Source organism: Impatiens glandulifera, chromosome 3, assembly GCF_907164915.1.
Source record: "Impatiens glandulifera chromosome 3, dImpGla2.1, whole genome shotgun sequence".
NCBI classification, from domain to species: Eukaryota; Viridiplantae; Streptophyta; class Magnoliopsida; order Ericales; family Balsaminaceae; genus Impatiens; species Impatiens glandulifera.
Window position 1 is genome coordinate 44,764,747 of NC_061864.1, and position 72,089 is coordinate 44,836,835.

At 31.6% G+C, this 72,089-nt stretch overlaps 2 protein-coding genes across 2 annotated transcripts; one reads left to right on the plus strand and one right to left on the minus strand.

The window, feature by feature from the left end:
- Positions 1-16,787: 16,787 nt before the first annotated feature.
- LOC124930261 (MATH and LRR domain-containing protein PFE0570w-like) lies at positions 16,788-20,816 on the minus strand. Its single transcript, XM_047470614.1, has 7 exons — positions 20,754-20,816; positions 20,239-20,634; positions 19,974-20,057; positions 19,742-19,822; positions 19,565-19,647; positions 17,345-17,436; positions 16,788-17,140 (listed from the first exon to the last, which is right to left on the minus strand). The coding sequence occupies exons 1-7, from the start codon at positions 20,814-20,816 to the stop codon at positions 16,788-16,790; spliced, it is 1,152 nt and encodes a 383-aa protein (XP_047326570.1).
- A 26,208-nt stretch (positions 20,817-47,024) lies between these two features.
- LOC124930262 (keratin, type I cytoskeletal 10-like) lies at positions 47,025-48,311 on the plus strand. The gene is made up of 3 exons (XM_047470615.1): positions 47,025-47,119; positions 47,291-47,438; positions 47,583-48,311. The coding sequence occupies exons 1-3, from the start codon at positions 47,025-47,027 to the stop codon at positions 48,309-48,311; spliced, it is 972 nt and encodes a 323-aa protein (XP_047326571.1).
- Positions 48,312-72,089: the final 23,778 nt, after the last annotated feature.

The following is a 72,089-nucleotide window of genomic DNA, read 5'->3' on the forward strand; positions in this document are numbered from 1 at the left end:
ATATTTTCTTACTTGCAATTTTCTCTCAAGTGTGAATAATGATAAAAGTGATGCCCTATTAAAGGTAGGGTCCTATAATCTTATAGAATAAAATAAACATACATTTAAGCAAAAGTCCTAATTTATGTTTGAGAAACAAATTGATTTAAGATCTAAATGAAAGCAAAATGGCTAGTGTGAAAACTCAAATTAATAACTAAAAAACATGAATTCTTACCTTCTACCAATGAATTATAAGTTTTTATATCTAGGTGTTTTAAATGACAATTTTTTTTTTTATGTTTTTTTCAATTTATTGTTTTGATCTTTGAAAATAGTTTTAAATTGATATATTTTTCTTAATTATAGAATGATGTATTTTTTTTTATATATAAATGATTTTTTAATAAATTACTAAGTCATAATATTTGTTTAATAGTGAAACACACTATTATATATTATTTATATGTTTTCAATATAAACACAACTAAAATAAATAATAAGAATAATTTTATCATTTTTCAACAAATCAGATTTTACCATGTTCCCTCTCAAAAATCTCTCTACCAAATTATCTTCCTTAATTTCTCATTATATATAGAGAAATGATACAATAGTGGTAATACGGTGTAAACGTAGCAAATGATTTTAGAAGCTCAGAGTATTAAAACTCATCTAAAAACTTCCGTCGTTCGCTCCCTCAAAATTCTTTCCAATTTCCATCCTCCGTTGTTTGTCCATTCACAATTTAACACTCAACTTCTCTTCGTCAACAATTTTGTCGTTCGCCCCCTCACAATTTCCCGTCTCAATCCTTCGTCGTTTTTGCACCCATTGTTTCTATCCCTTACCTTAGACATTCGCGTTCGGCCGGACAAAACCCGTCATCTACTTGAGTCGATCTCGCCGTTCTCATTGCCCGATCTGAAAGGTAATATTTTATTTTTATTTCTTTAGTCCACACTTTGGGAAATCTTTTTGTGCTAATATATATTTTTTTCCATTTAATGTAGTAGTTCGAGTGATTTTATTTTGAATAAAGTATAATGTTAAAATGATATTGTCGCTAATTATGAGTAGATTGTCTATATTATTAATCTTTATTTGGGGAGTACATAACAATTTGTTCCTATTGTACCTAAAATTACTTTGTTTTTTATGTTGTAGCTTGCTTTGTGAGTTTGTTGGGATTTAATATAATTTTCTTCAATATTTTGAACTCAATGTACTTTGAAAGAAATATGTATGTTGTGAGCTAAATCTTATTTTTGTTTGATTTTGTGTATTATTTAAAGAAGCTTAATTTGTGTTAATGTACTAATTCCATCAATACTCTGGATAATTATATTTGTTCGGACTCAGGACATGATATCTTTGGGTCGGTTTTGTTGTTAATTCACTTTGAACACATCACAACTATATATGGCCAGAGTCAATTATTAACACATAATCCAATGTTAAAATTTCTCGAATCTTGAGCTTTTCTATGACAAGGGTTTCTTGGGGTTACAATTTTCTAGCGACTCTTCTAGGGATTAAATTGTTTAATTCAAAAGCATAAAACTTGGCTATTAAAAAATGTTTTTATTACGTTTTCAAAATAATAGGCACATTTAAAGGGTACATCACCTAGAAAATGCATAGGATTTTATCCTAATAAATGTCTGGACCTATATAGGGTATGTAACCCTAATTACTTTTAGAAACACACAATAGGACTCAGTACTTCTATAAATCTATGTACAAAGATTGTAGTTGACGAACGATAACTTGTTACAAACCGAGCGATGTTGCGAGAGTTTTCCTTAGAATGCATGTGATCGACCCTTCTCTTTGACAATGAACCGTCCAATATGACGTAGGCATTGTGGAGATGAGGGAAAATTTCCGATTGAGTTGATACGGTTTATGTTGGTGTTAACCCCCCTCCACTATCGTTGAGTGATACACTCTAATGATTCATCATAGCACAAAAATCATGGATACTTTGTCCAAGCTAGTTGTTTGACGTCCCAAACAACTAAACCTCGTCACTAAGCCATTATGTGACTACTATACATGTATTATTTGTATGCATCTATAGAAAAATGAACATATGTGAGTATGTCTCCTTCTTCAAAACAAAAGTGTTTTTGTAAATTGTTTTATATGTTGAATCGCAGACAATTTTTATGTTGGACGATGTTGCTTTAATCTATTGGGATCGACAATTTCCATGGAAACGAATGGAATAATAGGATTTACGGACTAAACTTTATCATGAGGTTCATCAATTTCAAAATAAATAAGAACTTCATGACATAAATGCAAAGGAGGTGGAGCCTTGACTCCAACCTTCTTCATGAGAAATAGGTAGATGTGTCCTACAATAGAAAAAATTCACAGCTATCATAATGATTGACAACACAAATATTATGCATCTCAAGTCTTTTGTAGAATCAATGTCTTTAAGAAAGCTGCTGCAACAAGAATTTGGATATACTAAAACAATATCCAAAAACATCTTGAGGTAGGCTACCATTGACTTTCACAAATGGACCAAAATGGAGGTCAAGAATAGAGAAATTCCTCTAACCTTAGGCTCATCAATGATGACATACTACTGGTTCATTTCTGTCTGTCCCCATCGAGTAATAAATCATCCTCTAAAATCTTAGAGGTAACCTAACATCTACGTAGAGGAAACAAAGACCCATTGGGTCTCATCCTAACAAAAACATTAATGAGACTAAATGAATCATTTCTAACCTTCACCATGAAAAAAAGAGGCTCACCTTTAGTGCTATACATCTGAATTCTCAATAAACTTGAGTGCCTCCCACCAACAGTCCTTAGTGACTCCATGGATCCCACTATCCAATATCGAAGTATGAAAAGAGCCATACCTGACCCTCTCATATGGAACACTAATTCTATTAAGGAACTTATCCCATTGTATCCCATCAAGAAAATGGCATGTATGATGGACGACGAACCAATGATTATACTCATGGGTTTAGAATGAGTCACTTCTTACTACACTCACTACCTCTTTAAACAGTTTGGTCGTGACATCATGCCCCTTATACATGAAGCGTTATTGTCATAGATAAGCCAATTGACCATACGTCCTACATCGTCTATCTCAAGATATGGCACAATGTCTAAAAAATGAGAATTCTGAAGGAACAAAGAATTTACCTAACTGATATCATTGAGGAATACGAGTGATCTAGGAAGAATGAAGAAAATGAAAACTCAATCATAGGAACATGCTATAGTATGAATCAAGAACTACAACATTTGTTGTTACTTTCTCCTGTCTAAATCTCTCTAAGAATATAAACAAAAGAGATTCGTGTATAACAAACTACCTACTATTTTCTATAATAAATCATTTGTTTTTATACACAAGATAAAAAGAGATGTTTATTCTCTAGAAATCATTTACATGCATATGCATTGCACTGTATTCAAAATTCAAATGCAAACCCTCATCTTTTACATTCAATTGCAGTTTACGACTGTGAACGGTTGTTATGGCCCCAAAAGGGATATAGTAACTGGATATTTCATACGCAGCAAAATGGTTGAAGAATTCCGATACCTGAAACGATATCAACGACTGAGTTCAAGAAAATGAAGGCAACTCTCTAGTATGTGACGTAACAACTCACGTTGATCACGAGTTCTTTGTATAATCATCATATGCCATTCAAATTCCAAAACATGCCTTCTTTTTCTTATATTCCTACCCACCCTATACCAGTCATATTTAACCCTATTAACCATAATCTTCATGGTCCTTGAACTCAAGAAGAAGTCTCATATTATGAAGACATAAGAAGAATTCGACAGAACCATTGAGACTCAACATGGGACTCACGGAGACGAAGTCAATCTCATGGGTCCATAGGGAAAACCAATCCCGGTGGCTAATCAACCACCCTCTACTAAAAACGAGCGCCAAATGGCCCAAGTTCGAGCTATGTAAGGTGACATGCAAGAACAACTTGATAAAATGACCAAGGGAAAATGTATTGACAAAAATTATGACTGGAAGGACGTCATGAAAATGGCTAAATAATTAGTCATTCCGATAGGTATTAAATTACCTTCCATATTTAAATATGTTGGCAAGAGCGACCCAACCTTCTTTTTCAAGATTTATATGTCTGCAATGACTCCTTTACGATTGGGAGAACCAACGATACTCAATTTCTTTCCCCAATATCTCGACGATGTTGCTCTATGCTGGTATCTCCAACAGAAGGTAGAATATTTGCATACCATTGAGGAACTAACTGTAACATTAATAGAACGTTTCAGCATGCATTTTAATTTGGAACAACCAAAAAAGAGATTTAAAAATATTAAGCAATGAGAAAATGAAAAATTCTTGATTTTCATAGACATGTGGAAAGCCGCAACCGAAGAAATTGACTCTCTCCCAAGTGAAAATGATAAATCGACATATTTCTAGAAAGTATCAATGACCGGTATCCTAAAGGATTCGTGGTTAAGACCTTCCAAAATATGAAGAAACTGTTGAAACATGCAGTAATCTTGATGATGCGATTGAGAAAGAAAGAAATGAGAGAAAACGGTCAAGACATACCAACAGGTAAGTCGATTTTCAAAAAAAGAAAAGACTGAAGTACATCAGGTAGCAAACGTTTGGCAAGAACGCCCCCTTCAAAGTCATGCCCTAGTAAATTTTCACAGGCTAAGGCAAATATGTCAACAATTCTCAAACCAAAGACTCCAAAAGCACCCAGACCACCTAGAGTCTTTAATGATCTGGGTATGCCCTTGAGTCAAGTCATGGAGCTTCTTCAAAAGATAGTCTTGATCAAACCTCCAACCTCGAGAACAAAAAAAACCATTCTTGGGAAAATATGAGGGTGTTTGATGTGACTATCACCAAATGAAGAGACATGCTACTAATAATTATAGTGCCCTCAAACATCTCCTTCAAGACTTGATCGACCAAAATATCATCGCCAAGTTGGAGATAGAAAAAATCATTTGCTAGACCATCAAGTCAACATGATCATAATTGATAAGGTGATGCCACTAGTAAAAAATGTTTAATTGCTTAGAGCTATCTCCGAGAGAATTCTAACGCTCTTGGTGAAATTATTTTCTCTAAGGACTTTGTTCCGCATGCGATGATAATCCGATTATAACCGAGAGCAATTATCTTCACTCAGAACTAGTTCTAATTACCGAAAGCAATTAAAGGTGCCCTTGGCTAAAATTATATATTTACGCCCTAATTTCTTCCTCTTTTCTTTCTCTCTTCTTCCCGACGATTTCCAAGTCTGCTTAAGCTATTCCTCTTTGTTCCATATAAAATTATATAAATTACTTAGTGATTGAATCTAAGCCCCTCATGGAGATGAAAGTGTATGCGAACGTGGGGATGGTTTGTCTAGAGTTGGATTTGATTTCTTGAAGCGGCTATCATTGACCTACAGAGAAAGAGGGAGATAGAGAGAGCTATTGATTTAATCTGAAGGTTAAAGAAAACTAAGAGAGGGAGAAAGAGATTGATTGTTGTCTTATTGCGGTTGCTCCCTAGACCTGAGAGTCTACAGATTGAGGTTAGTCTACTACTTTTGATTGCTAGAATAGGATGAATAAATGATGTAATGTCTTAGATAGTTCTTATTTTTATTCTAATTGTGATTTAACATAATGTTAATATCAACGAAAATAGATTCATCGCCTTCAAACTTCCTCTCAAAAGAAGCACCCAGATCATCTTCTCTATCAGTTTCAACTGTAGCCGATCAGAATAATAGTTCTTCTTCAACGAATGAATCCAGCACTTCAAATGATCTCTTGCATGACTCGGAAATTCAGGTGAAATTACAAAATCAAAATCATACCCACAATTCATGTGAGAAATTTGTCTTGCATTTGTTTGAGTACCGAACTTCTTAACTTGTTGTGTGTTACTGTTATGAAAAAATTGCATTATGTATTTGTTCAAACTTTACTTGCATCTGGAAAATTGAGAACACTATATATTTATGTGCTCTTCGGTTGTTTTTGCATCTATTTGAAATACAGAAGTAATCCTTTGAAAATCACTACATATTTGTTTTACTGAATCTTTCCATTTATAATTTCCAGTATATATCGTATTGCACATTGTATTGGGAGAATTAAACAAGATTTTTTTTTGATTTTCAACTACTTTTTTTGGTTTTATTACTTGAAAGTTCTTATTCATGATTTTAATTGTGCATTGCAAAATAATTTTTTTCTTCAGGTAATGTCTTACTTGGTTATATTTGTTTTAACTAGTATATAGAACTCTTACTTGCATTTGATAAGGTATGAAGGAATGAGATTGACAAATTGCGTGTCCGTGTTGTACAAAACCTAGTCGAATTGATCTTTGATTTGATGAAAATATAAATTGTGATAGTTCAGAATTTTAGATTCTTAAACTTACTAGTATCTATTTAAGAGGTGGACAAATCCTAACCATCTTCTTGACAGAACCTATTAAGGATTTAGATAAATGAAAAGAGATAACCCACATACTTGTTCAAGACTTTGGTATAGGAGAATCTTAATAACTTATTCAATTTTGAGGGCATCTATCTAAGTCGATATGAGTATATAAAAGAGAAAATGTTATGATCACCTTATGACTAAGAGATAACCCACATATTTGTTGTTTACCAATGCTGTTTGTTAGGTGAATTCATTCATTCATGTATTTCTTCTCTCTGATTAGAACCGTCATAATCACAACTTACTTGATTTATTACAATTGAAATATGGCTAGAAGGTCTTCTCCAAACTTCCAAAATGGGCTCTCAATTATTAAAGCTATTTACTTGATATGAGTGCATTTTCTCTCTTTCTCTCTTATTATTTTAGAATTTATTTGATATTATTGCATTTTCTCTGTCTTATTATTTCAGAATGATATGTTATTTCAAACTGACAGATTATTATATCAGACTGGAAGTCAGGTTATTATATAGACTAAAAGGTTATTTCTGTCTTATTATTTCAGATTGGAAGGATATTATATTATAATTGAATAATTAGTCAAAAAGATGTTCCAGTTTCAATTTAATTAGTTTTTCAGATGCAAATTATGCAGGATGCAAAATTAATAGAAAAAGCACAAGTGGAACTTGCCAGTTCCTTGGAGATCGTCTAATCACATGGTTCAGCAAGAAACAGACGACAGTCGCCACGTCTACATCTGAAGCAGTGTATCTTGCAGCTGGAATCAACAACAGCTCAGAGACTATGGGATTGAGGCTGATTAATCTCCAATTTTCTGCGACAACACAAGTGCTATCGCAATCACCTACAATCCAGTTCTGCATTCTCGGACAAAGCATATTGAAATCATGCATCACTTCATCCGAGAACACGTCAATCAGAAGCAGATTCGTCTTGAACATGTTCCTACAGATCAACAAACTGCAGACATCTTCACGAAACCCCTACCGGAAGCAAAGTTTTCTCACTTTAGGAACATGTTAGGTCTTGTTGATCTTGATTGATGTGATTACGTGCATAAATTAAAGGGGAACATATTGTTCAAAACGCAACTGAACAAACGTGAAAGACAGAGGTCTTAATTTGTCCTAAGGATTCAGAGTTTGAGAAACACAACTACTTAGACGAACGTCTACCTTAGCAGTTTCATCTTCATATGAAATTATTGTTTTGGTTATTCTAACTTGCATGGTTAGACGGATACGTCTACTAGACGGATACGTCTAATAGACGTTATACGTTTTTACGTCATGAGCAAGAGGATGCTCACGTCTAACCAGACACGCGTGTCTCACGTGATGTTCTTGCATAATTAGACGGATACGTCTAATAGACTAATTTTCAAAAAGGAGGTGAGAATGTGAAAAGGAGAATAAACGTCTAACTACAGGTGTAATTAGACTCTTCATCTTCTGGCTATTTGGACAGCTGTCCTTTAATTATTTCTGCTCATGTTCATTTTCCCGCCAAAGATCAAATTAGTCATTCCTCAAAAAAATTGAAGACATGTGTCTCTCAATATGCAAGGAATGACTAATATTTCTGACAAATTTTGCTTGTACACTTAGTATTAAACGTTCGGTTTCATGTTTACATTAAATGCTGCGTTTATTGGGAACTGACCTTTGAAATTCTTGACGGTAGGAGTAATCATTAGTTATTTTCTGCATGAGTAAACCTTGATATTTATAGGGTTACTCACTCTAAACGATAGAAGATCTTAGAAATCAATCTCTCTCTTTAGAACTCGAATCGTTCAAACCCTTGTTCATCAAATCAAAATGTCGTCCTTCTGTCCAAAATTGATTCAAGTGGATTTTCAATCCGTATCCACTTTCCAATCTCCGGGAATGCATAGGATGTTTGAGTCTCTTAAAGCATCCGGGCTTAGGAAGTTTCTTTCTCCTCATGAACTCTATCACGAACAGTTAGTCAACGAATTTTTCGAAACCGCTGGCTTCTATTAGGATAAAGTTATTGCTGGGGCCGTGATGGGCCAAATGATGTGCATCACCGAAGAGTCCTTCGGTACGTTTTTCCAACTTCCAAAAGTAGGTATCGATGAGTTCTCAACCACTCCTCCTGATCTAATGTTCAAAAAGTATGTTTACATTCATGGATAAAGTTATTGCTGGGGCCGTGATGGGCCAGATGAAAGTCTTTTCCGATTCCCCTCAAGTAGACATTCATGGAAAGAAAAACCTCCTGAAGGTTGAATATGATCTTTTAAGCGATATCGTATCGAAATCCCTTCTTTCTAAGGAGTCCTCTTACAAGTATTGTACAAAGGTCTTTCGGATAATGGTGGCTATCACCAGGGGTGTTCCTATCAACTAGACAAGCTTCCTCTTCGGAAACCTTGTCAGAATGGTTGTTGCTCGGAAGAAGATTTTTGGCTTTGATGGTCCTCTAAGCTCTCTTCTTTGTTTACTTCTGAATGAACCCGGTAAGAGTTTTTTCCTTCCTTCTAAAATTTTGAATTTCCAGAAGGCTGTTGATTATGTTCAAAGGGTGGAGACGCTCAAGTCCAAGAAAAGGAAAAGAGAAGACTCCAACTCCCCTCTAACCGTAGTCTTAGAGATCTCTTAGGTTGAAGTCTATCATTTCCAAAGTAAAGTCTAGGAAGAAGAAAAAGAAGAATAGAATTTAATTTTCTTTATGGAAGTTCTTTTGAATATTTTGATGATGGTTTTGGGGTAAACTTATTTTGGTTAGATTGAACAATGTTTTGTGTGTTTCTTTTGAAAACACTCATATGTGATTGATTTGGATATTTTTGAATGTTTTACTTGCATGCAAACAATTCTGTTTATTTATATGATGAATGCATATTTTGGTATGTGTATGCAGGTTTCCAATTTCTTCATCAAAAAAGGGGAAATTTTTGGGTCAAATTATTTTGACTAAGTGTTGAAATAATTTAACCACTGAGATTTTGATGATGAAATGACTTATGAGTTTTAATGCAGGTGTATTGAAGTCATATTTCATAAGACTTGGCTCTAATGAGGGTCATTAGACCGATTTTGGCATTAGATGCATAGAATTAGACGTACAATCTAACTCATCGGAGTTAGACGTGTAGTCTAATGAATGCATAGAATTAGACGTACAGTCTAACTCATCGGAGTTAGACGTGTAGTCTAATGAATGCATAAAATTAGACGTACAGTCTAACTCATCGGAGTTAGATGTGTAGTCTAATGAATGCATATAATTAGACGTACAGTCTAACTCATCGGAGTTAGACGTGTAGTCTAATGAATGCATAGAATTAGACGTACAGTCTAACTCACCGGAGTTAGACGTGTAGTCTAATAGACTTGTAATTAGACGGATGGTCTAATAGATATTCGGAATTAGACGTACAGTCTAACTCATCGGAGTTAGACGTGTAGTCTAATATATTTGCATTTAGACGGATAGTCTAATATGTGCGGAATTAGACTTGCAGTCTAACTTAGTGGAGTTAGACGTGCAGTCTAATAGATTGTGAAAGTTAGACGTAAATCTAACTCCTTCAGACAAGTCTGAGGTAGAACCAGAATTATACGTGCAATCTAACTCAGTGGAGTTAGACGTGCAGTCTAATGTTTATTGGATAATTAGACGTATAGTCTAATTAGTGAAAGTTAGATGTGCGTCTAACTCCTTCAGACAAGTCTGAGGTAGAACTGGAATTAGACGTGCAGTCTAACTCAGTGGAGTTAGACGTGCAGTCTAATAGTTATTGGATAATTAGACGTATAGTCTAATTAGTGAAAGTTAGACGTGTGTCTAACTCCTTCAGACAAGTTTGAGGTAGAACCAAAATTAGACGTGTAGTCTAACTCAATGGAGTTAGACGTACAGTTTAATGGTTATTGTAATTAGACGCGAGTCTAATTCTATTATACCAGGCGGTCTAATAGACGTTACTATTAGAAGAAGATGTTTGCTTTCATTAGACTGATTTTATAATCCGACTGACTGAAATACGTCTAATGCTCAGCTTAAGCAGTATGCTTAAAGCTAGCATTTCACCTACCCACGTGCTATAGCTGTACCCTACTCCTGCTCCACTCTCTAGTGAAGATTAGTACAACAGCTATAGGCAACCAACCAAGGAATTCCACGTAAGAGAATTTTCCTCATATTACTTGTTTTGCAGGTACATACCTGATGGAATATTCGGCGCACTACTAGTGATGTACGACCACGATCCTTGTGCTCAGAACCTGCTGTGTACAATGGAGGCTTTCCAATGGAAGAGTGTCACGCATCATTCTAAAAGATTCGACCGTTAGTTCCTACTCAGTATTTAACAAATCTAAAGGACAACGGACAATCTGCCTCACACAACAAACAAGCAATCGGATTTTACAGAGAGAAAAACTGTTCTATCTTCTTGCTTATTGAATTCAAGCCTTTGAACATTCATACTTTAAAGCTGCTTTCTGATTGTACTGTGTGTGAATCAAGAGAGAGCTAGAATCAAAACACCTTTAGCTGAGTGATATTCTTCATCTTGTAATTGAACAGAGAGTGTTCTGTTCAATAGTGAGCTAAGTGTGTGTAAACTGTATTTGATTCGAATCATATTATAGTGAATCCTTCCGGTGGTTGGAAGAAGGGGCGACGTAGGAGAGTTTCTCTGAACATCCATAAACAAACTGCTGCGTTCTTTCATTTCTGTCATCTTTTCATATTTCATCTTGTGCTTCAAACCCAAGTAAACAATTCCGCCTTGAATCCGTTTCAAGTGTTTACAAGTGTTTGCAAAGAATAGAAAGCGAATTAAATCCCTAACAGGATTTCTTTCAAACCGTTTTTCATAAGCCTTCATCCTTAGCCAGACCCCCGTCTCTATCGATAAAGCCGATCATATCAGTTCAGTTCGAGGAATTCAACAATGATATTATGAAGAGGGTTTCGACGTTTTCTTATTGGGCTGTATTTGTAAAAGAATGAGCTTGGATGAAAGGAATGGAAGATAAGGAACATGAAGAAGAGATAATGGAATTAAGGGAGAAGTTGAAGGAAATAGAGAAGGTTTTGAATGAGAAGGAAGAAGAGATTGCTTTGATTGGGGAGGAGAAGAAAGAGTCTATTAGAAAATTATGTGTTTGGATTGATTATCATCGAAACAATAGAAGGATTTGCTTGAACGAAATTGTCTCAAGAAATCGTCGAAACCTTAGGATTTTGCGAATTAGGAAGACCTCAAGTATGCTGTCGAATTATTGCAGGGGATGAACGAGAGGCGCTTCTATTTCAAAACAGATAATTCGTAAAACATTATAAAATTCTTGGATTTTGAATTAAGAAAATTAATAATGTTCAAGATTTGGTTAATCTAAACTATATTAGCAACATCCAATAAACTTATAAAATATGAATAAAATGTATTATTTATAATTATATTAATAAAATTAGAATGGCGTAGCAGAAGCATGGTGGGCCCATAACCCACATGTCACAGATCAAAAACTGACTCTTATATATATATATATATATATATTTCATTTTATTGTTTTGTTTAGTTAATCAATTATATTTAGTTTCGAATGTTTTTAATCAAGGTAAGTAAGATACAATCATACAAATGTTATGAAAAATATTTATTGTTTATATTTGTTGATTATAGTACGTTTCTATAAAGTATTTGTCATACAAATATTATGAAACATATTTCTTGTTTATAGTATGTTCCTACAAAGTATGTTATTAGACAAATTGGTATTGAAAACTAAGTTGAGAAGGTGTAGATTTGTAAGTATTATAAAAATTTTGAATTTTGAAGATAGAAATTTAATATTCTTAATGATTTATTAAATATTTTTCATTTAATCAATTTTATACACCTCTAATGAGTGATGAGAAAGATCTTGAAAAACGATTGACTTACAAAATGTATTCTATTTGAAAGGTTATATGATATATCTGGCATTCTTTGCCCATAAGAAATTATTAATATAAAGAGTGAAATATTTCATAATTTAAAATGTTATATATTTTAAGTATAAATAAAAGTATTTTGTTATTTTAGTTTATATTTTTGAATGATATGATTATATAAATAATTGACAAAGATAACCGATAATTTGAATTAAATTTAAGACTTGGCCTGAAATCTGTTTATTTTCAAAAAAAAAATGTTTTGAAGTATTGAATGAGTTATTTGGGTAAAAAGTTATCAAATTATTGTTTGATTTAAAAAAATACAAATCTCATTCACATTAATTATATATATATATATATATATATATATATATATATATATATATATATATATATATATATATATATATTATTGAATGAGTTATTTGGGTAAAAACCTAGTTGGATAGTTATTTAATAAAAAAACAAATCTCATTCACATTATATATATATATATATTTATTCTCAATTCATATATAATCAAGGGCGGACAAATTTCTCGGTGCTAAATTAGTTATACTTATAGTATATTTTTTTCCAATTAAATGAATGTATTTATTAATTAAATTTTATAATGATAATATAAATTAAGAAAAATACATTAATAAACACAATTACAAAGTTATTCTTGTTGACGAGTCCGTACAAAAGAAGAAAATTTTATTCTATGAGACTCCATTTGTTAAAACTATTGCAATATTTGTTCATTTCAAATTGTTGAAAAAATATAATTTTCAATATAAACTGTTAGGATCGGATACAACAATAGTAAGGAGTTGAATATTGTTGTGCTGATTATCACTTTCAATTTAATTTTAATCTTGTTAGAGATGAAAATATGTTTCTATTCTTCACAAATCTTCGTAAGCTCTTGAACGGATTAAATTGCGGAAATGCTTGCTCGATTTGAAGCGACAGATAAACGATTGGAAGATGCAAAAATAAAATAACACAAGGAGTTTTATGGATGTTTGATATAAAACTCCTACGTCACCCATTCTTTTGTTTCCAAAAGGTTTTTCACTATAAGACTTTGATTCGTATAACAACTACACAAATCCAGTTAGAAGCAAAGGACTTAACAACTGCCTGTTTCTGAACTCCAAGCTATCACTTTGTTGAACAGATAAAATCCTCAACTTATAATACTGATAATACACTCAGGTAGAACAGTAAACAATAGCCTAACTTAAATTAGTAAATTATAGAATGATTTTAGAGAGAGATTAATCAAAGAGCTTAGCAATGTGTAAATGCGTAAGTGTTCATAAAAGAGCTTAAAGATCAAGAAATTCACCGTTGTACTTTGATCACCTTTTATATTGAAGTGTACCCATGGTCGAACCTTTCTCTTGGATACGTGTCAGCTTTTCGTTAGATGTACGCTAGGTGTACAGAAAAGTACATAAGAATATATCTTTTAGATCGTGGCATACTGGATTATACTGTGGAATATTTAGTAGAACGTGGAAGTTAAGCCTATAAAGAAGACTTGGCAGAAGATTGATAATGAACGCTGATGTTGCCTATGCTGATGAGCCATACAGATAAACGGACGCTTATTCAGACGACTACTGAAGCAAGGCGTCTTCTCGCGCTTCTTTAGAGCAAAGCATCAGTTGAAGTGAGATGATTGCTCGTGCACTTCTTCAGACTAGAGAGTCTATTAAAATGAGACGTTTGATCGCGGCTTCTTCAGACCAGAGTGTCTATTGAAGTGATATGTCTGCTTGTGCACTTTAGACTAACACGTCAGTTGAAGAAAGACGTCTTCTTGCTCTTCTTCAAACTAAGTCGTCTGTTGAAGCAATACGTCTTCTCACGCTTCTTCAGACTAGAGCGTCTGTTGAAGTGAGACATCTGCTCGCGCACTTCTTCAGACCATAGCGTCTATTGAAGTGAGATATCTTCTCGCGCTTCTTCAGGCTAACACGTCTAATGAAGCAAGACGTCTTCTTGCTCTTCTTCAGACTAACGCGTCTGTTTAAGCAAGACTTCTTCTCGTGCTTCTTCAGACTAACACGTCTGTTGAAGAAAGACGTCTTCCCGTGCTTCTTCAGACGTACCTGCGCATAGACAATTTACACAACTTAGTTTTGTTCACGAACACATCATTAAAACTATGTCGTATTGATTAAACTTATTCACCTAAGTTCATTTTAATTAATTAAATCGTTTTTTCATTTTCGACTTAATTAATTATTTCTCTCTTAATTAATTTTACCTTTTTTAAATTAACCTAATCTAACAATTTCCCTATTTTTGATGATGTTAAACCTAAGTTAAAATTAGGCAATTAAATGTAAATAAGACATTTGTATAAATATGAAATTCCTAAGATATACAAGGTTTGAGATTCCCCCTTTTAATTCTTGAAGCTTCAGCCTTTATTCTGATTGACTTCGCCTTCGTAGAAGAGAATATTTTGCCATCGACTTTTTCTTCCTCGACCTCCACCACATTCTGCACCTCGGCCACCTCCTCGGCTTGACTTCCTCCTGGAACGAGTTTCTAGACCACAAGTTTCCCCTCGATTTCTCCTTTCCCCCTTTATAACATTATCAACAACGAGGTCCGCAACTTTAACAGCTTCAACAATAATATCTTCTTCAACTTGGAAGCGTTTAACGACTATGTCAGCATCTTCGACTTTCTTAGTTTCTGCTATCTTGAGAGATTTAGATATTTAGAGCAGCAGATGGTCGAACATACCCATTGTTGACCTTATCTCATTATGGAGGACAAAGTTGTTCTTGAGAAGAGTGGTCTTCATTCTAGTCAACTGATTTATGATCATCGATACTTCACATGAAGTTTTCAATAACTCTTTGTTTTTATTTCCTTGAGCCATGGCTACATCAACAATATCATTTGCGTTGAAAAGGTCATCTCTTCCAGAATCTTCAACTTATTGAATATTAAATTGATGATCTGCTGCATAGGCGTAAGAGCTTCCATAATGAAGATCCAGAGATCGATGGTTCTTCGAGAGGACACCTTAGAGGATTTATGGGCCAAAGAGACAATGTGGGAGCCAGCTGGGACAGAGCGAAGAGGGGAGGGATGAAAGATTACTTGAATGGAAGACAACTTTGATTTTTATCTGGAGATGAGGCTCGAGGCACATTAATCATAGCTCGAGACTCAATGTTTGCTCCTCAATCTTGTTGCACAGATCCCTGATAATTCCCGACACCTCTTCAGAACTAAGTGTTTTGTTAGAGAGGGATTTCTTGGATGAAGGAGAAGAATGTTTAGATTTAAAGGATGATCGCCTCTCTCCAGACATCTCCTTGTCTGATGACATTGGTTGAATATAAGTGGCCTTCTTAGAGACAGGAGCTGAGAGCTGCTTAGCAGTCGTGGAAGGCTCCTTCTCAACAGATGACTTCTACTCAAACGGGGTGACATGCTCCGGAGATAAAGAGGGCTCCTTTTATTAAACAGAGGGATTGAGATTCTCCGTATCTTTTAAGACCAGCTCCTCAGCAACGGAGGTGAGTTACTGCTGGTCAGCAGTTTGAGACAACTGTTTCTCAGTAGAAAAAAGTTTCTACTGCTCTTCAGATGTAGGGAGCTGTTGCTGCTCAGCAGTGATAGGAAGCTACTGCTCAGTAGTGTGAAGAGCCGCATGCTTTTCAACTAAAATGGTCTGCTACTACTCAGTAGTGAAAGATCTAGAAAATGAATTTCCTCAACCGATTGAGTAGGAGGAGGCTGCAATTTCTCAAAGAATGTTAGCTCCTCTTCAGCATACGAGCAATTTTGCTCGGCATTGGATGCTTCCTTACGAAATTCTTAAATCTTGGATGACTCCATGTCATGAATAAAACACAGAGCTATTGAGATGTTTGAGTCCATGATTAATTGAAGACGTCTGTTAACTTTGCCGTCCACCTCAGTCGTTCCCTCCAATGGGTTGAAATTGGCCTCCCATTCGTGAAGAATCGAGAACAAGGCATGCCCTTGGGCGACTGCAAGAACGAGCTCTCTTCTGTTTAAAGCTTCATGAAGAGCCTTGGTGTGGGTCCAAATGAGGACCGATTTCTAACTTGAGCAATGCCTTCCACTACTTACTCAGATTAACACCTTGAATAACTTCATTGAACTTCGTATGGAGTCTTATACTGCTCCATCTGTCAAAAGCTTTTATTCTCTTAAAGGTAGTGGACTCAACCTCCTCCATGATGAGATAAAGAGATTGCTCCACCTCCGAGATAGATTCGGGAATATCAATCAAGGGTCCTTTACCTTTACCTACAACTTCAATAGGCTTGGCAGCAGGACAGGTTCCTTAAAGATGATACACTATGCAGCTTGAACTTCTTTTAAAATTTTTTCTAGAGAAAAGCCGGAGAAGGGAACTGCTACCTTCAAAGCAATAGCTTTAGGTTGAGGGCAATTGTCGGTTCTGTAGTAGGAGTCTGAACAGCTGATATCTCGGCTACTGGACCGGCTGGCTCCTTAGAAAGCTCTCTAGTAGGATCCTCTACAGTTTTATCAACAATAATAAGACCAACTGACTCAACAACTGGTGATTTAGTTTGTTCCTCGATAGTAGGAACAACAGGCACTACGGTCAGAGAAGGAATATGTGGTACATTAGAAGATGCTTCTGCTGCAGGAATATTAGCAGTCTGGCCAGCAGGCTCGGCAGACACTGGTTTCTTAGTTTGATTCACAACAGACACCTCAGTAGGCACTACGGCCAGAGGCAAAACATGGGCTACCAAGGGAGACAACTCTTTAGTAGAGTAATCCTCCAGTCTAGCCTTCTTCGCTACGGAGGTAACCTTAGCGTTTTCTCCGACAAAAGCCTACTTTTGGCTTGTGGTACTTGCAGTCGACTCCTGCACCCGCACCTTTCTCCTATTTGTAGGGGTTTTACGACTAAAGGTCGTAGGACGCTTATATTGAGTGATCGACTAACCACTCGACTGTGGGACTGATGAGGTGGACTTGGCTTCTTTAACCACCTTCATCTGTATGATGTAATTCCCAATAGTACTATAGTTCCTTATCCTGCTCACATTGATTTTGGCACATTTTCATAAGGGAACTTACAGGTTCTCAAGAACTCTACTGAGTTGGACTGAGAAGCCCACACTCTACTTCTTCGGCATAGACACCATCAAGCATAGAGTGGAGAACAAGACATATGACCAGTTGATAGCTATCCCCTTTGATATGGTCACCATAATCTCAATTCTCTCCTGGGTGTGGGCGACGAACGACCCTACTCTCCCCTAAAGAGACTTGACGAAAATATCATTAAGAAGACAATACTTAGACTTAAAATACTTCTTCTTCCCGTGAAATGCGACGGGACAAGAAATGTCTGAAAAGAAGATCTCACGTGTATTGTAAGAATTCACGCGTATTAAAATAACTCACGCGTATTGCTTCTCTATAATATTTTCACACATTTGAACCAGCTATAACAAACTATGATATCAAACATTGATTTTGTATCGAATGGTCCGTTGGGAGCTGATTCAAATGTGTAAAATTTTTATAGATCATAAAAATAAGAATATATTGATTCAATAATTTTAAAACTTTGCCTCTCTATAAGACTTTTACACATCTTTACCAGCTACAACAAACCTTGATATCAAGATTTCGTCTCGAATAGTTTGTTAGGAGCTGGTCCAGATGTGTAGAAATCTTATAGATATTTCATTGTGAACCTCTATGATCAAAGTTTGCCTTCATATATAGAAGTGTAAAGGACATAGAAAGAAGTGTTTCAACAATATGAATATACTGTTTCAATAATTACAACAACTCACGCATATTAAAACAACACACATGGATTACAACAACTCACGCGTATGACAACAACTTAAAAGACTATCACATACAAGAATAATAATTCATAGGTCTATAATTTGGTTGAACAATCTGACTTCTCACTTTTGTCTAAAAAATTCATGTTATCTGACACCACGTCTTCTAGACCATGTTTAGTAGTTAGGTACTCTATATACATTAATACAAATACACCACAGTCCCCAATTGATTTTATTTTTGGTACTTCTGGATGTGGGAATATATGAAATGTGAAACTGTCCTTGTCATCTTAAGATAGTTGGCAATTTCCACTTCAGACATTGCTTGTTTAAGAAAGTACGAAAAAATTTCACATAGGGGTTGCATGAATTGTGCAAATTTTACGCACATGAAAATTGATTGATCACAATCGTACACGTCAATTCACCATTCTCTAAGTCGCACCACACAATACCCAGTACATAAAATCGAGGTTAATTTGGACATAAATATCATCAACCGTACTCCACATCATCATATGTCTTTCCTCTGCACCCAATAGTACTCCAAAAAGTTTGTATTAAAAGAAAAGTCTTTTGGATCATCAGAAAACTTTTGATAGTGTGCTGAAAATATAGTAGTTAGATGAACATCCGTGATTGTGATATTCTTAGTGTGAGTCTTAAGGTAAGTGTGTGCTCTTTTTTTTAGTATAAAACATGCAACATTGAAATTCTGCACAATACGCGTGAATTATATAATAAGCATGATTCCACAATACGTGTGAATTATAAAAAAAAACATGAATGCTCTATAATGAAGAATAACTCATCAGTGAGCCACTTAGTTTTCCTTAGCATTGTATTAAAGAATCTATAGCCTATAGAGCTAGTATTGACATCCACCATTTTAAATTCATTTTTTTCCTCATCAAATTCGTCAACTTTTTCAGCTGTTTTGTATGAATTTTTACCTAAGGATCAACCTTGATGGAATCTTTGACCCACATTTTTTTAGAAGGGTTGGTGTAGGGAGGAATTAGTCTCGACCACAACTTCTTTCACTTATATTACACTGTAGTATCCTTAACTTCCACCACATCCTCATCCACCTTCTTCTTGTCCTTCTTCTCTAAATCCTTCTTCTTGTCATCCCTATCCTCCACCTAGTATGGCTTCTTCTTGTCCACCTTCTCTACAAACACATTCTCCTCCTCTTTGTCTACCTTCTTTTCCACCTTCTCTACAAACATATCCTACTTATATTCTTTGGCTTCCTTCTTCCCCACCTTCTTATGCACCTTCTTCTTCTTCTCCATCTTCTTCAAAAACACATCCTCCTACTCCTTGTCTTCCTTCTTCTTCATCTTATTTTGCACCTTCTTCTTCTCCACCTCTTCTTGTCCAAAAACACATCACCATCCTTTACCACCACATCCTCCACCTTCTTCACATCATCCACCTTTTCCACCAACATAACCTCAATCTTGTCATGCACATTGGAAAAAAATAGATAAAATGCGTAAACCAATATAAAAAGCGTGAATTGTACATACCTCATCCATCTTTAGATCCTCATGCTTCAGCACCACATCCTTCTCATTCACCACATCTTCCACCACCTTCTCATTCACCTTCTACACATCCTCCACCTTCTCTACCAACAAATCCTCAATCTTGTCCTACACATTGGGAAAATTTATACAAAATGCATAAACTAATACAAAATAAGTGAATTGTACATATCTCATCCTTCTCAAGATCCTCATCCTCCACCTTCTCATTCACCTTCTTCACATCCTTCACCTTCTCCACCAATAGATCCTCAATCTTGTCATGCACATTGGAAAAAATTAGACAAAATTTGTAAACCTATACAAAAATTGTGAATGTAAATTGTACATATATCATCCTTCTCCACAAACAGATCCACATCCTTGTCTTCATTAATATTCTCATTCAACACATCTTCCTCAACCTTCTCCGCATCATCAATCTTTTTCACTAGATCGTCAATCAACACATTCACCTTCTCCTAATCTTCTTCATTCACCAGATCCTCATCCTTCTCCTCCAACACATTCATCTTCTCCAAATCTTCCTCATTCACCAAATCCTCATCCTTCTCCTCCAACAAATTCATTTTCTCCACATCTTCCTCATTCACCAGATCCTCATCCTTCTCCTCCAACACATTCAATTTCTCCACACCTTCCTCATTCACCAGATCCTCATCCTTCTCCTCCAACACATTCACCTTCTCTGAATCATCCTCATTCACCATTTCTTCATCCTTCTCCTCTAACACATTCACTTTCTCCACATCTTCTTTCTTCACTAGATCCACATCCTTCTCCTCAAACACATTCACCTTCTCCACATCTTCCTTATTCACCAGATCCTCATCTTTCTGCTCCAATAGATCTTCATCCTTGTCTTCCTCATTCACCTTCTCCACATCCACATCCTTGTCTTCCTCAATCTTCTCTTTTCTTCCTCATCCTTCTACACCACCACATCCAAGATCTCCACTACCTTTTTCTTATCATTCTTCTTCTTCTTTTACACCTTAACATTCTTCTTCTTCTCCACCAACACATCCAAATCTTCCTCCTTAATGTTATCCCGCATATTGGAAAAAATTAGACAAAAAGCTTGAACCTATATATAAAGTATGAATGTGAATTGTACAGACCTCATCCTTGTCTTCCTCCTCCACCTCAACACTCTCCTCCTTCTTCTCCTTCAAACTTCCCTGCTCTATTCATCCTCTAGTGTGTCTGACATTATGCCAAATTGTTCTTATAGTTGTTTCAACATATCTTTTCAAGATTTGAGATTTATTTCAGTTTTTAGTTCATTTACCTCCTTCGTCATTTAATCCAATCTACATCCATCATGGGAAACTGTTGATGTTGGATTCATTTGAGGGCCATCATATTAGAGAGTTGTCGATGTTGGAGTCATTTGAGATCCATCATTATCTTCTTTAATCCTGGTGGTGCTCTCGACATAATGAGAGGTGCTAGGGTTGGCGGTAGGGATGTGGGTTCTTCTCCTCGTGGAAGGTTTGGAAAGAACAAAATGAGAGGTGTTGGGGTGAGTAATTTGTCTTCTCTTCCTCATGGCAGGTTTAGGAGGAACTACATCTTTAATCTTTTCATGTTTCCTCTTTTTGGAATCAATTTCAAATAATAAATCATACAAATTACCTCCCATTTCTTCAAACTCCTCTCCACCATACAAGATCTTATCATCTTCATACACTTCCATCTTTTTGATAACATTGCCTTGTTGGGTAGTGTGAAGATAAGAGTCGGTTCTCTTCCTACTAGATTTATACTCTATTATCCTTGGGCAGACAGGCTCATGCGCTTGCAGCATCCTCTAGGAAATTTTGGGGACAAACTTTTTCATAACCTCATAGGTCCACACTTGGAAGGATAGTGCGAACCTAAATATGGTAAAAGAAAATTCGACTTTCTTGTCTTCCTTCTTGCCCATGGCTTTCTTCTTGTCCAGATATACCGACCTGAAGTGTTCCAGGTCCTTGTTCAAACCCTTTAGGGTTGCTATGAAAAACTTTCTCCATATAATTTGGAGGAAAGTGTTAATGTCCTCGATCATGCGGAGGAGTTTGATATTTATTATCGTCCTTGAGTAAAGGGAGAAAAGCTAATGGAAAATTAGGAATACCAACCCCAACTTCCATGCATCTTTCTTATCAAAATAGAATACAAATCTTGAGTGAAGGTCTCCTGTTCTAAAAATCATATTACAATCATATTACTTCCAACCATTAACAACTTAATTGAAAATGGTTTCTACGGTAGAGGATCTCCCAAATTTGAGGAATGTGACCAAGGCAAACTCCTTCATCCCTAAAACACATCTCCTCTCCATTCACGAGGAACTACATCTTTTTAGAATTTGAGTTGTTATTCTTTAGGAGCATTTGATGGATTATCATTCCTGAGAACCGTAGTACAGGGCTCCTTTGAATAAAAATCAGAATTAATTTGGATCTACCATTTCTATTAGATCCATTGCATCAAACTTGGTAGCAATGCTTGACAGACTGGATTTCTATGATACCCCTAGAAGCAAACTTAAGAATTATGATTGACTACATCTACAAAAAAACAAACAACATTGAAACATTGAAGTAAGCATATCAACTCAAGTAAAACAAGATTAAACAATACGTGGATATTGGATAAACCATAACCAACTCAAGTAATCAACATCAGACAATACGCGGATATTTCAATATACACATATGTACAATGCTCGTGACGTAGCAATATGCGGATATAATATAAACCCTAAACCATGCATGTATGCAAAATAAGACCATTACAATACACTGATGTATTACGCGTGAGTGATGAACATTGAATAAGCAACATCAGAATATACACACATAAACCCTAAAAGCTAAAAAAACACTAAAAATTAAGGATTATCCATCAATATATACATACATTGGAGTATTACACATAAACGCTAGAATAATAAGGACATTAAAGATAAACCCTAAACTCTAAACTCACATGAATATAGGAATGATGAGACAGATAAATAATGATGAGAGTTGAGCGATGATGATGTTGAACTGATGTTGAACGAAGTTGAACTGATGTTGAAGGAAGTTGGAGAGTAGAGTCGTGGGTTGGAGATAGAAAGTCGTGAGTTGAAATGTTTTTTTAATAAGGGTAAATTAAGCTTTATATACTACGAAATACGCGTTTTATATTATACGCATATTATGTAAAATGCGTATAATAAAATACGCCTATTACATAATTCGCGTATAATATAAAATGTGCATGCTGAAATACACATGTTACATAATGCGTGTATTATGTAATATGTGTATTTTATTATGTGTGTTTTACATCATACGTGCATTATGTAAAATGTGGTAATGAGTGGTAATGGGGCATCTCAGGGAGCAAGACGGACACTTCGTAGGCCGAAAGTGTCTATTTTGCAATGTTTATCAAGAGTGGTCATTTTTCTAATTTGACCCATTATCAAGGTCATTTCGTCAAATTTCAAAACACGCATAGAATAAGTTATTTGGGGGTAAAAGGCTAGTTTCATAGTTATTTAATTTTTCAAAACACAAATCTTAATCACATCATATATATATATACTTTAATTTAAAGTTCCATATTGTCCAAAACGCCAAATAAGTGACCAAACATGAGTTATCAGGAACACAAAATTAAAGTACCATTTTATAAAAGGGCCTAGAAATTTATATCCAACCTTTGTGTCCATTCAAAATTCTAAGATAGGCCATAATTATTTATTAATTACTTTTTTTTAGGTAGGGTAGTTAGCCGACATGATCAACACATAATGGGATTAGCCTATTAGGTTAAACATGAAAATATAAAATGAATAAGTAAAAGAAATAGAAATGTACCCGTAACCAAAGACTGAATTGATCGAACACAACGTAGTTCACACTTTTATTGATCATACTTGAATTATATTACAGGAGAGTGAGAGTGAGAGTGATAGAAAAAGAGAGTACAATAGAGACTAGAGGGGTCGTTTTCGCCTCCCCTACCAAATGAAAATGAACAACTATTTAAAGGAAACTATTTTAAAAAAGTTAAAAGATGAACAATGTTTCATGGGATTCCTGGGATAAGCTTTTCCGCATATTCCGAATCTTGTCATTGTCTTCCGCATGTTGTAGATCTTGTTTCCCATTTAAATTATTATTTCCCTGGATGATGATCCAACTTCTTTCTTTGATATTTTTTCAATCAAAGTATCTTTGAATGCTTCAATAATGTCTTCTATTCCGACATCACTTTGAGCATCTTGTAGGTTATCAGATGCCATGGTTGAATCTAATTTGTTTGATTTATTATCATATTCAAATTTAGACATGAAAGACTTTTTCATTTCTTCAATATATGTAGATATCATCTGCTCTCTTGTCAAGTTTTCTGACCTCATTCTGAACTTTTTGAGATATAATCAAATAGAGACGGAGCTTTAACTAATTATTGTTTTTCTTCATAGAGGCTTATTTTTTGGTGTATGAGGTCCATTATCTCCTTCCTGAATCGCTCATTCGTTTCCGAGTCTATTCTCATCATCTTATCCCAAAATTTATAATGAGATGATCTGTACAAACAGGGAATACCTGTTTTGGTATAACCAAATCTGGGTACACATTTCTAAATCCATGGAATGTAGAATTCTGTAAAGAAGAAAAATGAAGCTATTCCTTCAATATATAAATTTGCGTCTTGTTTCTTCTAAACCTGGGGGAGATATCGCTCCATTTATCGAAGAAGACTTTAATTTCTTCTGGAAAACCTTTGGACTAGGACCAAAACAATAAAACCAGTTTATGAACCAGTGGGGAATATCTCCTCTATAAACATTTGTGCTTACCATGATGAACCCGGAATGTTTATATTTATTATTCTTATAATTTAGTGCCTTAGTGAAGGCATCCCAGTAATCCCAATAATTGAATTTAATTGCCCTTATTTTATTAAACGACAATTCTCTTTATTTCATTGAGAATATTCCCTAGTCTTCTAAGGATATTGCCTTTTTTTTTTATCATTTTACTGAAATTATAAATTTCTTTATTTGCGCTAAAGAAATGTGATATTTCACATGATCCACTTTGAATAAGTATTTGTTCGTAAAACATTCAGGACTTATAAGTCATTGATTGTATGGATATATTATCCAAATACCTCTGCATTATTCTCCATGGCTCAATTTTTCAACTGAGGTTTTTTTCTTATAAAAGAAATATAATTTCTCTATATTCATTTCTAATAAATACAATATTACTGGATTTTATTTCATCATCTCCCAGTATTTTGGCGTATGTGGGATGGTCTCTTTGGCTCTCAGGATTTTGAGAGAGATCCATTACTTTTAGCTTCTTTTTCCATATTGAGATATAATCTCTGAAGTTCTACCTCGGCCTTTACCTCTGAGAGAGTAGGGTCCCCTTCCTCAATTAGAGAAATGTTCAAAACCCTTGCGCTCATTCCTATAAATTTAATAATTCATGGGTCAAGAAATCAAGATGATTATTATTTATCCCTTTTTTATATGCTATTTCTAAATCAAATGGGACTAAATGAGCTTACCATCTGGCAAACATTTGTTTTGATACATCATGTTTAAATTCTTTTTGAAACATAAATTTAGCTGTATTGCATTCTATTAGTATAATAAAATTTTGATTATATAGATCGTCTTAAAATTTTAAAACACATTTTACTATGGCGAGTATTTCTTTGGCGATTGTTGCATAAATTTTTTGGGATTCATTCCATTTTCCTGAATGGAATTTGACAAGATAGACTTATTTTGTTTCTTGATTTATTTAAGTCAATATTCCTCTGAATCCTATATCAGAAGCATCAATATCAATTATCTTTTCCCAATTTGGATTACTTATCATTAAACAATGAAATACTCTTACTTTATTTTTAATTCTTTTAATTACATCTGTATGGTGATTTGACCATGGTATTGAGATTTTCTTCATCTTATCATATAAGATTGTTGTATCTTCGGTTAAAATCTTATAATAGGGAGTCACATAATTGAGTCTGCCAAAGAATCTTTGTAAACGTGTTTTATTAGTAATTATATTTGGTATTTTTTTTCTGAAAATTCTATATTTCTATTAATAGGAATAATGTAGTCTTTTTCAATGATATGACCTAAAAATCTTATTCTTATTTTAAAAAGATCTATTTTTGGGTTAGAAATTACTAATCCGTTTTGAGTTTCAATTGTTTTTGAAAAAAACTAGTATATCATAAATATAAATAATTATAAATGTGCTATAAGGATTGAAAACACTATTCATAATTTTTTGGAATTCTAATGGATCATTTTTTAATCCGAATGGTATCACATTCCATTTGTAATGTCCTATAGAGACATTGAAAGTTGTTTTTATACCTATCAGATTTTTCAATCTGAATTTGCCAATATCACGATTTTAAATGGAACATAGAAAATATTAAACTATCATATAGTTTATCTAGTCGATCTTTTTTATTAGAAATTGGATGCATAATCCATTTTAATACCTTGTTGAGGGGTTTATAATTAATTACTAATCTTGGCACGCCTCTTTCAATTTCTGAATGTTTATTCACATAGAGTGATGTACATAACCGAGGGGATTGTGATGGGCTTATCAACCCTTTTATAATAGAGTATCTATCTCCTTTTTACATAATTCTAGATATTTTGAATTCATTTGGCAAGGTCTTGCCTTTGTAGGAATATTATTTTCATTAAAAGATTCTTCATAGGATCGTGAAACCATGTGTTTCTGTCTATCCTAGAATGCATTAGGATGTTCATTACAAATATCTATTGAAATTTGATCTCTCAGAAGACCAATTTTTTCTTGTAATCTGGAATTTCCTAATTGTTCATCAATTGTTACTAAACTTATTTCTTGTTTTATAAAATATATTTGATCTTGTTTTTCTTTGATATTATCATATATTCTATGTAATATTTTACTTAGTGGCTCAAACATAAATTCTAGAAAAATATTATTTCTCTGAAAATTTATTGTAATACCTCTACTATCGATCATCTTAATTGGGTAAATAATGTTTAAAAATTGGTTCCAAGTATAACCTGGTTCAATATATCTTTAGCAAGTATACAACTTTGAGCAATGCACCTATTATCAGTACATATGTAGGCTTTTGGAAGCTTATATTGGATTTGGAGTTTATCTCCACCTGCATGCCACAGAGTATTACTCGTTTTATAAAAATATCTAGTAGGAATTAATCCTTCTTGAATAACATTTAAATCTGCTTCGCTATCAACCAGGGCAGTAAATGACCTTGTATAATGATTATCTATTAGAAGAGATATTTTAGGTGCCATTTTTGGGATTTAACCATTTCTATTGTGGATAAGAAATTTTCTGAGAAGATGTTTTCTTCAATTTATATTATCTCTTTTTTATTGTCATGAGATTTACTATTTTCTTGAGATGTATCCTCAAGCTTAGTTATTCTTGATTGTTGTATGACATTCTTCCTTTTTAATATCTTAATTTCATCTTTTAGATTATTAATTTCTTTATAAAGATCTTGTAGAGATATATTTTCTTCTTTGTTCTAAAATTTATTTCTAAGTTGGTTCATTAATTCACTCATAGTATAAGATTTATTATAATTTAAATTCTTATCTTCTGTTTTTCTCCTCTATAGGATGAAGTTCCTTCTTCAGTACTAAACCGATCTATGATATGCATTCTTAATTTTGGGTCTCTAATGGTTTTTAGTAATTCAAAAGCATGATTAGAGGTTAAAACATTAACTTTCATATCTGAGAATTGATATATGATTTTATATAAATCTGATTTCTCAATATTTTGATTTTGTTCTAGGTTATCACCTTCTTTCTTAGGACATTTTAATCCTGATCGACATGGATCACATTCGGAGTCTTCTGAGCTTAATTCAGAAATGTTTTCATTGTTTAGAACATCTAGTTCCTAATTACTACTTGTTGAATTTAAATCAAATTCTTCATAATTAATCTTTTTGTGTGTTCTAGGATTTCAAGATTATTAATTTTTTTCTTTGCCCAACATTATTTTGATGTATGTCCAAATGTTCCACAGTTGTGGCACTTCCTATTATTTTTGAATTTTTTTTAACTTTATTCTAGATTTATCCTCCCACCTTTTATTTATCATCTCTAAGTGTTTTTGGGATGGTTTCCTATATTTATAAACATTTTTATATTTTAACCTTCTATCTTTGCTAGATGTTGGATTAGCTATATCAAATTATTGGCAAAATTGTCCTAATTGTTGTTTACCGCTTAGACTTTGTCTTTTAATTTGTTGGTTTAGCCTAATTTCATTACATAAAGATAACCCTTCTTGAATACATGTATCTATAAATTCACCATATGTGTAGGTTTCATATGGTATCATTGTATGACTCTTTTTGAGATTTATTCTAACCCTTATATATATATTCTCAATCATCAAATTACTTAATTAAAATAATCAGGGGCGGACGCATAAATAATTTCTCGGGGGCTAAATTAGTTATACTTATACTACAATTTTTACCGATTAAATAAATGTATTTACTAATTAAAATTGTACAATGATAATATAAATCGGGAAAAATCCATTAATAAACACAATTAAAAAGTTTTTCTTGTTGATGAGTCGGTACAAAAGAATACAGTTGTATTCTATGGAACTCCATTTAGTGAAACATTCCAATATATTTTTCAATATAAACTATCATTCATTCATTCGTCTCCCATTCGATTACGCAAATCAGTCTTTAAAGTCTTCATTGTAGAAAATAAACACTTTCAACGGATACAGTTGCAACTAGTAAAACTAAATTCATCTCTATCAAACGATAAAGCAATGGAAATACTAAATATTTTTCTGTTGTAATCAGTGTATTGAAGAAAATTGAGGATCATCCCATAAATTAAATAAGTAAGCCTAAAGTTGTTGTTCCAAAAATAAATAATCAGTGCCTCTAAAATCTCCAGGATAAAGTTTAGTAAGGCGGATGAGCGAACATCAAATTGGGAGAATGAATTTATTGGATGAAGACATGATATACAACCAAGCATTTCCATATTAACTTTTAAAATCGATTATTCATCTCTTACATAATCAAATCAAAAACCTAACATTAAAATTCAAAATTGTGATAAAATTAATAATAAACAAAAACTATTAACAAACAAAAAATAACTTTATTAGAATACCTCAAAAAAGAAATCACGAGATAATGAAGAAAATTAGTAATGAGTCCCCTTTTTCTCTTTTCCTTTCATAGATATCAATTAGCATAAGCTCGTTCATATTAAATATTATTATATAGTTCAATTGACTAAATTTGTTAACTTGGTCCAAAATATCATTCTATCCATTTTCTTTAAAGTTTTGACCATAGAGTAGTAAAACTTAAAACAGAAAAATAACACACTTTAAATTCATTAGCCCTAAATCACTAATTGAAATTGGTTTCCACTTATCCAAAAGCTAAAACCCTAAATGGATAAATCCCTAATCCAATGTTATTGCTCGACTATTGAAATACAAAATACTGAAAGAGAATAAGACATTGGATTACATTCGTTGTCTCAGGTTACAGATAATTTAAGACTGAAGTAGTGAATAATATCACTAGCTGGCTTGAGTTCTAAATTGGTGAGTGGTGAGGAGTCTCTAGACTGAAAATTTAAAATATTCACCGAGGACGAGTAGAAGAGGATTGACGCAACTAATACAGTTTAGGAATTTTTAGCCTTTTTAGTTTGAAATTTAGTTTAGACCTTTTTTTTATTACTTAAAGGTGTTTATTGTTTACCCAACTAATATATTTTTATATTATATATAACATCTGTTTGGGATGCGTGGGGATGGAGCCCATCACAGTCCACCCTTTCCATCCACCCCTACATATAATTTAAGTATTTATTTTATTTTTATAAATTTTATATAAAAAATATTTTAATAATTTAATCTACTTAAACCAAAAAAATCTCATATTTTCATCCAATAATTTTTTTATGTCATATCTTTTAAATACCTCAAGTAACTCCACAACAAATAAGCTGGGAAATTTGATGAAATGGCCCTCATAAGTGGCTTAATTCCAAAAAAGGCCCGCGTCTGCTAATGTTTGCAAAATGGGCTTTTTTGCCCTGCGAAATGTCCATTTTACCCATGTAATTACACTTACTCGAATTACACTTACGCGTAATACACTTACGCGAATTACACTTACGCGTATTACATTTACGCGAATTACACTTACGCGTATTACACTTACGCGAATTACACTTACGCGTAATATGTAATATGCGTACATTGAAAGACGTATATTACATATACGCGCATTATGTAATATGCGTCTTTAATACTATATAACACGCCTAATTTTGATCCTCATTTTAAATCTCCAATTTTTAGGTTTCCGACTCTCTCTCAAACCCTATCCCCTTTGATCCCGCTGCTCCGCTAAGGTAAGACATTCACGTCTCAATGCCTTCTTATGTATTCTAGGATTTTGAATATTATCCAAGTGCTATTATGTTGGATGAGGATTTAGGATTTTAAGTAAATCTTACAAGTTTATCTATGTAAATGACAATCAACAACACATGGGTTTGTACTTCATTGATCTATGGAAGTAGAAGTTAAACATTTTGACGGATATGGAAATTGAAAAGGAGAATCCGACGGAGCTTAACACTCTCAACATCGGTAGAGGATTCGCTAGCGTAGGCACATTGATGGATGGAGTAGGCAGAAAGTCAGATTGGACGATGAACCATGAATTCAATACTCATTTATATTAAAAACATGCTCTTTCATTTTGTCTTCCATCTTCCATTGATGATGAACCTATTCCTATTTTGATCTTCTAGAAGGTGCATCCATATATTTTCTGCCAAATTTTCCTTTTGCTGCAATTAAGTAAATAACTTAACATATGGATTAATTACTATGGTACACATTTTCCATTTCCTGGTTTTTTGAAATAAATATAATTTTTAGTTTGTTTGAACATTATTTTCCATTATTGCAGGAGATTCTTGATGGAATTGAGTTTGTTAGGGGTGACTTGACTCCAAATCAACCCGGGGTTCTATGCGTGCAGTAAAGGGGCACCCATAACCTTTTGACTTGAAATATGTTGTTATTCGAATCATTTACTTGAGATATCATGTCAGGCTGAGGAGAGGCACTGTGAGATTCTTGGCCCACTAATGTGCACTGCCAAAATTGTTGCCAAGCAGGAAGGCCTTGAAGATGGCTTTAGAGTTGTGATTAATGATGGACTAGCAGAATGTAAATCAACACCTTCATGTCCATCTCCTTGGGGGACGTCAAATGAACTGGCCACCAGGCTAAGACTTTATGAAGTTACTTATTAGCTGTGTGAACTTGTGAACTCATAAGACACCGACCGACCAAGTAATTTATGTCATATGATATTTGTAATAATAACATTGTTAAAAATGTTACATTAGACAATCATAATGTGAGATAATGGTCATCTAGTTTGTGATCTTTTGTTAAAAATGTTAATATGACAGTGATATCTTTTCTTTAAACTTGTGGCTTAATTCTATTTTCTTGTTTGCCTTTATATTTTCCAAAATGACTAGTTTGAGATCATTTCTACATATTTTTTGCCTTTTAAGTGTAAGTACTAAAAGAAACCAGATTAATTTTGACCAATAAATTAGTATGAGATATTTTTCTCAAATTCAAACATAAACAACAGCCATAGAATAAAATAAACATGCATCTGTGCAGTGCAGTCCAAGAGACACAATCAATAATAAAGAAGTCAAACATATATATAATTAATTAACTACTTTGTAGTGATCATAGTTATACATCCCCACAATTTTATTACTGTATTTCGAGTAAGATAAGTCTTTCTCATGTTGAAAGCATTGACTGTAGTGGCGTTGTCTGATATTGTATGCAGATGGTTAAACTGATCAATTGTCAAGTCTAAACATGTAAACGAATGCGGGGAGATCGTTACATTTATTTTCGTGTCTATGTTATCAAACACACTCTGGATTGGAGCCAACTACACATTGCAACGAACTTATATATGGGTGAACTTATATAGAGTATCACTTTGATATAAACACCATCATTAGTGTAATAGTATTATAGTAGACAATAGTCAAATAAAACATATGCACCTGCACCTTTTATCATTGGAGTTAACAAACAGAGGTGCATAACTGACCATTGACACAACATCATTGCATTCAAGTATCAAAGGCGAGCAAAGAAAGGTTAAAAATCTGAAAAAGTAAAGAAGATATATAATTGCCTCCTTGTTCATTTTTTGCATATCAGTGGAAAAAAACTATATTTACATATAACCAAGTATTATCATCTATAGGCAAGCTTTTAATGATCTTATTTTAGAATTATATATAAAAAAATTGTTCTTTTCTACACCAATAAGGAATCCAGCTTCAGCTAATGCTGCTAGAAGGCTTCCTTGACCAACATCTTTTCCTGTCACAGTGTATTCACTAACGAAAGCCTGAAATAATAGAGTCGGCCTCAGAATCATCTAAATGTTTCTTGCAACAGTTATCTTTTTGTTAATATATATTTATGGAATTAAGTAAATATAAGACAAGATTTAGCGCGTACCTTTGGGCCATTTCGTGATGTTTGATCAAACTTATAAGTCTTAGAGAAGACATCATCTGCATTGTTATAAATTTGTTGAGAAAATCAATCTATTAACAAAAAAATCTAATAACAGGAAGGAAGATTGTAAGAATATTCAGTTCAAATTATAATCTATACAAAATTACTTATCTTACATGAAAATCATAAAAATCATCTGGATGATCCAATGGTTGAGAAGAACCGTCACAGATTGTGATTATCTAGATGTCTGGATAGACGTGTTTTATGGCAGAATAGAACTGGAGGTAATTCCCTAAAACAACATAAGTTTTCGCAATTTCAAATAGATTATGCATTTCATTTCAGAATTTTGCCATTTGATGGTATCACATTCGCAGATCATTGAATACTAACATATTTTATTACTATTCATAAAATATGGATCTTTTTCAATAAAAAAATATCATTGAATAGTAACAAAGTCTTCATTCCCAATATCAACATATTTCAAGTCAAAAGGTTATGGGTGCCCCATTGCTGCACGCATAGAACCCTAGGTTGATTTGGAGTCACCCCTAGCAAACTCAATTCCATCAAGAATCTCCTGCAATAATGGAAAATAATGTTCAAACAAATTGAAAATTATGTTTATTTCAAAAAACCAGGAAATGGAAAATGTGTATCATAGTAATTAATCCATATGTTAAGTTATTTACTTAATTGCAGCAAAAATAAAATTTGGTAGAAAATATATGGATGCACCTTCTAGAAGATCAAAATAGGAATAGGTTCATCATCAATGGAAGACAAAATGAAAGAGCATGTTTTTAATATAAATGAGCATTGAATTCATGGTTCATCGTCCAATCTGACTTTCTGCTTACTCCATCCATCAATCTGCATACGCTAGCGAATCTTCTACCGATGTTGAGAGTGTTAAGCTCCGTCGGATTCTCCTCTTCAATTTCCATATCCGTCGAAATATTTAACTTCTGCTTCCATAGATCAATGAAGTACAAACCCATGTGTTGTTGATTGTCATTTATATAGATAAACTTGTAAGATTTACTTAAAATCCTAAATCCTCATCCAACATAATAGCACTTGGATAATATTCAAAACCCTAAAATACATAAGAATGCATTGAGACGAGAATGTCTTACCTTAGAGGAGCAGCGGGATTGAAGGGGATAGGGTTTGAGAGAGAGTCAGAACCCTAAAAATTGGAGATTTAAAATGAGGATCAATATTAGGCGCTTTATATAGTATGAAAGACGCATATTACACAATGCGCGTATATGTAATATGCGTCTTTCAATGTACGCATATTACATATTACGCGTAAGTGTAATACGCGTAAGTGTAATTCGCGTAAATGTAATACGCGTAAGTGTAATTCGCGTAAGTGTATTACACGTAAGTGTAATTTGAGTAAGTGCAATTATAGGGGTAAAATGGACATTTCGCAGGGCAAAAAGGCCCATTTTGCAAACCTTAGTAGGCGCAGGCCTTTTTTGGAATTAAGGCACTGATGAGGGCCATTTCATCAAATTTCCCCTTGTAAATATAGAATGAAAAATTATTTTAAAAAAACATGATTAATTATTTGAAATATATGATTAATGTTTCAAGACCGGATTATTTGAGATTGAATTCATATCATCCCATAAATCTTTGAATTTGACTTCTTTAGAAGAGTAATGAAAATTGCACTTAACATGTATAACTTCGTTTCGTAAAGGTAGTGTGTCCTAACCGTCACACGAATTATCAATCGACAAAGATTATTAATATTGTCCTTTATTTTGGTATAGTATAGTATTTATATTAGAATCTTATTGTTAAAATAATTTAGATTAGTGCAAAAATTATTGTCTTAAAACATTATCATTTTGTTGATTTATTGGTTTTTATTTGTTTCATCCTTTTTAATTTTTTCAGAAATCAAATCAAAATATATTTAAAGATAAAAAATATCGAAATTTTTGTTTGTAGTATCTAAAAAGTTGTGCAATGACATTTTTTTCATCAACTTTTATTTAAAAAAATTATTTGATGTGAGTCAAATATTTCATATTAAATAAAAATAAAATTATTTTCATTTATACATTATAAATGTTTAAAAAAATATAAATAATTTTCATTTATTTATTAATTTTTTTGAAATATTTGTTTATAGTATATGCAAAGTGGTTATGATGATGATCATGAAAAAACTAATTTAAATAAAATATATTAATTTCACAATTATACATAATACAACAAAGAAATTTAAGAGTTTCACACTTAAACCGAATGCGACAAAAAATGTAAGGATTTCACATTTATACAAAATATGAAAAAAATTCAAGTTTTTCGAGGTTTATGATTTTTTGGCAGCCCAATGATAGATATATAATCTAATGTATTGTTGAGTAGATTACACTATATTTGTGTTTAACATTTTTAAAAATATTTTTAACATTTAACAAGTTTGAGTATTAACCTATATGGATCTTAATCTAGCTAAGTTTTAATTATTATATATATTATTATAAAAATATATCTTATTATTAAAGCCTATAATATCTAAAGTTTCAATTAATTGTATTTTCTCATTGTATTCCATGTTTGTTTTAGTGCGATATTATTCTATTCAACTTTTTTTAATGCTGGATAGAAACTAGCATTGCCTTCACAACTATTACATCCACTTCTACTTAAGGCGTTCTAAGTGAGAATCCAACCCATAATTCATATCTTTGGGAAACTATATTCTTGAAACTTGAAATACTTTCTCGAGTAAAACTATAAGCAAATTCATGGGTTCCTTTCAAAATAGTAACCCAAAGTCATTGGATTTGAAGTCATTTTAATTTTTAAAATAAATTTATAAGTTAATCAAGAAAAACATGATTCATATTACTCTTAAATATTAAGTAAAATAAATTTTCAATTAAAATTTAAAATATAACTTATAATATTATAATATGTATTCAGTATTCCCAGAGTGAGTGCATTATTTAGTTTTCACATTTCAAATAAAATTTAAAAAGAAAATAATTGATTTAAAACTCTTTATGTCCCAATTTAAATTATTATGATAAAATATTTAAGTATAATTAATTTAGTGTTTTTTTATAGTATTAAATATTTAATTTACTTATTGTAATATTTTGAAATTTATGTGTATTGTATGAAAACATTTTTAAAGAGATATATATGAAAATGAATTAAAACTATAAAATATATCTCTATCTAAACACAAATTTGTGTTCTTTTTATTAAATTACGTAAATCTAATTTTATATTACTAAAATAAAATTTATTTCTAGGATGAAAGTATATTACAACAAGATTTGTTTGGAAATTAATCAAAAATATTAAATATATCACTATCTAAACAAAATATTATGTTTTTTTAATTAATTACGTAAATCTAATTTTTTATTACACAAAAGTTATTTCTAGAATCCAAGTATGATTACATAGTATCTAGAATAATCTATAGAGAGGTATAAATACAGAAGTTGTTTTAACAATCTTCCTCAGACTCTAAAATCTTCTTTAATTCCTTCCTCTATGATACAATTTGCATTTTTCATTTTTTTATTATTCTTTTCTATCACAGTTTTTTGTCCATTAATGTTATATGTAGATATACATAAAATGAAATAAATATTTTATATTAAATATTAATCTTGCCTTATTATCGCGTGAATTAGAAGTTATCCACATCTAGAGTCTAGGATCAATCCCGACAAACATATTCAAAAATTCCCTCACTCTTCATCTTGTCATCTTATTTTTTCAATTAATTTATCTTCTTTCTCTTTCGTCTATGTGTTTCAAGATTTAGGTTATGTGAAAGTATCAATAATAATGTATATACTTATGTTGGTTTATATAGATTATTTATAAATTAGTAAGAATTCTTATATTTGTGTTTGATGTTTACGGACATCAAACCCATGTATAACTTAATCTAACTAATTTTTAATATGTCTATATAAACCAATGTGTATAACTTACTATTAACACCTATCGTATCATAAACTTTAAAAACTTATAGTTTTTATACTATTTCATGTTTGTTTCAAGTGCAAGATCATTACATTTTTATTTCTTAATAATAACAACATTGTATGTATTTGTGTTCTCCTTTTTAACTTAAGAACTTTGAATTTAAATAAGACACTTAAATATGAGTGAGTGTATTGCTTAATGTAGACACGTTGATTAAAGAGAAATATGATTGGCTTGTGATGAAAGAAGTGGAGACTTGAGAAATGTTTTAGAGAGCCATATGAGGCAGGAGATGTCCGTTCCTAATTTTTTGGTGTAGAATTTCGAGGTTATTTAAAATTACAATAATTTTGTTTCTTTTTCTTATGTATTAAATCATTTATAATATACATGTTAGCTTATAAGTGGAAATATTTCATTTGTATTTTATTTATCAATCCTCTTGTTAATTTTGCAAACATGTGTTATTATTTTACTAATTAATAGTAGTTCTCTTTAAATATTATTATATTAATGTTAAATAATTATATGTATGAGTTTAGAGAAAATAAATTTCAACTTTATACACATTTAATTTCAAGATTGTACTTTGAATATGAATATAAAAATGGTATAATGTTTTGTTCCAAGAGATTCAACATTTCGTCCATTAAATAAAATTTCAATTTAAATCTTACATAATTGGTAAAAGTTGGTTATTGTTGACCATGCGTATTAATTAACTAATGAGATTGTAATATATAAATGTTAAAAAATAAATGATTATGGGTATAAAGTGGTAAAAATAAGTTTTCCAACTCTTTCTATATGTGAATTTGTGTTTATAAAATCTTAATGAATAGTTTATTATTTCAAACTTACAAATAAGGAAGAGAATTTGAAAAAAAATATTAAAAATGGTGTAATATCTCGGTAATAATTACTAAACTATAATTCCTACATTACAAAAATTACATCAAATAAAATATATGAAAAGATTTGAACAATGTCAATATACGAAAAATTAAAGTGGTCTCAACTGTTTGAGTACATAAATAAAACTCCCTAGTCGAATGCGGAAAACAAAATTTTTGAATTCCTCTTTTCATCTTGTTAACACTTAATAAACCACCAAAAAAATCATTTATTTGGGAATTATTAATATAAGTCTCTAAAAAGATTAAATTATTTTAGCTCAAATTAATGTGTTCACATAATATTATTCAAGATATTCCAATTTTATCTCTTTATATTATAAAAATAATCAATTAATAACTTTTTTCATTATTTTAACCATTTGAGTTATTTAATTCAAAATTGTTTTGAGTAATATAAATGTTCAAATTCAATTAAAACCACACCAAATATTTCTTGGCTAATAAGAAATATTACTGAAGATAGATAAAAATATTTACACATCTTTAATAAGAACGAGTATGTAGCTCGTGCATTTGCATGAGTAATGATAAAAAACCCATATAAAATTACGGTAAAAATTTAATTTTATTTTCAACTGTTTTAAATTTATGGGCGGTAGGACCGCCCCAGGTAGCCCAATTATTAAATTAGTAAGATATTTTATTAAATTTGTTATAAGTTTAAAGAAAAAGTGTTGTAACATAGTGGTGGAAGATAAGTATGTAAATATTTTAGTTGATCATGGGTTCAAATCTAACCTAAAGCTATGTTTTTAATCCATTTTTTTAATTAGACTTAGGTAACAACAAAAATATCGTTTTTTTTTACCCGAGGCTGGGGCAGCCCAAATCTCAGGCCCGACACTAATGGGCGGGTCACCCCATAATCCGACCCAAATATCAATTTACTCTCACATATATATCCAAATAAATCACAGTTCTCGACCTAGTAATCCGGACATGACTTTAAAATTAAGTATCATTATATTTATATATATATATATATATATCAGTTAGTTAAAAATTGAACTTATATTTTTAAAATGTCCCGCATTTATCAAATTTGGGGTTGAATTAAAAGTATAAAATCTTATTAGACTAGTTGGTTAAAAGGCTGTACTTGTTTTTGTTAGGTTATAAGTTTTAAACATACATATATCATTGTTAATTTTATTTTTAATCATTTAAAGTTTATGGGCGCATCAAACCACATTCCGACCCAAGTATCTATTTTCTCTCACATATATATATCCAAATTAACCATAACTCTCAACCCGGAAATCCGAATATTTTGAAAATTAAACATCATTATATATATATATTTCCAATAATATAGTCATATAACTAATTAAAATTTTATATTACAATACAATAACAAAACATTGATTTGTTATAAAAATAAACATCATTATGAAAATCTGAATATTTTGAAAATTAAATATCATTATATATATATTATAAAAATATATCTTACTATTAAAGCTTATAATATCTAAAGTTTCAATTAATTGTATTTTCTCATTGTATTCCATGTTTGTTTTAGTGCGATATTATTCTATTTAACTTTTTTTAATGCTGGATAGAAACTAGCATTGCCTTCATAACTATTACATCCACTTTCACTTAAGGCGTTCTATGTGAGAATCCAACACATAACTCTTATCTTTTTGAAACCATTTTCGACACTTGAAATATTTTCTCGAATAAAACTACACCCAAATTCATGGGTTCCTTTCAAAATAGTAACCCAAAGTCATTGGATTTGAAGTCATTTGTATTTTTAAAATAAATTTATAATCTTAATCAAGAAAAACATGATTCTATATTATGATATTACTCTTAAATATGAAGTAAAATAAATTTTCAATTTTCTATTAAAATTTAAAATATAACTTATAATATTAAGATATGTATTCAGTATTCCCAAAGTGAGTGCATTATTTAATTTTCACATTTCAAATAAAATTTAAAAAGAAAATAATTGATTTAAAAATCTTTATGTCCCAATTTAAATTATTATGATTAAATATTTGAGTATAATTAAAAATAAATTGACACTCACCATTTACATTTAGATAGGATTAATATATGCAATAAAAAGATTAAATATATAATCAAATATTAAGAATATTTTATTTCAAAAATTAAAAGATATGTCACTTTTTTCTTTATGTTAATTAATTTAGTGTTTTTTATAGTATTAAATATTTAATTTACTTATTGTAATATTTTCAAATTTATGTGTATTGTATGAAAATATTTTTAAAGAGATATATTTGAAAATGAATTAAAAATATAAAATATATCTCTATCTAAACACAAATTTATGTTCTTTTTATTAAATTACGTGTTTGGTTATTTTGACCATACGTTGAAATAGTTTGAATATTGGAATTTTGATGATGAAATGATAAATGGATTAAATATACATCTAATTGTTTTTGATGCAGGTGTATTGAAAACAAATTTCATTAGACTTGGTTCTAATGAGGTTCATTGGACTGATTTGATATTAGATGCATGATATTAGAGGTGCAGTCTAACTCATGGAGTTAGACGTGCAGTCTAATAGATCAGTAATTAGACGTGTAGTCTAATCCAGCGGAATTAAACATGCAGTCTAACTCATGGAGTTAGAAGTGAAGTCCAATGGTATTCGAAATTAGACGTGTAGTCTAACTCGTGGAGTTAGACGTGCAGTCTAATATATTCGTAATTAGAAGTACAGTCTAACTCGTGGAGTTAGACGTGCAGTCTAATGAATCCGTAATTAGACGTGCAATCTACCTCGTGGAGTTAGACGTGCAGTCTAATGGATCTCGTAATTAGACGTGAAGTCTAACTCGTGGAGTTAGACGTGAAGTCTAATGGATTGTGAAAGTTAGATGTGTAGTCTAATTCCTTTAGACAAGTCTGAAGTAGAACGGAATAAGACGTGCAGTCTAACTCGTGGAGTTAGACGTGTAGTCTAATAAAAAGAGAAAGTTAGACGTGCACTCTAACTTGTGAAAGTTAGACGCGTAGTCTAACTCCTTCAGATTAGTCTGAAGTAGAACGAAATTAGACGTGCAGTATAACTCGTGGAGTTAGACGTGCAGTCTAATAGAAAGAGAAAGTTAGACGTGCAGTCTAACTTGTGAAAGTTAGACGTGCAGTCTAACTTGTGAAAGTTAGACGTGTAGTCTAACTCCTTCAGATTAGTCTGAAGTGATTATAATTAGACGTAAGTCTAATCCCATTAGACCAGGTGGTCTAATGGATTCTGTTATTAGACAGGGACGTTTGATTTCATTAGACGAGGTCGTCTAATTGAAATGCGTCTAATTGCTTTATTTAAGCAGTTGCTTGAAGCTAGCACCCGTTTACCCACGTGTTATAGTTGTTAGCTACTTCTGCTCCACGTTCTTGTGAAGATTAGTACGACAACATGATGCAACCAATCAACAAATGACACGTAAGTGAATATCCTTCCCATTACTTATGTTGCAAGTAAATCTCTAAAGAATATTCGGTGCACTACCTGTTGTATACGGCCACGATCCTTGTATTCATAAACTGTTGTGTATTATGGAGGCGTTCTAATGGAAGAGTGTCACGTATCATTCTGAAGATTCGACCGTTGGTACCTATGCATATTTAAAGATTCCTAAGGACAACGGATGAACTGCCAGAATTACAGAGAGGGAAATCATTCGATCATCTTGCTTACTGAAATTACTGAGAAATCAAGCCTTTGAACATTCATACATTGATGTTGTTTTCATGATTGTACTGTGTGTTAATCAAGAGAGAGTTAGAATCAAAGCATCCTTTAGCAGACTGGTATTCTTCATCTTGTAAGTTGAACAGAGCGTGTTCTGTTCAATAGTGAGCTAAGTGTGTGCAAACTGTATTTGATTCAAATCATATTATAGTGAATCCTTCCGGTGGTTGGAAGAAGGGGTGACGTAGGAGAGTTTGCTCCGAAAATCTCTAAACAAATTGTTGTGTTGTTCCTTTTTGTCATCTTCTCATTTTTTATCTTATGCTTCAAACCCAAGTAAACATTCCGCACTTGATTCTATTTTAAGTGTTTACAAGGGTTTGCATAGAATAGAAAGTGAATTAAATCCTTAATAAGATTTCTTTCAAACCAATTTTCATAAGCCTTCATCAATCGCCAGACCCCCGTCTCTATTGATTAAGACGATCCTATCAATTGGTATCAGATATCTGTTTTTATTCTCAAACCTTTCCTGAAAAATGTCTACCATAACCAAAGATGCCAGTGCAACCGTCATTCCAACCTTCTCTCGAGAAAACTACATCGTGTGGAAGAAGAGAGTTCGTACTCATCTCTCTTCTCTTCATGACGATATGTGGAGTGTCATCACAGAGGGTCCTATCAAGATTGATAAGGAAAAAACTGACTGGACTAGTGAAGAAAAGAGGCAGAACAACCTCAACAACATGGCTCTTGATGTTCTTTACAGGTCTCTCGATGACATCATGTTCAACTACATTATCGAGTGTGATACTGTTAAAAAGGTCTGGGACAGACTCACCCAACTGTGCGAGGGCAACGAGAAAACCAAGTAAAATAAGATTATGGTTGTTACTCAACAGTTTGACAGTTTCAAGATGCGTCCTGGTGAAACAATGAACGAGTTCGACACCAGATTCAGCAAGATTCTTTCATCCCTATCCATCCTAGGCAAGACTTATAGCAACCGGGAGCTTGCTATCAAGGTCATGCATGCTCTTCCAAGGGAATGCGACATAAAGACGATGGCTATGTGGGAGTCTAAAGATCTCAACAAGATCTCTCTCTTCGATCTGTTTGCTAATATCAAGGCCTATGAGTTCGAGCTGAACTGTAGGATTGAAGAAGATCAATCCACATTCATTATCATTGCCAAAGCCCTGGTGATTGCTGAAGAGCCAGCTGTTGCTACTCATGTGAAGAAGGCTGCACAGCAACTGAGCAGCGATGCCATGTCTCTCTTTGTGAAGAAGTTTGGCGACTTCATGAAGAAGAGAAACCCTAACTCAAGCTCTTCAAATTTTAATGATAATAAGAAATCAAAGGCTAACATTAGGTGTTTTAACTGTGGTATTCTATGTCATTATCAATCCTAGGCAAGACTTATAGCAACCAGGAGCTTGTTATCAAGGTCATGCGTACTCTTCCAAGGGAATGGGACATAAAGACGATGGCTATGTGGGAGTCTAAAGATCTCAACAAGATCTCTCTCTTCGATCTGTTTGCTAATCTCAAGGCCTATGAGTTCGAGCTGAACTGTAGGATTGAAGAAGATCAATCCACATTCATTATCATTGCCAAAGCCCTAGTGACTACTGAAGAGCCACCTGTTGCTACTGATGTGAAGAAGGCTGCACAGCAACTGAGCAACGATGCCATGTCTCTCTTTGTGAAGAAGTTTGGCGACTTCATGAAAAAGAGCAACCCTAACTCAAGCTCTTCAAATTTTAATGATAATAAGAAATCAAAGGCTAACATTAGGTGTTTTAACATTGGTATTCTAGGTCATTATCAATCGTAATGCCGGAAGCCAAAACGTGAAGATACGAAGGATGATGGAAATGAGCTGAAGGCTCTTATTGTAGGTGATGGGAAGAACCAAAGAAGTATCTGTGACTCCTACTTCTCATCAAGTGATAGTGATGACGAAGAAGTGGCATGCGTCATGGCAAGAGGAGATGAAGAACAGACTCAGGAAACTGAGGTATTTGACTTTTCTTCTAAAAGATTTTCAAGGTAACAACTGTTAGCTGCATTAAATGACATGGTCATTGAGTACAGAAAGCTAGCAGAATCCCTAAATGAAACTAAATCTTCACCTGATGTATATTAACCAGCATTACCTCAAACTCTTGAATCAAATGTTTTTGAAAAGAAAGTTACTAAGATCTCATCTGAGAATGAGATGCTCAAAGAACAGATTCAAACGATTTCAGATGAAAACAATAGGTTAAACTATGTTGTCAGTGCATGGACAAAGTTTGGAGAAGCTGTCAAATATCAGATCAGCATGTTAAGACCTGTTGGATCTAGATCCGGTCTAGGATTTGATAAGAATGACCCTAACCTGTCTTGCAAAAATTCAAACTTATCAAATGACAAACTTAAGCCAATAAGTTTTGTTAAAGGGAGTTTGACTGACAGTGAATCTGATCCAATTCACGAAGAAATAGTTTTTAAGAATGAAATTACTTATGTTCCGCCTATTGTTAGCTGGCTAAAGAATAAATTAGTAGCAATTAGCAAGTCTGGTAATCTAAAATATGACTTAAAGTCAAGGAGTTTTAAAAGAAAGTCTTCTTCAAAAGATAAGGAATCAGTGGCTAGCAGAAAGTTGTTTGCTAAGTCAAAATCATACGCGTTAATTACAACGCAACATGGGAAATCCATTAGAATATGTCAAATATGGATTCCTAAGGGACTAATTAATCGATGACCCAATTGAATATGAGTACCAAGTTTGTAAATAGTTTGTTATGTAGGTGATGCAGGAGGATAGCAGGAAGGAAGCATGGAGAATACTCTTTTGAGTATGCAGTTCAATGGATCAACAATGGCTGCTCTGCCATTTCAGAAGAATAAATGTCTTTATATGTTTTTGTAGTAAAATACTTCTAGTTCTAAGGATCTCAAAACATTTGGTTATTCATTTTTGTATTTGTACAAAATGAAAGGGAAAAATTATTCTGAAAGTAAAGATACTCTCAAGATGAATGACTTTAATCGGTCTGTTAGACAAGGGTGTCTGAAGGAAATGATATGTACTTAGACGTATTTTTGCTCACAATCTATACATTTAAGTCTGTATGTCATGGTTTAAAACCAACGCGATTAGACGTACACGTCTAATAGACGTTATACATTTTTACGTCATGAGCAAAAGGATGCTCACGTCTAATCAAATACACGTCTAACACGTGATGTTTATGCGGAATTAGACGTACACGTCTAATAGACATTAGACGTATTCTTCACAACACGTAATTAGACGTATGCGTCTAATGGACCCACACGTCTAATAGACGTTTAGTTTTATAGATTTGTGGAGTAAGAAAAACGTCTAACTATGTGCCTTTTAGACTGATCAAGGACATCTATCCACGTGAGGAGATATCTGATTTTCCCGCTCAAACATTAAAACAGTCATCTCATAATAACATGAAGACACGTGTCTCTCAAGCTAAAAGAGAATGTCTGACATACCCTCGATTTTAATGATGACTCTTTGAAAAGGACGTCTAATTTTAAATGATGGGCCATACCCCTAGGAAAAAATACGATTATCCTGCATAACTTCCCATGGTCTATATAAGAACATTTTTGCATGAGATTGAAAACTTTTTATCTCTCAATATTTCTAAGAACCCTAGATTTCTTTGCCTTTATCTCTCAAATATCTGTGCTAATCTTGTGTCTGTTCGTATTCTATTGAAAATGGTGAACAAGAGAATTACGCTGGGTCATTGTACGTTGTAGGTGGATTTTCCATCAGTCTACACTTTCGACCAGCCAGAAGTGGTAGATATATTTAGAACCCTTGAGTATTCCGGTCTCGGAAAATATCTTGGCTTTCCTTTCATCTTTTACGAGAAGGAAGTTCGAGAGTTCTTTAAATCTGCATCAATGGTGGACGATCTCATTTTAGCGACTGTGAATGGGATGGAAGTATCTTTCGATGAAGCATCTTACGCGGAGTTCTTTGAACTTCCGTCGGAGGGTCATACCTTCAACAAGGATCTGTCAATAGAAGTAAGAGAAGAGACGAAGAAGGTCTTATCTGTCGATGGCTCGGCTATTCATGTAAACAGAAGTAAGAAAGTCCTTAAACCACAGTTCATTTTGCTAAATGATGTGGTTGCAAAAGCGCTTCAGGGGAAGGCTGGTTCTTTCAACCTCTATAGTCAAGATCGGGTTGACTATATGTGTGCCATTTCAAAGGGGATCCAGGTAAACTAGGCCTCAACATTATTCAAAAATCTCTGCTTCTCCTACAACCAGGAGAACAAAAAAAGTATAACGTTTGCTGCTCAACTAAGTCGTTTGTTGGAACATTTGGGGGTTCCGATGGGCGAACCAGAATAGATCAACTCAACCAGGGTTTATATTGTGTTCACAGTTGCCAACACTCTGGTTAGAATGAAGAATCTTAAGGAAACGCATTCGGGTTCTTCTAGCCAACAGACACATGGAAAATCGATTATTCGATCTAAACAGCCAGCCGCTTCCATCTTGTCAACGGGAGCAAAGAGATCCAAGACTGTCAACAAATCAGAGGCTAGTTCCACTAGCCTAAGGAGCTCTTCAAAGAAGGTTTCTGAAACTGTTGATTCCAGAATCAGGCAAGGTCCAGTTGAAGTTGCCACCCTTCCCATGTCTCCCCTGTCTCCGGCTGCCAGCCAGTTGCGGAGATCTTCAAGGTCATCTACTCTAGAAAGTGACAAGTCAAAGGCGCCCCGTGCGTCTAAATAGATGAAGGCGTTATCGAAGGTAACCTCCTCTCTACCCCTGGTCGATGTGCCCAAGTTTGATGTTCCTGTAATGGAACAAGATAAATCTGTTTTTATTCCTGAAAAGGAATCTGCTGAAGGGTCTGTTGTTGAGTCAGCTGGTCCAAATGTTGAGAATATTGACAGCACTGAGTCTCCTGTTCAACAACCTGATCAAGTAGCCGCAGGTGCTACAGAATTTGCCCAATCAGAACAAGGTGCAGTCCTTACTCTTATTGCTGGTAATGATGCTGAAAAAGAACCCTCTGCTTCTGTCAGAGAGTCTCTCTCCACCAACCCCATTTCGAAAGATTCAATAGTTACCGGGAAAGTCACTCGAGGAGAGCTTCCTCCTGGACTTTTTAAGAAACCTGTATCGGGTTATGAATTGATGCGTTCCACAAGGCAGTCATGTGGAATAGTTTTTGGTGAACCGAGACCCTCTCCAAAACCTGTTGAGGTTGTTGGAAAAGGGAAAAGTGTTGGAATTGAAGAAAGTGAAGATGTTTCCGAGGCAACATGTATTGTTGACCTCATGATGAATCAAGTCAAGGATATTACTTCTAAGAAAATGAAAATCTTTGATTCTTGGAGCCAGAACAGATTATCTATTCAGTATGATGAGGTAATCACGGGTTCAGGAATAAGTACTCAATGGCGCAAGATTGTAGCAGATGAGAAGAAGGTTCTCAAATGGGCTAAAACTATGCAGGTGTCGGAAGCTCTGAAAAGGAAAGATCTTATCAAAGCCCGTTTGATAGAAAGAGTTTTATTCCCCATCCTTGAGGCTATAAAAACCAATTTTAACCCCATTGAAAAAGGTGCTGAAGTTGAAGTAAAAGTCCTAAAGAGATTAGACGAGATTATGGCCGCTATCTGTCTATAGTCACTCGATACATTGATGGAGCTAACTGCTCAGGAGTGAGCTATTTTGGAATTTTCTCTGATGAAGACGAACCAATGGATGTCTTTGTTGATAATGATGATACAGATGAGCAAGTTGTTGCTCTTCTAATAGAATTTGGGAACCTTTCTGCAGAAGAAAGACGTTAAATGGCTCAACCAGTTGTTGAGCTAAATAAGGAACCCATTCAAGAGAATCCATCTCTAGAGGAAGAAGAAAAAGAGATAATTCAAGAGTCAGAACAAGCTCTTATAAATTAAAAATAAGTTATTGTTGAAGAGCTGGTCCAAGCTCTTATAACTCAAGAGAACGAAATTATTATGGAGACTGTTCAAACTCCAAATGAAAAAGAAGTTGTGATATCCCCTGTTGTCAGAACAGAGGAAGCTCATGAAAATGATGCTGAAGCTAGTCAGTTAGGGATTACCAGATTTGAGGGGGAACCCTCAAAAGACAAAGATGTAGAAGAAGAGAGTTCCTCGTCTGAGGGGGAACATGATCAAAATACTAGAACTCTCAAGCCTCTTCCTTTTCCCAATATTATTGTTGGTAGTCTTCATGAGAATTTTGTTCATCCTCTCCACAGCAAGAGAAATCTGTATGAGAGATTTCAAAGAGCAGAAAGGGAGCTAGAAGAAGAAAAGCAGAATAAAACTGGTAATGAGTCTGAGAAGGGTGAATTCGAGCAATCTTTGCAGATTCACACTAAAGCTAATCCCATTCAGAGCATGGCTGTAGAATCACAAGATGATTAATCCAATGAAGGATCCTCTGCTGATGGTACCAAGCTTCTGAAGTCGATGACATCTCTGCTTTCCTCTCTTCAGACAAATGTGATGGCTATGGGATCACATGTAGTAAATGTTTTGAAGACTTAGAAAGAGGACAGAAAAGAAGATGCTGAATGTGTCAAAATCCTTAAAGAATTGGATAATACTCTAAAGAAGAATACGTATGAGACTCATGTTGCAAATCTGAATTTCTCCAAATTTGAAAAGAAGCTCTTCAGTCAGCAATCTGAAATGATGAGTCTTGAAAGACAAATCAATTTTGATAATCATCGTGAGGTCTTGGAATCAATGGAATTATACAAGAATCAACTCATTGAAATTCAAGGAAGTCTAAGAAGAACATATGGTGAAAGGTTGGAGTATGCTGACTCCATTACAAGAAAGTTTCAAGAGAAAGAGAATGTTAAAGCTGCTGCTGAAAGAGAACAATCCCGCATCACCCAAGGTGAGCCTAGTAGAAGAGGGGACGGTGTATCAACCGGCACCAGATCTAAGCGAGCACCAACCAACGATGAAAATCCAAGGCCAACCAAAAGAGGAGGAGGTAGAAGTGGTGGTAATCGCGGAGGCCGAAGAAGTAGTGGTGGTCGTGATGGGAAATCTGGTTATGATCAAGGAGGTCGTGCCAGTGGCGGTGATCGTGGTGGGAGATCTAGTAGAAGCGGTCGTGGTGGTCGCGCTCTTCCTCCTTTTCGCAATCTGTTAACCGGTAAAGAGATGACGGGTGAAGAGATGAGCTATGAAGGAACTCGATTCCCCATCGATCCTCAAGTGAAAAGGGAAGATAATGATTTTCTTTCTCTTACTTTGGTTTAAACTATGTTTCTTTGACTATATTTTTGGAATATTAGTTTTTGAGAATGGTTATGTGTGATGGATGAACAAGTTTTACCCTGAATTTATATGATGAATACTTTTGTTATCTATATATGATATTAGACGTGCAGTCTAACTCATGAAGTTAGACGTGTAGTCTAATCCAGCAGAATTAGATGTGCTGTCTAACTCATGGAGTTAGACGTGCAGTCCAATGGTATTGGGAATTAGACGTGCAGTCTAACTCGTGGAGTTAGACGTGCAGTCTAATATATCCGTAATTAGACGTACAGTCTAACTCGTGGAGTTAGACGTGAAGTCTAATGAATCCGTAATTAGGCGTGAAATCTAACTCGTGGAGTTAGACGTGCAGTCTAATGGATCTCGTAATTAGACGTGCAGTCTAACTCGTGGAGTTAGAAGTACAATCTAAGGGATTGTAAAAGTTAGACGTGCAGTCTAACTCCTTCGGACAAGTTTGAAGTAGAACGGAATTAGACGTGCAGTCTAACTCGTGGAGTTAGACATGCAGTCTAATAAAAAGATAAAGTTAGACGTGCAGTCTAACTTGTGAAAGTTAGACGTGTAGTCTAACTCCTTCAGATTAGTCTGAAGTAGAACGGAATTAGACGTGCAGTCTAATGGATCTCGTAATTAGACGTGCAGTCTAACTCGTGGAGTTAGAAGTACAATCTAAGGGATTGTAAAAGTTAGACGTGCAGTCTAACTCCTTCGGACAAGTTTGAAGTAGAACGGAATTAGACGTGCAGTCTAACTCGTGGAGTTAGACATGCAGTCTAATAAAAAGATAAAGTTAGACGTGCAGTCTAACTTGTGAAAGTTAGACGTGTAGTCTAACTCCTTCAGATTAGTCTGAAGTAGAACGGAATTAGACGTGCAGTCTAACTCGTGGAGTTAGACGTGCAGTCTAATAGAAAGTGAAAGTTAGACGTGCAATCTAATTAGTGAATGTTAGACGTGCAGTTTAACTCCTTCAGATTAGTCTAAAGTAATTGTAATTAGACATATGTCTAATCCCATTAGACCAGGTGGTCTAATGGATTATGTTATTAGACGGGGACGTTTGATTTGATTAGACGAGGTTGTTTAATTGAAATGCGTCTAATTGCTTTGCTTAAGAAGTTGCTTGAAGCTAGCACCCGTCTACCCATGTGTTATAGCTGTTAGCTACTTCTGCTCCACGTTCTTGTGAAGATCAGTACGACAACCCGATACAACCAATCAAAAAATGACACGTAAGCGAATATCCTTCCCACTACTTGTTTTGCAGGTAAATCTCTGAAGAAAATTCGGCGCACTACCTGTTGTGTACGGCCACGATCCTTATATTCAGAGACTGTTGTGTACTTTGGAGGCGTTCCAATGGAAGAGTTCCACGTATCATTCTGAAGATTCGACCGTTGGTATCTATGCATATTTAAAGATTCCTAAGGACAACGGACGAACTGCCGGAATTACAGAGAGATAAATCAGTCGATCATCTTGCTTACTGAAATTACTGAGAAATCAAGCCTTTGAACATTCATACTGTGAAGCTGCTTTCCTGATTGTACTGTGTGTTAATCAAGAGAGAGTTAGAATCAAAGCATCCTTTAGTTGAGTGATATTCTTCATCTTGTAAGTTGAACAGAGCGTGTTTTATTCAACAGTGAGCTAAGTGTGTGCAAACTGTATTATTCGAATCATATTATATGTAATCCTTCCGGTGGTTGGAAGAAGGGGTGACGTAGGAGAGTTTGCTCCGAACATCCATAAACAAATTGCTGTATTGTTCCTTTCTGTCATTTTCTCATTTTTCATCGTAAGCTTCAAACCCAAGTAAACATTCCGTACTTGATTCTGTTTCAAGTGTTTCCAAGGATTTGTGTAGAATAGAAAGTGAATTAAATATCTAACAAGATTTCTTTCAAACCTTTTTTTATAAGCCTTGATAAATCGCCAGACCCGTCTCTATTGATTAAGCCGATCCTATCATTACGTAAATTTAATTTTATATTACTAAAATAAAATTTATTTCTAAGATGAAAGTATATGACAACAAGATTTATTTGGAAATTAATCAAAAATATTAAATATATCATTATCTAAACAAAAGATTATGTTTTTTTAATTAATTACGTAAATCTAATTTTTTATTGCACATGAAAGTTATTTCTAGAATCCAAGTGTGATTACATAGTATCTAGAATACTCTATAAAGATGTATAAATACAGAAGTTGTTTTAACAATCTTCCTCAGACTCTAAAATCTTTTCTAATTCCTTCCTCTATGATACAATTTGCATTTTTCATTTTTTATTATTCTTTTCGATCACAGTTTATTTTTTTGTCCATTAATGTTATATATAAATCTACATAAAATGAAATAAATATTGTATATTAAATATTAAACTTCTCTTATTGCCGCATGAATTAGAAGTTATCCACATCTAGCGTCTATATCAATCCCAACAAACATATTCAAAAAATCCCTCACTCTTCATCTTGTCATCTTATTTCTTTCAATTAATTTATCTTTTTTCTCTTTCGTCTATGTGTTTCGAGATTTAGGATATGTGAAAGTATCAATAATAAAGTATATACTTTATGTTGGTTTATAGAGACTATTTATAAGTTAGTAAGAATTCTTATATTTGTGTTTGATGTTTACGACATCAAACCCATGTATATCATAATCTAATTAATTTTTAATATCTCTATATAAACCATAATAGGTATATAACTTACCATTAATACATATCGTATCATAAACTTCAAAAACTTATAGTTTTTATACTATTTCATGTTTGTTTCAAGTGCAAAATCATTACATTATTTCTTAATAATAACACTTAAATATGAGTGAGTGTATTCCTCAACGTAGACACCATGATTAAAGAGAAACATGATTGGCTTGTGATGAAAGAAGTGGAGACTTCTGAAATGTTTTAGGGAGCCACATGAGGCAGGAGATGTCCGTTCCTAATTTTTTGTGTAGAACTTCGAGGTTATTTGAAATTACAAGAATTTTGTTTCTTTTCTTATGTATTAAATCATTTATAAAATAAATGTTAGCTTATAAGTGAAAATATTTCATTTTTATTTTATTTATCAATCCTCTTGTTAATTTTGCAAACATGTGTTATTATTTTACTGATTAAAAGTAGTTCTCTTAAAATATTATTACATTAATGTTAAATAATTATATGTATGAGTTTAGAGAAAATAAATTTCTACTTTATTTCGAGCTTGTACTTTTAATATGAATGTAAAAATGGTATAATGTTTTGTTCCAAGAAATATAATAATAAATCAAGAAGAGATTCAACATTTCTTCCATTAAATAAAATTTCAATTTAAATCTTACTAATTTGTAAAAGTTGGTTATTGTTGACCACGCAGATTAATTAACTAATGAGATTGTAATATATAAATGTTAAAAAATAAATGATTATAGGTACAAAGTGGTAAAAATAAGTTTTCCAACTCTTTCTATATGTGAATTTGTGTTTATAAAATCTTAATTAATAGTTTATTATTTCAAACTTACAAATAAGGAAAAGAATTTGAAAAAAAATATTAAAAATGGTGTAATATCTCAGTGATAATTACTCAACTATAATTTCTACATTACAAAAATTACATCAAATAAAATATATGAAAAGATTTGAACAATGTGAAGATATGAAAAATTAAAGTGGTCTGAACTGTTTGAGTAGATAAATAAAACTCCCTAGTCGAAGGCGGAAAACAAAATTTTTTAATTCCTCTTTTCATCTAGTTAACACTTAATAAACCACAAAAAAATAATTTATTTAGGGATTATTAATACATGTCTCTAAAAAGATCAAATTATTTTAATTTAAATTAATGTGTTCACATAATATTATTCAAGATATTCTAATTTTCTCTCTTTATGTTATAAAAATAATCAATTAATAACTTTTCTCATTATTTTAACCATTTGAGTTATTTAATTCAATATTGTTTTGAGTAATATAAATATTCATATTCAGTTTGAATTAAAACCACACCAAATATTTCTTGGCTAATAAGAACTATTGCTGGAAATAGATAAAAATAAATAAATGTACCTAACTATCCAAATATTTACATATCTTTAATAAGAACTTGTATGGAACCGTACATTTGCACGAGTAATGATAAAAAAAACCTTATAGAATTACGGTAAAAATGTGATAACATTTTTAATTTAATTTTGAACTGTTTTTAAATTTATGGGCGTCAGGGCCGGCCCTGGAGTAAGTCCTCGTAGGACAGCCTAATTATTAAATTAGTAAGATATTTTATTAATTTTATTATACATTAAAACAAATATTCTTGTAGCTTAGTCGTGGAAGATAAGTAAGTAATTAGTTTAGTTGATCATGGGTTCAAATCTCAACTAAAGCTATTATTTTAATCCATTGTTTAAATTAGACTTAGAGCAACAACAAAAATATCGATTATTTTTCTACCCAAGGCTGGGGCAGCCCAAATCTCAGGCCCGACACTGATGGGCGGGTCAACCCAAAATCCGACCCAAATATCAATTATTCTCACACATATATATATCCAAATAAACCACAGTTCTCGACCCAGTAATCCGGACATGACTTTGAAATTAAGTATCATTATATTTATATATATATATATATCATTTAGTTAAAAATTGAACTTATATATTTAAAATGTCGCGTGTTTATCAAATTTGGGGTTGAATTAAAAGTATAAAATCTTATTTGACTAGTTGGTTAAATGATTGTACTTGTTTTGTTAGGTTGAAAGTTTAAAACATACATATAGCATTTTTTATTTTTATTTTTAATCATTTAAAGTTTACGGGCGGGTCAAACCAAATTCCGACCCATGTATCTATTTACTCTCACATATATATATATCCAAATTAACCACAACTCTCAACCCGACAATCTAAACATTTTGAAAATTAAGCATCATTATATATATATTTCCAACAATATACTCATATAACTAATTAAAATTTTATATTACAATAAAATAACAAAACATTGATTTGTTATGAAATATATTAAAGTATATAAATAAATATATTCATATGAACAATATTATTTAAATCGTTTAGAGAGCCTCACTCTTATACTTTTTTTTATTCTTATAAATAGTTTAGTTGATTAAATGGTTAATCATATAATATTTGGTTTCAAGTAAGTTCAACACCTATATTAAATATTTTTAATCTTACATTTTTATAATTAATTGTTCCATGTTTGAATGGCGTATGAACATGCAAACAATCATCCTCACCTATTTACTCTCACAAGATAAGATGGATCATATGTTGGGTTGAAGGAACAATAACCCTACTTTTAACATTATTATTTTATGTATATATATAATCAATAAAAAAAAATAGATTTATTTTAATTATAATAAAGGTTCAAACATATCACTGCACTCATTTTTTATCTCAAAAGTCTTTCTATCTGTTACTAATTTAAATAAAATATATTAATTTCACAATTATACATAATACAACAAAAAAATTTAAGAGTTTTACACTTAAACCAAATACGACAAAAAATGTAAGGATTTCACATTTATACAAAATATGATAAAAAATTCAAGTGTTTCGAGGTTTATGACTTTTTGGCAGCCCAATGATAGATATATAATTTAATGTATTGTTGAGTAGATTACACTATATTTGTATTTAAAATTTTTAAAAATATTTTTAATACTTAACAAGTTTGACTATTAACCCATATGAATCTTAATCTATCTAACTTTTAATTATTATATATATTATTATATAAATATATCTTACTATTAAAGTTATAATATCGAAAGTTTCAATTAATTGTATTTTCTCATTATATTCCATGTTTGTTTTAGTGCGATATTATTCTATTCAACTTTTTTTAATGCTGGATAGACACTAGCATTGCATTCACAACTATTACATCCATTTCCACTCAAGGCGTTCTAAATGAGAATTCAACACATAACTTTTATCTTTGGGAAACAATATTCTTGACACTTGAAATACTTTCTCGAGTAAAACTATAAGCAAATTCATGGGTTCCTTTCAAAATAGTAACCCAAAGTCATTAGATTTGAAGTCATTCTTATTTTTAAAATAAATTTATAATCTTAATCAATAAAAACATGATTCTATATTATGATATTACTCTTAAATATGAAGTAAAATAAATTTTCAATTTAAATTAAAATTTAAATATAACTTATAATATTAAGATATGTATTCAGTATTCCCATAGTGAGTGCATTATTTAGTTTTCACATTTCAATTAAAATTTAAAAAGAAAATAATAGATTTAAAACTCTTTATGTCCCAATTTAATTTATTATGATTAAATATTTGAGTATAATTAAAAATAAACTGACACTCACCATTTAGATAGGGATTAATATATGAAAAAAACGATTAAATATATAATCAAATATGAAGAATATTTTATTTCAAAAATTAAAAGATATGTCACTTTTTTCTTTATGTTTATTAATTTATTGTTTTTTTTATAGTATTAAATATTTAATTTTACTTATTGTAATATTTTGAAATTTATGTGTAATGTATGAAAATATTTTTAAAGACATATATATGAAAAAGAATCAAAACTATAACATATATCTCTATCTAAACACAAATTTTATGTTCTTTATATTAAATTACGTAAATCTAATTTTATATTACACAAATAAAATTTATTTCTAGGATGAAAGTATATTACAACAAGATTTATTAGGAAATGAATATAAAATATTAAATATATCACTATCTAAACAAAATATTATGTTTTTTTTTTAATTAATTACGTAAATCTAATTTTTTATTACACGTGAAAGTTATTTCTAGAATCCAAGTGTGATTACATATATCTAGAATACTTTATAGTGATGTATAAATACAGACTCAGACTCTTAAATCTTCTCTAATTCCTTCCTCTATGATACAATTTGCATTTTTCATTTTTTATTATTCTTTTCAATCACAGTTTTTATGTCCATTAATGTTATATGTAAATCTACATAAAATGAAATAAATATTGTATTAAATATTAAACTTGTCTTATTGCTGCGTGAATTAGAGGTTATCGACATCTAGAGTCTAGGATCAATCCCGACAAACATATTCAAAAATTCGCTCACTCTTCATCTTGTCATCTTATTTCTTTCAATTAATTTATCTTCTTTATCTTTCCTCTACGTGTTTCGAGGTTTAGGTTATGTGAAAGTATCAATAATAAGGTATATACACATGTTGGTTTATATAGACTATTTACAAGTTATTAAGAATTCTTATATTTGTGTTTGATGTTTACGGCAATAAACCCATGTATCTTAATCTAATTAATTTTTAATATCTCTATATAAACCATCATAGGTGTATAACTTACCATTAATACATATCGTATCATAAACTTCAAAAACTTATAGTTTTTATACTATTTCATGTTTGTTTCAAGTGCAAAATCATTACATTTTTATTTCTTAATAATAACATCATTGTATGTATTTGTGTTCTCCTTTTTAACTTAAGTACTTTAAATCTAAATAAGACACTTAAATATGAGTGAGTGTATTTCTCAACGTAGACACAGTAATTAAAGAGAAATATGATTGGCTTGTGACGAAAGAAGTGGAGACTTGAGAAATGTTTTAGGGAGCCACATGAGGCAGGAGATGTCCGTTACTAATTTTTTGGTGTAGAACGTCGAGGTTATTTGAAATTACAAGAATTTTGTTTCTTTTTCTTATGTATTAAATCATTTATAATATACATGTTAGCTTATAAGTCAAAATATTTCATTTGTATTTTATTTATCAATACTCTTGTTAATTTTGCAAACATGTGTTATTATTTTACTAATTAATAGTAGTTCTCTTTAAATATTATTATATTAATGTTAAATAATTATATGTATGAGTTTAGAGAAAATAAATTTGAACTTTATACACATTTAATTTTGAGATTGTACTTTGAATATGAATGTAAAATGGTATAATGTTTTGTTCCAAGAAATATAAAAATAAATCAAGAAGAGATTCAACATTTCGTCCATTAAATAAAATTTCAATTTAAATCTTACATAATTTGTAAAAGTTGGTTATTGTTGACCATGCGGATTAATTAACTAATGAGATTGTAATATATAAATGTTAAAAAATAAATAATTATGGGTATAAAGTGGTAAAAATAAGTTTTCCAACTCTTTCTATATGTGAATTTGTGTTTATAAAATCTTAATTAATAGTTTATTATTTCAAACTTACAAATAAGGAAAATAATTTGAAAAAAAATATATTAAAAATGGTGTAATATCTCGGTGATAATTACTAAACTATAATTTCTACATTACAAAAATTACATAAAATAAAATATATGAAAAGATTTGAACAATATGAAGATACAGAAAATTAAAGTGGTCTCCACTGTTTGAGTAGATAAATAAAACTCCCTAGTTCGAAGGCCGAAAAGAAAATTTTTGAATTCCTCTTTTCATCTAGTTAACACTAAATAAACCACCATAAATCATTTATTTGGGGATTATTGATATAAGTGTCAAAAAAAAAGATCAAATTATTTTAGCTTAAATTAATGTGTTCACATAATATTATTCAATATATTCCAATTTTCTCTCTTTATATTATAAAAATAATCGATTAATAATTTTTCCCGTTATTTTAACCATTTGTGTTCCACATTGTCCAAAATGCCAAATAAGTGACCAAATAGGACTTATCAGGAACACAAAATTAAAGTACCATTTTATAAAAGGCTTGGAACTTCATATCCAACCTTTGTGTCCATTCAAAATTCTAAGATAGGCTGTAATTATTTATTAATTACTTTTTTTTAGGTAGGGTAGTTAGCCGACATGATCAACACATAATGGAATTAGCCTATTAGGTTAAACATGAAAATATAAAATAAATTAGTAAATGAAATAGAAACGTACCCGAAACCAAAGACTGAATTGATTGAACACAACGTAGTTCACACTTTTATTGAACAAACTTGAATTATATTACAAGAGAGTGAGAGTAATAGAGAGAGAGAGAGTACAATAGAGACTAGAGGGATCATTTTCGCTTCCTTACCAAATGAAAATGAACAACTATTTAAAGGAAACTATTTTACAAAAGTTAAAAAATGAACGATGTCTCCCGGGATTCCTGGGATAAGCTTTTTCGCAATATTCCGAATCTTGTCATTGTCTTCCGCATGTTGCAGATCTTGTTTCCCATTTAAAGTTTTATCTGGCTGGATGATGATCCAACTTTCTTCTTTGAAATTTTTTCAATCAAAGTATCTTTGAATGCTTCAATAATGTCTTAAATTCCGACATCACATTGAGCATCTTGTAGGTAATTAGATGCCATGGTTGAATCTGATTTATTTGATTTATTATCACATTCGAATTTAGACATAAATCTTTTTCATTTCTTCAATATATGTAGATATCATCTTCTCTCTTGTAAAGTTTTCTAACCTCATTATGAACTTTTTTGAGATATAATCAAATAGAGACGGAGCTTTAGCTAATTGTTGTATTTCTTCATAAAGGCTTATTTGTTGGTGTATGAGGTACATTGTCTCCTTCCTGAATCGCTCAATTGTTGGGTCTATTCTCATCATCTTATCCCAAAATTTATAATGAGATGATCTGAACAAACAGGGAATACCTGTTTCCGGGTACTCATTTCTAAATCTAGGGAATGGAGAATTCTACAAAGAAGAAACATGAAGTTATTCCTTCAATATATAAATTTGCGTCTTGTTTCTTCTAAAGTTGGGGGAGATATCGCTCCATTTATCGAAAAAGACTTTAATTTCTTCTGTAAAACCTTTGGACTAGGACCAAAACAGTAAAACCAGTTTATGAACCAGTGGAGAATATCTCCTCTATAAACATTTGCGCTTACCATGATGAACTAGGAATGTTTATATTTATTATTATCGTAATTTAGTGCCTTAGTGAAGGCATCCCACTAATCCCACTAATTGAATTTAATTGCCGTTGTTTTATTTAACGACAATTCTCTTTATTTCATTGAGAATATTCCCTAGTCTTCTAAGGATATTGCCTTTTTTATTATCATTTTACTGAAATTATAATTTTTTTTATTTGCGCTAGAGAAATGTGATATTTCACATGATCCACTTTGAATAAGTATTTGTTCGTAAAACATTCAAGACTTATAAGTCATTGATGGTGTGGATGTATTATCCAAATACCTCTGCATTATTCTCCATTGCTCAATTTTTCAACTGAGGTCTTTTCTTCTAGAAGAAATATAATTTCTCTATATTCATTCCTAATAAATACAATATTACTGGATTCTATTTCATCATCTCCCAGTATTTTGGCGCATGTGGGATGGTCTTTTTGGATCTCAGGATTTTGAGAGAGATCCATTTCTATTAGCTTTTGTTTCCATATTGAGATATAATCTCTGGTGTTCTGCCTTGGCCTTTACCTCTCAGAGAGGAGGGTCCCCTTCCTCTATAAGAGAAATGTTCAAAACCCCTTGGGCTCATTCCTGTAAATTTAATAATTCACGGGTCAAGAAATTAGGAAGATTATTATCTATCCCTTTTTTATACGCTATTTCAAATCAAATGGGGCTAAATGAGCTTGCCATCTAACAAACATTTGTTTTGATACATCATGTTTAAATTCTTTTTGAAACATAAATTTAGTTGCATTGCATTCTATTAGTATAATATATTTTTGATTATATAGATCGTCTTGAAATTTTAAAACATATTTTACAATGGCAAGTATGTCTTTGGCGATTGTTGCATAATTTTTTTGGGATTAATTCCATTTTCCTGAATGGAATCTGACAAGATAGACTTGTTTTGTTTCTGGATTTATTTAAGTCAATATTCCTATGAATCTTATATCAGAAGCATCAATATCAATTATCTTTTCCCAATTTTGGATTACTTATCATTAAACAATGAAATACTTTTACTTTATTTTTAATTCTTTTAATTTCATCTGTATGGTGATTTGACCATGGTATTGGGATTTTCTTCAGCCTATCATATAAGATTGTTGTATCTTCGGTTAAATTTTAAAATAGGGAGCCACATAATTGAGGTTGTCTAAGAATCTTTGTAAATGTGTTTTATCAGTAATTATGTTTGAGATTTTTTTCTGCAAATTTTATATTTTTATTAATAGGAATAATGTTTTCTTTTTCAATGATATGACCTAAAAATATTATTCTTATTTTGAAAAGATCCATTTTTGGGTTAGAAATATCTAATCCGTTTTGAGTTACAACTGTTTTTGAAAAAACTAGTATATCATCAATATAAACAATTATAAATGTGCTATAAGGATTGAAAATATTGTTCATAATTTTTTGGAATTCTGATGGAGCATTTTTTAATCCGAATGGTATCACATTCCATTCGTAATGTACTATCGGGACATTGAAAGCTGTTATACCTATCAGATTTTTCAATTTGAATTTGCCAATATCTCGATTTTAAATCGAACATAGAAAATATTAAACTATCATATAGTCTATCTAGTAGATCTTTTTTTATTAGAAATTGGATGCCTAATCCATTTTAATACCTTATTAAGGGGTTTATAATTAATTACTAACCTTGGAACACCTCTTTCAATTTCTGAATGTTTATTCACAAAGAGTGATGTACATGACCAAGGGGATTGTGATGGGCTTATCAACCCTTTTTGTAATAGAGTATCTATCTCCTTTTTACATAATTCTAGATATTCTGAATTTATTTGGCAAGGTCTTGCCTTTGTAGGAATATTATTTTCATTAAAAGATTCTTCAAAGGGTAGTGAAATCATGTGTTTCTTTCTATCCTAGAATGCATTAGGATGTTCGTTACAAATATGTATTGAAATTTGATCTCTTAGTAGACCAATTTTTTCTTATAATCTAGGATTTCCTAATTGTTCATCAATTGTTATTAAACTTATTTCTTTTTTTAGAAAATATATTTAATCTTGTTTTTCTTTGATATTATCATATATACTATGTAACATTTTAGTTAGTGGCTCAAACATAAATTCTAAAAACATATTATTTTTCTGAAAATTTCTTGTAATACCTCTACTATTGATCATCTTAATTGGGTAAATAGTATTTAAAAATGGGGTTCCAAGTATAACCTGGTTCAATATATCTTTAGCAAGTATAAAACTTTGAGCAATGCACCTATTATCAGTACATATGTAGGCTTTTAAAAGCTTATATTGGATTTAAAGTTTATCTCTATCTGCATGCCATAGGGTATGACTTGTTTTACAAAAATATCTATTATGAATTAATCCTTCTTGAATAACATTTAAATTTGCTCCTCTATCAACCAGGGCAATACAAAACCTTTTATAATGATTATCTATTAGAATGAATATTTTATGTGCCATTTTTGGAATTTAACCATTTCTATTGTGGATAAGAAATTTTCTAAGAAGATGTTTTCTTCAATTTCTATTTTCTATTTTTTATTGTAATGAGATTTACTATTTTCTTGAGATGTATCCTCGAGCTTAATTATTCTTGATTCTTGTATGACATTCTTCCTTTTTAATATCTTAATTTCTTCTTTCAGATTATTAATTTCTCTGTAAAGATCTTGGAGAGATATATTTTCTTCATTGTTCTGAAATTTGTTTCTAAGTTGGTTCATTACTTCACTCATAGTATGAGATTTATTATAATTTAAATTCTTATCTTCTGTTTTTCTCCTCTATAGGATGAAGTTACTTCTTCAGTACTAAACCGATCTTTGATATGCATTCTTAATTTTGGGTCTCTAATGGCTTTTAGTAATTCAAAAGCATGATTAGAGGTTAAAATATTAACTTTCATATCTGTGAATTGATATATGATTTTATATAAATCTAATTTCTCAATATTTTGATTTTGTTCTAGGTTATCACCTTCCTTCTTAGGACATTTTAATCCTGATCGACATGGGTTACATTCGGAGTCTTCTAAGTTTAATTAAAAAATGTTTTCATTATTTAGAACATCTAGTTCATAATTACTACTTGTTGAATCTTTTTGAGTTTTGTAGAGTTAGGATAATTAATCTTTTTGTGTGTTCTAGGATTTCAAGATTATTTATTTTTTTCTTTGCCCAACATTATTTTGATGTATGTCCAAAATTTCCACAGTTTTGGCACTTTCTATTATTTTTGAAATTTTTTGACTTTATTCTAGATTTATCCTCCCACCTTTCATTTATCATCTCTAAGTGTTTTAGGGATGGTTTCTTATATTTATAAAATTTGTTATATTTTACCCTTCTATCTTTGCTAGATGTTGGATTATCTATACCAAATTGTTGGAAAAATTGTCCTAATTGTTGTCTTTCGCTTAGACTTTATCTTTTAATTTGTTGGTTTAGCCTAATTTCATTACATAAAGCTAACCCTTCTTGAATACATGTATCTATTAATTCACCATATGTGTAGGTTTCATATGGTATCATTGTATGACTTTTTTTGAGATTTATTCTAACCCTTATATATATATTCTCAATCATCAAATTTCTTAATTAAAATAATCATGGGGGGACACATAAATAATGTCTCGGGGATAAATTAGTTATACTTATACTACATTTTTTTACCGATTAAATAAATGTATTTACTAATTAAAATTGTACAATGATAATATAAATCGGGAAAAATCTATTAATAAAAACAATTAAAAAGTTTTTCTTGTTGATGAGTCGGTACAAAAGAATATAGTTGTATTCTATGGCAGTCTATTTGTTGAAACATTGCAATATATTTTTCAATATAACTATCAAACTATCATTCATTCATCTCCCATTCGATTACGCAAATTAGTATTTAAAGTATTCATTGTATAAAATAAACACTTTCAGCGAATACAGTTGCATCTAGTAAATACTAAAGTCAGCTCAATCAAACGATAAAGCAATGAAAATACTAAATATTTTTTTGTTGCAATCAATGTATTGAAAAAAATTGAGGATTACCCATAAATTAAATAAGTAAGCCTAAAATTGTTGTTCCAAAAACAAATGACCAGTGCCTCTAAAATCTCTAGGATAAAGTTTAGTAAGGCGGATGAGCTAACATCAAATTGGGAGAATGAGTTTATTGGATGAAGACATGATATACAACCAAGCTTTTCCATATTAATTTCTAAAATCGATTATTCATCTCTTACATAATCAAATCAAAAACCTAACATTAAAATTCAAAATTGTGATAAAATTAATAATAAACAAAATCTATTAACAAACAAAAAACAACTTTATTATAATACCTCACAAAAAAAAATTCACGTGATAATGAAGAAAATTAGTAATGAGTTCCCCTTTTCCTCTCTGCCTATCATAGATATCAATTAGCATATACTCATTCATATTAAATATTGTGATATAGTGCAATTGACTAAATTTGTTAACTTGGTCCAAAATATCATTCTATCCATTTTCTTTAAAGTTTTGACCATAGATTAGTAAAACTTAAAACAGAAAAAAAAAACTCACTTCAAATTCCTTATCCCTAAATCACTAATTGAAATTGGTTACCACTTACCTAAAAACTAAAACCCTAAATGGATTTAATCCAATATTATTGCTCGACTATTGAAATACGAAATACATAAAGAGAATAAGACATTGGATTACATTTGCCGTCTCAATTTACAGATAGTTGAAGATAGAATTGGTGAATAATATCACTAGCTGGCTAGCTATTGAGTTCTAAATTGGTGAGTGGTGAGTGAAAAATTAAAATCTTTATCGAGGACTAAAGAGTAGAAGAGGATTGACGCAACTAATATAATTTAGGAATTTTTAACTTTTTAGTTTGAAATTTAGTTTAAGGTGTTTTCATTACTTAAAGGTGTTTTGAGTTTACCCACTATTATATTATTATATTATGTATAACATCTGTTTGGGATGCGTGAGGGTTGGAGCCCATCACACTCCACTCTTTCCATCCGCCCTTACATATAATTTAAGTATTTATTTATTTGTATAAATTTTATATATAAAATATTTTAATAATTTAATCTACTTAACCCAAAAAAATCTCACATTTTCATCCAATAAAATTTTGATCTCATTTCTTTCAAATACCTCAAGTAACTCCACAACAAACAAACTTGTAAATATATAATGAAAAATTATTTAAAAAAAAACATGATTAATTATTTGACATTTGTGATTAATGTTTCAAGACCGGATTATTTGAGATTGAATTCATATCCTACCATCAATATTTGAATTTGACTTCTTTAGAAGAGTAATTAAAATGACAGTTAACATGTATAACTCCGCAGAGGCAGTGTGTCCTAACCGTCACACGACTTATCAATCGAAAGAGATTATTAATATTGTCCTTTATTTTGGTATACTATAGTATTTAGATTAGAATCTTATAGTTAAAATAATTTAGATTAGTGCAAAAATTATTGTCTTAAAACGTTATCATTTTGTTGATTTATTGTTTTTTATTTTTTCATCGTTTTTAATTTTTTCAGAAATCAAATCAAAATATATTTAAAAGATAAAAAATATCAAAATTTGTGTTTGTAGTATCTAAAAAGTTGTCCAATTTCATTTTTTTCATCAACTTTTATTTACTATTTTATTTTATGTGAGTCAAATATTTCATATTAAATAAAAATAAAATTATTTTCATTTTTACTTTATAAATGTTTAAATAAATATAAATAATTTCATTTTTACATTAACGTGTTTTTGAAATATTTGTTTATAGCATATAAAAAGTGGTTATGATGATGATCGTGAGAAAATACACCTTTTAAAAAGTAGATATCTTAATAGATTAAGCTTTTTTAATATTATAAACTATTAAACATGATAAAACATATTATTTACAATTTTATAATAAAAATTAGAGTTGCGCAGTAAAAGTATGATGGGCCCATAACCCATAGATTCTAATTTTTATTGTTATTTAGTTGATTTTAATTGCATATAGGTCTCAATGTTTTCAATCAGGTAAAACCAAGATACAATAAATAGGTTATTAAACATTTTTCTTTGATTATAGTATGTGTCTACACAGTATTAGTTAGTGGACAAATGAGTATTGAAAACAATGATGAGATATGTACATATTTGTTGTCAAACTTGTGAGCACAATTATATCTTTTATAAAAACCAACATTTATTTTCACCTAAGACAATAATTCTATAAGATTTTGCAAATTAAGAGGAATTGGAGCTCAAGAATACTATTGAAAGATTTTTGGGAGATAGAAGAATAATTTTTTTGTCACGAGATGAATGAGAGACGTTTCTATCCAAACCAAATAATTCCGAAACTCTTTACAAACAGTTTGGATTTTGAAGATTAAATTCAATATTCATAATGATTTTAATAAATATTGTTAATTTATATCAATTCTAGCAACCTCTAATGCTGTGAGAATGATCTTGAAAAGAAGATTGAATTACAAAAATTAATCCCTTTCAAGGATTATATGATATATCTAGTCTCTTTGCACATAAACAATCATTAATAAAATTAGCATGAATCCCGCATGGATAAGAATAAGGATGACAATTTGAAATCACCTCGCGGTAACCGAACTAAATTGTCCTGTTTGGGGCAGTTTTCCTCCGGTTTGACCAATATTTGAACGGGATGGGCGGAATAGTATTTGTGTACCCCGCCCCGAACCGCCCCGATTTCACCCCGATTATGCCCCGAATATAAAAAATACAATTAAATATACAAAATTACCAATATATTTATTTTTTCATTATATTTTATAAGAGTTTTAAGTTAATTTTTTATAGTAATATAATTTTTTAATATATTATAATATATATTATATTAAAAATTTGGTTTATATAAAAATATTATTTATTTTCGAAAATATGGTATAAGCGGTGTCCTGCGGAGAATACCTGAAACCAAATGGGGAGGGGATGGTAGTAAAAAATCCCCAAAATAAAAACGGGGCAGGAATGGTAAATACATTACATGCCCCGAACCGTCTTATTTCCATCACTAGATAAGAATATATACAAAATATTATTTATTAATAAATATTTTAGAGAAAATTAATATTATTCAAATCTAATTAATTTAAAATTGGTTTTAATTAGAAAAAAATAAGTTAAATTAAAACTTAATGTTAGCATATATTTTATCCCTTAGCACCCACTTAACCCCTCAATTGACCCTCATCTTGTGACTCAAACTTTTTTATATTCTTCTTTTATCTCCTCAACAAACCACCCATCAATCTTAATCGATCTTAAATGATGACACACCTCTTATCTCTCTACAACCACCCATTGATCCTAATCTTGTGACTCACATTTTTTCATATGTCTCTTTATCTCTCGACAAACTAATCAATAATCTTTGTCTACATTTCTTTTACCCTTTACTTCAACAAATCAACAACCAATATCAATTGATCATACACCTCTTATACACCATCAAAACCAAACCACTAACCCTCATCTTGTGACTCACACTTTTTCATGTTTCTTTATCCCCCATATGTCTCTTTATCCACTCGACAAACCACCCACTAACCATAATCTTATGACTCACACTTTTTCATATGTCTCTGTTAGAAAATAAACCGTTAAGTCATATCAAGTATATTAATTGGTTTAAATATAACAAGAAGGTGTTGTAGCGTAGTGGTAAACACCCATGCCTGTCACACATGTGACCAGGGATCAAATCTCATCGACAGCAAATAATATTTAAAGTTTTGCTATTTCAGGGAAGCTGAGCAAAATCCGAAATTTACCTATAGGCAAGATCGGTTCGACAATGTATACCGGCTCAGTCAACCGGAGTTCGGTCAACCGGTTCGGTCAAGAAGTTCAAAATCCGGACAGGTTCAACCTATGTGCAGAAATCCGGACAGGTTCAAGTTCAGGACCGATTGAGTTGTAAACCGAAAGAACGGTCAAGAAATCTAACCGATTGAATATCAAACCGGCTAGAAGAAGCTATGAAAAACCTAAAGTCATCCGGAACCGGCTAAAGAAACCTAACCGGTCAAGCTACCAAACCGATCAAGAGTATTCGGTACGTGACCGCACAGAGAAAGGATCGGCCAAAGCTCAAAACCGGAATCATCAGGAACAAGGAACCGGACCGGATGAACAAGAGAACCGACTGAAGAAAATCTAACCGGTCAAGTTACCATACCGATCAAGAGTATTCGGAGCATGACCAAACAAAGGAAGGATCGGCCAAAGCTCAAAACCGGAACCATCAAACAGCCGATCAATCCACAAGACAAGTATAACCGGAAGAAATCCGGTTTCTTCACTACCAAAAGACATTCGGCCAAGTCAAGAGGCCGACTAGTACAAGAAGACACTTTGGGTATCTGTTGAGAATGATACCAAAGGAACAGACTGAATACTTCCATATCCATGCAAGTCTGAGGAAAGACTGTAGGCTGCAGAAAACAGTACTACCGGATCCTTCTACTTCGGGATAAGTCAGAAAGGAAATCTTCAAAGTACAGACAACTGTCCAAGCAGACAGTGCCTACATTGAGTAAAAGACAAACCCAGCAGGTTTGCCTTACAGACCGGCAGGTCTGAAACAGGATACCAGGTCTGAGACGACCGGCAGGTCTGAGACACTGAATCACTGCATCTCTGATCAAGCCAATCAGATTCAAGGCTTTGAAATATGACCGTTGGCATATTTCACCTATAAAAGGAGGCAGTTGCAGAAGAGTAAATGCGGGACATCAAGCAGACATTAAGGCAGTTACTAAGAGTTACAAAGAAAGCATTTACTACAAGTGATAACAGTGTGGTATTCTAAGAAAGCCTAAGTGCTAAATTCTAAGTGTGTGTTACAATTTCGGTGTAAATTGTAAGAGTGTTATCGAGCAGGAAATAAGTCTCGATCGGATTGTATTTGTATTCCTTAGTGAATATCCTTCTCGCGGCTTCGAGAGGAAGGGGTGACGTAGGAGTTTCATCTCCGAACATCCATAAAATCTTTCGTGTTATTTACTTTCTGTTGACTTCATCACATAACCGACTAACCTAATCATACCGCCCCAAACCGAATCTCTACTTATCACACCAAATCTCCATCATCCGAAACCGATTCCGCCTATCATACACGTGTACCGCTTCAACTTGAAAGCAAACCTCTTCCGCGCTTGAACCTAGTTCAAGGGTTTGTGACAGGTTGTGTAGTATTGAAACCCCGGTGTTAATCTTTAACCGGATTAATCACCACCCTACGAGTGAAAACCGCTAACCGGTCCAACCCCCGGTCCACCAGCGGCGACCTAGATCCTAACATATATATATATATATATATATATGTGAGATAAAAATATTTAATAATTTAAAATTTTATATATTTTAAATATATGAAGGTATTTTGTTATTTTAGTTTATTATTTGAATAATATGATGGAATTTGGATTAAATTTAAGGCTTTTTATCTAAAATCTGGTTATTTTCAAAAAATTATGTTTGGTTTGGAGGTATTTAAAAATGAGTTATTTAAATAAAAATGAAAGCTAGTTTGGTATTGAGTTATTTGGATTTTAGAAAAATAATATCTCAATCACATTATGTATATTCTTATTCATCAAATTACTTAATTTATATAATTTAAAATACTAAAATATATTTACTTTATTTTTATAAATTTTAAATATGAAAAAGTCATTTTTAATAATAATTCTAAATAATAATAAAAATCTCACATTTTCATCAAATAAAATTTTGATTTCATACCTTTCTAATAATTCCACAACAAACAATCTTGAAATATCTTGCTTATTTAACACTTTCTTTTCCAAGGTCGAGCCTCCGTATAAGCAATTTTCCCTAACCATTAATGGCGAGTCGAGATCGGTTATAAGTATCGTCGTCTAGAAACATTGTTTGATTTTTTTATTAAAATAATTTAGATTAGTAACACACAATTTTGTTGTCTTAATCTTAATTGTTTTGTTCTATTTATTTGTTTTATTTTTCAACACTAATATATACACTTAGAACATATCATTATTATTTTTTAATGAAAGATGTTAGCATGACTCTCACCGTCATGACATTCACTTCAACTTAAGACGTTCTAAGTGAGAATCGAACAAAAATATATCATCTCTTGTATATTATATAAAATAAAATATTGAATTTTTTATTTTAAATACATTTATATTTACCTAGTGATTAAATATTATATGTAATCATTTTCGGTTACATATTATCAAATAACTGTTAAATATAAAAATAAAATAAAATAATATTATTTATTATTCAGTTTAGTTATCTTCGGGTTATGTGATATCAATAAATTGTAATTAAACATTTTTTATGATTCGATTTAGTTATCTTTGGGTTATGTGATACCAACAAATTGTAATTAAATATTTTTATGTTCGTTTATAAGAATTGCACTTTATGTTCATTCGTCTAATTATAGTATGGTTCTACTTTTTAGTTAAGTTGCTTACCATAAGTGCAATATTATTGAAATATTGTGTTCTTTCCTCATTTTATTTTCTTCAAAATCTAATATTGCTTCCTAAGGTGTCTTTATCATATATTAGTAGTTTTTTACAAGGATACTATTACAAGGATATTAGTAATTATAAGGCGGCAACAAATTAAGTGAAGTAAAAACTTTCTTCATATTAAATATAGAAATATAATTATAAATTTGTATTGGGTATGAGTTGGCTCATGACTCTACATTGGTCTAATAGTAAATTTTATAAACAGGTAATTTGTATGTGTTTTTTACTTTTTATTTTTTAAATCAAAACAAAATATATTCAATAGAATTTTTTTCGAATGTTTTTATTTTAGAATTATCTAAACTTTGTTTTTTATTCACTTTTTACTTTACAAAAATTTCTTTTATTTTAATCACATCCTTATATTTAATGATTACAAAATTATTTTTATTTTTACTTTATAAATTTTTAAAAGTGATTTCTAATTATGATATGGACAAAGTATTAAAAGGCTAGTTATAGAAATCCTCTTACAAATATAAAGAGCTTAAAATATTATTTCAATAAATTATAAGAACTTTTATAAATAAAGAAATACAGTTTTTATCTGTATTATCAATCAAACTTAATGCGAGTAAGTTATTTGAAAATAATTCGTAGTTGATTTGATCTTGAACTATTTACGGTCTGATATATTTTTATAGAATAATTTAAATATATAAATTTTATTAAAGAATATAAAAAATTATAATTTTTTCATCTAAAACACTTAAATGAAAATTAAATCATGACTATAATAATTATATTTTAATAATTTAAGTAAAATAATTTTAATTTAATTTTAATATGTAATTAAAAAATTATAAAATTTATATATTAATTAATAAATTAAATTTTAAGTTTGTTTATTTAAATAAAATTCAAACAAAAAAAATCTTAAACGGTTGATTTACATCATAATCTACATAATAAAATATGATATGATAATTTGAATTCTTTACTATTTTTCTCCAAAAAAGATAAATTAAAAAATCATAATAATTAAAAAAATATGTATATATAGAATTAGTTATTTGCTTAATTACCTATCATATTTGAGATTTCCCTCCTTTAACTCTCTCTTCCCTCTCGTTCATCCATATTGAACTTTCATCGGAGATATGAAGTTTTCAGTTTGCAATTTGAGGTACACATGAGATTTTTAATTTTTAAACTATTTTCATTACTTAAATAAAAAATCAAATGTATGAAAAGACACCGTTTTGAGAATTTGGTAATGGAATATCAATTTTATTAAAAAAGTATTGAAAACTAATGTCTATAGTGGATCTAAAAGTAATGCAAATTTATGATTCATGTGAGGCTACCTATATGTTTAAATGTTGGAGAAAGGCTAATAGTTTGTCTCCTTTTTATGTTTGGAAACAAGAGATAAATATAGGTTTTCAATAAACATATTTTTAGGTTTTTTCTCAATTTTACTTCATGTTTGAATCATTTCTTCTGTTGTTGATTTGTTATCTGTTCTTACATGAATATATACCTATTTTTGTTTGTAAGTGAACTAATTAAGTGAATTCACTGTTAATATCAAAAACTATACTGATTATGACTATGGAAAATGTTCCAGGAGTTGGCGAAAGTTATTTAACAAACTCTTTTTTATTTGTAAATAGTGTTTCTCAAAGCTGTCTTGTCATTTTATTATATGGATAATTTATTTCTTATTATAATGTGAATTTTTCATCAAATCCAAATGATATACCTGCATTGGTTGTGTTTTACTTTATTTGAAAATGGATCTTAATGAAACTAACAAACCTCATGATTTGAGATATTAGTTACATTATGCTATTTTATTTCCATAAGGGTGTTTAAGTTCCAATATTGCTAGCTTCTCAATTGTAATCATTGAGTAATCATTACTTATGTCTTTTTAAAAAGAGTTCAAGAACTTTGTATTAAAAAGGTTTTGAATGCGAGGTGGGAAATTAAACTATGGGATGGATCAATTTAATGGGGTATATTTATGTTTGAATTCATATGCTTATTTCAGCTGAATTCTTTAGTCTTTTGTTATACACATGTCTTTTGTTGTGCTGACTTTTATATCTCCTTGTTGCAAAAATAGAAAATTAAAGTTACATTAAAAGCTCATAAAGCAGATTACAAGAATTCAGGTGAAGAATCCAACCTAAACACTATCATATGTTGTTTTTGATTTATGATAAGAATCATCTAAATAAAATAAAAAACAATGAGCAAGAATATGTTTCAGTTCTTATTAAGAAGATTGAAGAGATAGAGTGCAATTCAAGATCTAAAATTTAAGTATTATTGGCACATTCAAACTTCCTTCAACTCAAGATGAACAAAATGATTTCAAACAACATCGAAGCTTCAAGTCTAGTAAACAACCCAAACATTGAATCCAACTCCAATGGGTGCATGATACTAGAACTTGTTACTTTAAGAATAGAGAATAATCGTCTACCCAATACAATATAACATCATAAAAATGTTACCAATGAAAACAAGGAAGTGAAACAAATAGCGGATAAGAAGATCAACGAGATAGTTGGAGAGTTATGTAAGAATTTAGAAGATCGAATTCGAATGATGAGCATTAGAATAAAAGTGGTAGAACAACTTCATATTGATAACAAGGAAGTCTACATGAAAACAAGAGATAAGTACTTGAAAGAGAAGACTGACATGATAATTATTGAAGACATGATGAAGGAACTAAACAGGACGGAAGTTAAGTTCGAGGAATTCATCGATAATATTATGAGGAGGGTTTCAACGTTTTCTTGTTGGGCTGTGTTTGCAAAGGAATGGGCTAGGAAAAAAGGATTGGGAGATAAGGAACATGTAGAAGAGATAATGGAATTAAGGGAGAAGGTGAAGGAAATGGAGAAGGTTTTGAATGAGAAGGAAGAAGAGATTACTATGATTGGGGGAGAAGAAGGAGGCTATTAGACAGTTATCTGTTTGGATTGATTATCATCGAAACAATAGAAGGGTTTACTTGAAGGAAATTGTCTCAAGAAATTATCGAAACCTTAAGATTTTGCGAATTAGGAAGATTTCAAGTATGCTGTCGAATTATTGTAGGGGATGAATGCGAGGCGCTTTTATTTCAAAACAAATAATTCCTGAAGCATTATAGAAATGATGGATTTTGAATTAAGAAATTTAATATTGTTCAAGATTTGGTTAATCTAAACTATATTAGCAACCTCCAATAAGCTTATAAAACATGAATAAAATGTATTATTTATA

What these genes read in the sequence shown, in the direction of transcription:
- LOC124930261 (XM_047470614.1), bottom strand. Translation starts at nt 20,816, where the DNA reads ATGCGGGATAACATTAAGGAGGAAGATTTGGATGTGTTGGTGGAGAAG. An exon ending in AGAAGAAGAAGAATGTTAAG is followed by an intron (nt 20,635 to 20,753) that starts GTGTAAAAGAAG and finishes GATGTGGAGAAG; the next exon opens with GTGAATGAGGAAGACAAGGA. An exon ending in AGGATCTAAAGATGGATGAG is followed by an intron (nt 19,648 to 19,741) that starts GTATGTACAATT and finishes TTGGTGGAAAAG; the next exon opens with GTGGATGATGTGAAGAAGGT.
- LOC124930262 (XM_047470615.1), top strand. Translation starts at nt 47,025, where the DNA reads ATGGAGACTGTTCAAACTCCAAATGAAAAAGAAGTTGTGATATCCCCT. An exon ending in AATGATGCTGAAGCTAGTCA is followed by an intron (nt 47,120 to 47,290) that starts GTTAGGGATTAC and finishes TCCTCTCCACAG; the next exon opens with CAAGAGAAATCTGTATGAGA. An exon ending in ATCCCATTCAGAGCATGGCT is followed by an intron (nt 47,439 to 47,582) that starts GTAGAATCACAA and finishes TTGAAGACTTAG; the next exon opens with AAAGAGGACAGAAAAGAAGA.